The 72,089-nt window shown below is 35.4% G+C and overlaps 3 protein-coding genes across 4 annotated transcripts; 1 reads left to right on the top strand and 2 right to left on the bottom strand.

Moving 5' to 3' along the window:
* Nucleotides 1-15,425: 15,425 nt before the first annotated feature.
* Nucleotides 15,426-32,754, bottom strand: LOC131622570 (uncharacterized). Of its 2 annotated transcripts, XM_058893608.1 has the most exons (19): nucleotides 32,438-32,754; nucleotides 32,228-32,309; nucleotides 29,696-29,771; nucleotides 28,437-28,519; nucleotides 28,255-28,331; nucleotides 26,614-26,670; nucleotides 26,409-26,521; nucleotides 23,346-23,425; nucleotides 23,153-23,239; nucleotides 22,516-22,596; nucleotides 21,219-21,386; nucleotides 21,009-21,125; nucleotides 20,333-20,405; nucleotides 20,125-20,246; nucleotides 18,562-18,642; nucleotides 18,300-18,437; nucleotides 17,345-17,434; nucleotides 16,426-16,479; nucleotides 15,426-16,204 (listed from the first exon to the last, which is right to left on the bottom strand). In XM_058893608.1, exons 1-19 carry the CDS (start codon nucleotides 32,497-32,499, stop codon nucleotides 15,980-15,982), a joined length of 1,866 nt encoding a protein of 621 aa, XP_058749591.1. In that variant the 5' UTR covers nucleotides 32,500-32,754; the 3' UTR covers nucleotides 15,426-15,979. The 2 variants fall into 2 exon arrangements, with proteins under 2 accessions (XP_058749591.1, XP_058749592.1); XM_058893609.1 differs by lacking the exons at nucleotides 32,228-32,309; nucleotides 32,438-32,754 and having other exon boundaries at nucleotides 28,255-28,336; nucleotides 29,696-29,752.
* A 5,138-nt stretch (nucleotides 32,755-37,892) lies between these two features.
* LOC131622569 (uncharacterized) lies at nucleotides 37,893-41,620 on the top strand. The gene is made up of 5 exons (XM_058893607.1): nucleotides 37,893-38,205; nucleotides 38,343-38,395; nucleotides 39,583-39,747; nucleotides 39,943-40,044; nucleotides 41,169-41,620. Exons 1-5 carry the CDS (start codon nucleotides 38,043-38,045, stop codon nucleotides 41,301-41,303), a joined length of 618 nt encoding a protein of 205 aa, XP_058749590.1. The 5' UTR covers nucleotides 37,893-38,042; the 3' UTR covers nucleotides 41,304-41,620.
* A 7,534-nt stretch (nucleotides 41,621-49,154) lies between these two features.
* Nucleotides 49,155-59,545, bottom strand: LOC131622568 (hydroxyproline O-galactosyltransferase HPGT1-like). The gene is made up of 12 exons (XM_058893606.1): nucleotides 59,252-59,545; nucleotides 59,110-59,173; nucleotides 58,671-58,720; nucleotides 58,345-58,538; nucleotides 57,758-57,821; nucleotides 57,584-57,656; nucleotides 57,009-57,132; nucleotides 50,588-50,675; nucleotides 50,451-50,501; nucleotides 49,946-50,017; nucleotides 49,756-49,868; nucleotides 49,155-49,557 (listed from the first exon to the last, which is right to left on the bottom strand). The coding sequence occupies exons 1-12, from the start codon at nucleotides 59,362-59,364 to the stop codon at nucleotides 49,535-49,537; spliced, it is 1,029 nt and encodes a 342-aa protein (XP_058749589.1). The 5' UTR covers nucleotides 59,365-59,545; the 3' UTR covers nucleotides 49,155-49,534.
* Between the last annotated feature and the right edge of the window lie 12,544 nt (nucleotides 59,546-72,089).

Genomic DNA, 72,089 nt, shown 5'->3' with positions numbered 1-72,089 from the left:
GAGACCTCCCTTGTGCATGCTTGGGATTGGTCAAAATGAAGTTCGCGCTTGAGTTAGGCCTCCATTGGTTATTGTGTACCTCTTTTGCATGAGAGAGGTTTACGCATGTATCTTTGGGTGCGTCGGAGCTCAAGGACCTTTAGTCACCTTTAACCCACCTTAACTTTTAGGAACGTAGTGGGAGGGCTATTCTTGGTGCATGCCAAGTTATGGTCGCGACCCGATACTACAGCTCAGATAGGTTTCTTCCTAAAGTATCATTGCGTGGTATGCATGTACCATGTTCGAGGGTGCTTTAGAAGGGGCTGACAATTCTGGGTCACTAGTAGAACCCGTTGTTGATATCATCCTTATCCTTAGAAGTACCTTTGGGGAAGGGTAATCACCTGGTCATACTCCATGCAAGCTGTAAACCTAAGGACTCTTGTGTGACATGTTTGTTATCTAACCACTTGATCTCCTTGCAGGTTTTGTTTGTAGGACTTACTTGTCCGTACTACCCTATGCTTTTACATAATGTGCTGGCTAACCTTTTCAGGGATCTTTGGTATTTAGGATGCATAATTCCCAGGTACTGTTATGGAAGGACTATCAAGAGCCTTAATTCATATCAAGGGGCAAGAGGATTTATTTTCCTCCAGCCAGATGCTTTTCAAACTCGAAAGTAGAATAAACTTCTGTCAATGGGCAAGAGGATTTATTTTCCTCTAGCCAGATGCCTTCAAACTCAAGGGTACAGTTCCTATCAAGGGGCAAGAGGATTTTATTTTCCTTTAGCCATATGCCTTCAAACTCGAAAGTGACATACCCCGAATCAGAGGCTATGACCCACTGGATATGGTGAGCCTGATTCTTAAAGAAGGACGTTCAAAGACGGAAGTCGAAGTTCTTCAACAAAGCTGCAACTACATGTCAATGTTGCAAATTGGGTTCCAAAAAGATCCTTGAAATCATTGCATATACATTTGCATACATATCATTGCATAACAGGTTTCCAGACAACGAGCTTCTCATTTTCTACCTCAAATCCCTAAAGCTTGATACTTACAACTCCTTTGTGGCTTCGTCAGAATCTTCTTCTTAGAAGTAATCTTTAGTTCAGATACGAACGCTTGGTTTGGTTTCCTCTCTGGGGCACTTGGTCAGTCGATCGATAATTGCCAACCAGTCCGAGATAAAGTACAAGACCTGATTGATGCAAAGGTTATCATATTCACACCTGCAGGCCAGATTTGAAGTTCTCCCTCGACTCAATGGACCTTCTGAAGCAATAAGTCCATACGGAGAAAATCTCCTCAATGTTGGCAATTTGTAATTTCTCATGCATTTTCATGCGTAATCTTTCTTGTTCTTGTTCAATACTATGCAATACTTGTTTGTTTTTGAACTATAATAACGATGCATTGGATGTGTTTGTCTTGAAAAAATTCATTCGCTCTCGCTCTAATATGTTCTTATGTGCTTGTGATACCAAACTCTCAATGATAAAGCATGATGATTCTGAAGGGAGAATGACGAACACATAATACCTATAATCTCAAATGGTATGCTTTCGAGTAAAACCCTGTTGATGATGTACAGGCATTGTTTCAAATCCCCAAACACTGGAGATATAAGGAAGTTAATCCCTTTCCAACCCCTTTGAGCCTTGAAGTAGGAGTTTCTTTTCATTACGAAAAAACCCTCACATTTAACCTAGGGGCAGGGTAGTATTCAGTTAATTTGATTGAGTATTCAAAATTCATCAGGAGCACGCGTCTAAGGATACAAAAATGATTATCTTTCAAAAGGTTGTGGAAAAGTCGAGACCGCGATGGTCATCCCTCGCAACAGGAGGTCAAAATATGATAATGCAACAACGACTATCCCTCGTCGACCAAGAAATAAGGCAGTTACAATCTTTCCAACAAATTGAAGACGTGTCAGGATCATACGACTTGTTCAAAAAAAAAAAAAAAGAGAACGAATAAAAAAAAAGAAAGAGAAAAGAAAGCCCGCTAAGTCAATAAATTGAAAACATATGACTTAGGCAAAAATTAGGGCATCCCGCTGGACTTCAAACCCGAAATTCAAAAGAATTTGTCCAGACAAAAGTCAAGGAAAAATGAAAAAAAAACTGAAAAGAAAGGATTGCGAAACAAAAGATCCTTAACAAAAAAGTCATGTGATCAGACACCAAATACAAAAGGTAGAGTGACTGCCATGTCTAAACACCTCATCGATTCCTTAATCGTCTCAAACTCCTCTTGAAGGATGAATGCTCACATCAAGTTAACTGAACTTAGGTTGGAGAACATCATGAAGGGGGTGGGCACCAATAAAATTTTGAGCCTAAAAATCCTTTTTTCTAAAAACCGTGAACCTGGCCACGTTACAACCCTCAAAAGTCCTAACTGAAGCAGGGTTAATTCGAAAGCATACTTCACGAAAAATATGGTAAACTGACTCCTAGGAGTTTTGCTAAACACTTGAGTTGGTATCACACCATATTTCCCAAAAAAAATTGATGTTTTGACATCCTTTCAAAAAAATTCTTCTTTAAACTTCAAGACAAACATGCACCTTGCATTAGAATTATATTTCTCATACTAAACATTCTTTGCATATGAACAAGTATTTGACACCAGGAAAGCTTCCATCATGAGCTGCTAATGAAAATTTTAATCCTTTCAAAGGACAAGTTGTCTTCAGAACTTCGTTGGGTTCGAGCGAGAATATCTCAAATTCTGATCACCCTCAGGGGCACAAAAGCAGTTGGATACTTCGTTGAGTAATAGTTTAGTCAATCTGGGGCAATCAGGTCAAGACTCGAAGACTCTCTCAGAAGTATTGATCAATCAGGGGTATCGTCCCTAAACTCATGATACTGGGGCAGGTTGCTTGTGGTAGCATAAAACTCAGAAAGTCCTCCCGACAGACAAAGTCGCTTCAAAAGCGCATCAAAAGCGGAAATGTTTCCTACGACTGACTCAGTTGGCTAAAACGCCAATATGTACAAGGGGCATGACATGTTATTGTCCAATTCATCTGGGGCAGTCAAGTCGAGATTCAAATAATCTCTCAAAGGCGCTGAACAATCAGGGATTTATTTTCCCCGCCAAACACGGCTACAATTTACTGTCATCATTAACAATATTTTGCATTCATACATCATACACCTCATGGCATATGCATAACACTCTCATTCATTTCAAAAAACATACAATACATTACATGCATTATGACATTGCACAAAAGCTAACTTTTCCTTTCAGGTCGACCAACCGGTCATGAAAATATCATTTACAAAACCAATTTCTATCAAATATACAGTCTGGAAGCTTGAACCCCAGATTCTCAACAGATATGCTCCGGAAGCTTGAACCCCGGATGATCTGAATTCTACGCCAGAAACGTTCCGGAAGCATGAACCCCGGATGTTCTGAAATCTACGGCAGATATATTTCGGAAGCTTGAACCCCGAATGATCTGAATTCTACAACAGATATGTTCCGGAAGCTTGAACCCTGGATAATCTGAATTCTATAACGGAAACGTTTCGGAAGCCTGAACCCCGGATGATCTGAATTCTACGCCAGAAACGTTCCGGAAGCATGAACCCCGGATGTTCTGAAATCTACGGCAGATATGTTTCGGAAGCTTGAACCCCGAATGATCTGAATTCTACAACAGATATGTTCCGGAAGCTTGAACCCCGGATGATCTGAATTCTACGCCAGAAACGTTCCGGAAGCATGAACCCCGGATGTTCTGAAATCTACGGCAGATATATTTCGGAAGCTTGAACCCCGAATGATCTGAATTCTACAACAGATATGTTCCGGAAGCTTGAACCCTGGATAATCTGAAATCTACGACAGAAATGTTCCGGAAGCATGAACCCCGGATGTTCTGAAATCTACGGCAGATATGTTTCGGAAGCTTGAACCCCGAATGATCTGAATTCTACAACAGATATGTTCCGGAAGCTTGAACCCCGGATAATCTGAAATCTACGACAGAAACGTTCCGGAAGCATGAACCCCGGATGTTCTGAAATCTACGGCAGATATGTTTCGGAAGCTTGAACCCCGAATGATCTGAATTCTACAACAGATATATTCCGGAAGCTTGAACCCCGGATAATCCGAAATCTACGACAGAAATGTATCGGAAGCTCGAACCCCGAACATCTATAAATCTCTATCCCAGATATACGTTTGGAAGCTTGAACCCCAAACATTCTGAAGATCTATCATATACACACCCTGGGAAGCATGAACCCCCCACTCAGCTAGATGGCATCTCTAAGCCCATCTCCGCTAAAAATCCCTACATCCGCAAGGGCAAATTTCTTGGTATTCTAGTGTTCAATCCTCTTCCACCTTCAGATTCCGACTGGCACACAAGCCAATCTACATCCTCAGGTTTAAGAAGATTGAACAGGGGCAGCTGTCATACCCCAAAATTTGCCCACACTTTTCAAAAATTCAAAACTATTTTTAAAATTGGATTTTATAAAATCTCGGGTTCATTTACATTGATATCCTGAATTTTATAAATATTCGATTTAGAGTCTATTTTAAAATATAATAATTTACTCTTAAATTATTTATATTTTAATGAATAGCAAAATACTGGCCGATGCTTCATACACTTTCAATTGGCTTTTTTATTTCGAATAAATAATATAGCCTAATTGGTAAACAAGTAAGGCTGACAGGTACAAGGTCTCGGGTTCAAATCCCACTTCTGACATTTTCCATTTTTATTTATTTCTAACTTTATTTTAGTAGTATTCCACTTCTGACATTTTCCATTTTTATTTATTTCTAACTTTATTTTAGTAGTATTTTATTAAAAAATCACAAAAATAATTTTATTATGTTAATTTTCGTTTTTTATTTTAATTTTTTATTATTATTAATTATTAATTTTTTCCATTATATTCACAAAAATAACAAAAAAAGACTTTCCAATTAATTCCAAAATATTCACACGTTAAAATCTTCAAACATACCAAAACATCTTCAAGACAAAAATCTTCAAATATTAAAAGGGATTAATCATGGTTGACTAGGCTCATTATATCAATTAATATCTTGTTTGATACCATTTGGGCAAATTTATGAGATTATAAAAACTCATTCACGTACAAACACCAGGAAGGGAGACTTTTCTCAAATCATTTTCCCAACAAACAAAAAACCTTGTCTTTCTCAATGCACCATGAAACTATCTTTTACAATACAAACCTATATCACTTAAATCACATCCTAATCTACCATCAAAACCACAATATGTAAATATATTCCTCAGAAATAAAAGTTTCATCCTTTTTTGTTAAAATCATCCACCTTCACATAATCTAACCTGCAGAAATCACATGATGCTTAACATCACAATTAATCCCACCAAATAACCATTTCAAAATTCATGATAATTCTATCTTTATTTCATTATTAGTACTACTTTTCTTTTTTTCAGTTTGTTTACAGGTTGTGAAAGAAAAACAAAATACAATAGAGAAAGAGAAACAAAACAGCCGCACACAAGAACCGCCACCAAATCCGCAACCACCGCCTTGCCGATGACCGCGAAGCTCCGCTATCACCGGATTCGGAGAAGAAGCCACCGCACCGCGCGTCCAGCCCTCCCAATCGCATCACTACGAACGCCGTCGGAGGGCCACCGACGTTCTCCTCGGAGCCACCAGCCTCCTTCCACCGTGCACTGCAGCTGCCGCGATAACTTCAAGATTCAGCCGCGATTAGATCCGGCAATCACAATTGTCGTTGGTTTGTTTTGTCCTTCCCATTTTCAATTCATGTTTCTCTCTATTAATGTGTGTTTGCATCTTTTCTCTTGTGCTGAATTTTAAGATGAAGAAGAGGAATTTTGCTCTGTGAGAAGAAGCAAAGTGAGGAGTTTGTTTCTTTGAAAAAGAAAGAAGAGTACCACACATCTTTCTCTCTCTACGTATGGGTGTATGTTGTATTGTTCCTCTTGCTGATTTTTTTTAATTATAATTAAATATGCCACGTGTCTTGGTGTTATTGGATGAAGTTTGATGTTGAAAATGTCAAAGGAATTAAGTGTTGTTATCATTATGAAAAATACACCATATATCTAGCTTGAAAGTGAATTAAAAACTCAGCATTAGAATTTGATTTAGGCCCATATGTTGATCTAATAAGAACATTCTCTATTCCTTGTGCACCCATATTTTCTTTATTTAAATTTTCTTGATCAATTTAGTTATACTAATTCATTTTAGTTTATTTAAGTTTATGTGTTTTAATTTATTTCATCAGTGATTATTATTCAAAACACACAAAAAAAATGTTTCTCTCTTTATTAAAATACAAAGATATTATTGTTAATTAGATTTTCTTTTTAAATCTCAAAAACACCAAAAAGGTATTAGTTAATTTATTTTTATTAATATTCAAAAAATACAAAAATATTTTAATTATTATTTGTTAGAATTTAATACGTTTGCTATCTCTTTAATTTTTAAATTAATTGTTGCTCATATTTTTGTCATTTTAATCATGCATCATTTGATATATTGTACTAACATTTTTCGTGTTTGTGCGAGGTACTACCTCCTTTGAGGACTCGGACTATTTTGGGGATACTCATAAGTTTTCGTATACATTAATTATTTCATTCCATTTTAATTTCTATTTGGGTTTTGTATTAATTCGTAATTTTCATCCCCTATTCGGCAAATTGTAATCCCCTCCCCGAAGCCTTGTAATAGCGTAGAAACTTTATTTTCCGCTCTTTATTTCCTGCACATATTTAACTGTTTAGATGTATGCCTTAGGATTGTATGACAAGATAAAACTAATCTTTAGATCACCTTTAATTAAAAGATAAATAAAATAACTGAACATAACACACGTGATTGCTGCACACACTCACCTCTAGGGTACGCCCCTCTCGGTTGCCTTACGAATAAAGGTCGTGTCCCTCGAATATAGAGGTATCTAAGCGAACGTCCCTCGATAAACAAAATCATCAAAGATCATAGTCCCTCGAATTGCTGCCTACAAAAATATGATCTTGTCCTTCGAACGGTTGCCTAAACGAAAGATGATTTGTCCCTTTGATATCGCTAAAGGTACCTCTATCCTGTTGCCTTCAAACGACCTTCGATGACCCGCACGTCCAATATAACAAGGACTACCTACTCCTATATAGTATGGATAGTCCTGGGAACTTTAAAAATTACATAAAAAGACCAATCAATTAGGGTAGTGCTCTTAAACTGCCTAGCTCAATAAAAACATCTTTTCAATACTATTTCAAAAAGACTAAGGCTACGCATTTACGCTAAAGTCCTTATGCTCCTTTCAAAACAAACAAACAAACAAAACATGAGCTAAGCAAGTTAAGAGCCCGTAGATAACTACGGATGAAAAGGGTGCTTGCACCTTCCCTTTTCATAACTTACCCCCCGAGCCCGTTTTCTTTCAAAAAGGTCTTTTTCTGTACTTTTTACCTTTCCTAAAATTGGACAAAATAAAAGTCGGTGGCGACTCTTGCTCACCGCAACATTGTTGCATAGTAAAAATAAAAGTCAGTTCACCGAGTTACACTGATTATCCTGTTCTGCTAGGAGATTTCAAGACTCTCTTTGACTATCTGAGGGAAAACCCGTCTGAGAAAGATCCAAACTTGGTCATTCCAGAAGTTGTTGACCCACCAGAAGTTGAAGGTCCTTCTGCTCCAAGGAATCTAGCTGCCATTCTTCAGGCACTTGAGAATGGAGACTCGGAAATTCCTGCTGCAGAATATGGAGATGCTTCTATGCAAGAAGCAGATGCTGAAGATCATGTTGCTGAATCAGACCCTGTTGAGGATATCCCAGCAAATGATACTTCTATGAAAGTTGCAGATCAAGTTGTCATTCCTGTGGATCAAAGCTGTGAAGCTTCTTCTGATGAACCTTCTCGTCTTGCAAAAATGCTAGAAGAAATTCAGAGGAGACAGGATGAGCAAAGCTCACGCAATGACAAGTATGATGCTTTCATTGAGAGGCAAGAAGGACACAACAACGAGATGAAAGAGATGCTGGCCAAGATCTTGTCAAGACTAGGGCCATCTTAGATTGAGTCTATGCTGTTTCTTTCTTTTCTTTGCATCTGTTTTGTTTCTATGCATCTGATCTTTTCATTTTGTACTTCTGTTTTATGCATCTGAATCTTTTTAAATATTCTTTTTGATGTTATGACAAAAAGGGGGAGAAGATAAATGATAAATGATTTGATTAAATCTATCAGTTGCTGGGTAAAGGCTCCCACACATTCACTAACAAGAACTGCAAGTTCTATATGGTTTAAGTGTTTTGCAAGTACAGAGAAGTGAAGTGAATCTTCAGAAGCAAACACTAGAAGCAAAACCATAAGAAGCGTTATTCTGTAAAAGGAATAAGCTCTTGGAAACTGAAGCAAGCTGAGTGCTGTCAAGCTTCAGAGATCAGAAGCAAGAAAGAAGAATGAATCAGAAGCACTGATAATAGAATTTGAATATCATTGTCTATCCTGTTCTGACAAAATTCTATTTGCTCTGATACATATAATGTTATGGCTCTGATACATTATTTGCTCTGATACATTATTTCAGCCTATATGGCTCTGATACATATAATGTTGTTCAAACATACATTTTATGTTTTAACTCGCTCATGCTGACTTTTGTCGTTTAGTTTTTGTTCTGTAACATTTCAGGATGTAGAGATGCTCTGATGATGCTCTGGTACATTCAACAATGTTCTGATACAAATCTAGCATGAAGTGATGTTGGTAGACATTCAAAGTTCTGAAGCTATCCGAGGGAAGCAGAAATCAGAAGATGTGAATGTTCTAAAAGATCCAGAAAACTCAAGTTCTGAAGCTGTCCTGAATGGAAGCAGAAGTCAGAAGCTGTGAATGTTCTGAAGATCAAAGAAATTCAAGTTCTGAAGCTGTCCACGATGGAAGCAGGAATCAGAAGCTGTGAGTGTTCTAAGGATCTAAAGAAATTCAAGTTCTGAAGCTGTCCAATGGAAGCAGAAGTCAGAAGCTATGAATTCTCTGAAGGCAGAAGCTTATATGATCGTCTCTACCGAAATAATCAGGGAAGTCTTTTATCAAAGTTCTTCGAGTATTTATTTCAGGGGGAGATTATTTATCTCAGGGGGAGATTGTTAATCTCAGGGGGAGACTTATTCATATGCTTATGCTATAGCTGTGTAATTTGTCTTTTGCCGTCTACTCTTTCTGATCGCAAATTCATATCATTTATATATGTTTTTGTCATCATCAAAAAGGGGGAGATTGTTAGAACAAGATTTGTTCTTATCAATTATCTTAGTTTTGATGATAACAATAATATGAATTTTGCTTAAGATAATATGGTACTCTAATCCAATGCAATTTCCCTTTCAGGAAATATATATAAAGAGTACGCATAATTCAGCGCTCAGAAGTTGTGTCTCAAATGGTTCAGCATGCAACATCAGAACATGGTCTGGCAAGACATCAGAAGATGGTCGAAGCAGAATCAGAACATGGGTCTATGGAAGCATCAGAAGAACATGAGATCAGAAGCACTGAAGATCAGAAGATGGTATCACGCAACAGAAGCACTTCAAGATCAGAAGATCAGAAGATGCTATGCACCAAGCTGTTTTGACTCTGATGATATTCAAACGTCGTATTCACAAACATCAGATCAGAAGGAAGTACAGGTGGCAGACTACGCTGACTGACAAAAGGAACGTTAAAGCTACTAAAGGCAACGTCAGTAGACACAGCGTGAACAAGGCTCGAGGTAGTTGACAAAAGCGTATAACATTAAATGCAATGCTGTACGGAACACGCAAAGCATTAAATGCACTCAACGGTCATCTTCTCAACGCCTATAAATATGAAGTTCTGATGAGAAGCAAGGTTACCAATTCTTAACAACTCTGAACGAAAATAAACTTGCTGAAACGCTATTCAATCAAAGCTCAGAATCTTCATCAACTCACTACATTGCTGTTGTAATATCTTAGTGAGATTAAGCTTAAACGATAAGAGAAATATCACAGTTTGTGATTATAGCTTTTAAGAAGCATTTGTAAACTCTTGAATAGATTACATTAAGTTGTAAGGAACTAGAGTGATCGTGTGATCAGTATACTCTAGGAAGTCTTAGCAGTTGGCTGAGCAGTTTGTAACTAGAGTGATCAGGTTGATCAGTAGACTCTAGAAAAGTCTTAGAAGTTGTCTAAGCAGTTGTTCCTGGAGTGATCAAGTTGTGATCAGAATACTCTAGAAGACTTAGTCGTGGACTAAGTGGAAAACCATTGTAATCCGTGCGATTAGTGGATTAAATCCTCAGGTTGAGGTAAATCATCTCTGCGGGGGTGGACTGGAGTAGCTTCGTTAACAGCGAACCAGGATAAAAATAATTGTGCAATTTATTTTTATCGTCCAAGATTTAAAGTCACACTTATTCAATCCCCCCCTTTCTAAGTGTTTTTCTATCCTTCAGATATAAGTAACATAACAAAAAAGAGAACATGGACTGTGACATCATTGCAGAAGATGTTACTTTATTCTGTTGATCCAATCAAATGCTTAATATATTCATTTCAGACTGCAGCATGTGAAAAGGTGTTTCACATACGGTTTTTTACATGCATGGCTTCCAAAAGTATTATAAAACTCTAAGATCAATCAATGTGTGTGCGAAATTTTATTAATTAAATTGAAGAAAAGGATGTAAACAATGACAGTGCAGATACCCTCTTTGTAAGGAGATAAATTTGGGCTTTTATTATATTCTTCTTTAATCTTATTAAAGCTTTAATTGGTTTGTTTTGTTTCAGCATAAAATGCAGAACTGAATTAAGATATGACATGGTAAAATTTTAAGGACTACAAAAAGCATGAAAACCATGCTTGCACCTTATAAGCCAACAGCATCCTAATTTTATCCATGGACAGATTGCATGCAATCAATTAAGTAGGTAAAAGCCAAAAGCATCCTGATACAAACTATAGAAAACAAAGAAAACATTATCTAAGCTGCTTATTGTAATCGTTATTTGTATTGCATATTGAAGCTTGTCCAAAAGCAATTGTTGAAAACCAGTGAATAACTTGTCTACTTACTAATAACAGATTAGAACCATTTGTGTTTAGCCTCAAGAAATCGGCATATATTAAACATAAGATTACAATAGTATTCCGGCATGCCGTTAACACAAAATAATAATAGTACCAAAATAATACATGCCATGAGAAGTATCAAAAAATATTACACCATTTGTCACCAACAATTTGAGAACATATCTAAAACTAATTTGTCTTCTCCAACTTAATGATCTTTTTCTGTTTTGTGGAAGAAAGTTCTCCATCACACACAACTTCCACACTTGTAGATTCAGTTGAGGCACCATGTATATGTCTCTTTCCTGTTGGTGTTAAGGGTTCAGGGTTATGCTTTGATGTAATCTCTAGATCCTGTACCAAACATTATGCACAGAACCCGTAAATACAACATCATGGAATGATTCAAAGACATGTTAAGGGAAATAAGAGAAGTATACCGCATGCACTTCACATTCTTCTCCAGCATCGGTTTTTGCTTCATCGACGCTTTCTTTAATCTGCACAACATGTATACATTAGCTGGGATATCGTTAATAGCATAGCAGATATATGAAGGATTATATCGAGACCACATCACAATACCTTCGGCGATTGGGTTTCTAGTTTTGTTGTAGTGGATACCTAATTTGCAATAACAAACCAATCCATCATCAACAAAAAGGTGTATGTAATGCAAAACAAATATTCTTACTCAGGGTGGTTCAATAGTACCTTTGAGGTCTCCCACGGCGCCTGTAATTGTTTACAGAATGCATCATCTTTAATGAACATAACAACGGAGCAACTGTCCCAACTGGGTTGCCATTTTACTCTAAAAGCCAGCTTTAATCCTTCCATTTTATCAAGTGCTAGAGGGAACTCTAAGGGATCCGTTATGCCAGCCTACGTAAAATTGACACACAGAATAATTAACCGGGTAGTTAATAGAATCCATTCCCTGTAACATTCTATTTTGAAACAGATTGTGAGTTGTGTGTAAATGATAAATAAGTATGGTATAACACCCTACTTATACCCATATGCAATGACGTACCATTACAACGCAGAATTATTGACAGGGTAATAAAGGTTAGATAAGCCTACGTTATGATTAATTCTAATGCTAACGGATAACGACGTTAAAGTAGATTTAACCTTAATCATTGTCTCACGCATCTGAGCAGCAGACTGTTTCAAAATCTCATTACATTCCCTATCCCAGAAAATGAATTTGCAAGCCACGCCCGCATGGACAGCCTCAATTTCAATCTTATACCTGTTTAGGAGTGACATTTGAAGTTAGAATATAATAAAGAAAAGGGCAATTGGGCTGAATTAAATTCATATAAGCACCTATAGATTTCGGTTTCAGTTGTATGCTTATTATCACATTTGTATGGTGGATGATCACCACGAACAGCTTTTGGACATGCATAGCAAGCCTGATAATACCATCCGAATGAAGAAGCTATCAATTTTTTGGTTTCAGCAACCGTTGCACAAAATGTCGTCTGCACTCAATTCAAACAATATACACTGTAAAGCATAGGATTTAACAAACCGTAGAAAATGCATATATAAAAAAAAGTCATATAACAGACCTCGCGCAGTTTTTTAATCTCACTGAGCGGTAGTACAACAGCACGTTCGAGCAACTTTTGGGTTGGGGTTTGTCGTCCGGTATCAGAATTAGAATTCTGTGAGTAACGCTGATACTGAGAGCTTAATTGGCTGGAAACGGTAACCAAAGATTCCTTAGGGCACCTGCAAGAAACAACGATAAGTAAAAAAATGAGAGTGACCTGAGTTGAATGTAAAAAAGTTGAATACGCATGTGTCAATACAAGAAAATCTCCTTACTTATCTAAGAAGTTTTTCATTGCCGGCAAATCCTCATTGATACAGAGCCGCGTCACGTGAAAGGTGTTGGTAACCGACAGTGGATATTGTCCTAAAATTACAAATTCATAGTCAAAATTGCGTATATTGACGTAATATAGTAAAAGTGTTTCGATTGTCTAACCCTCTTCTTTAACTTTTGCGTATTGAAGAACCAGGATTGTTGGATTAGTTGCGTCACCCCGCTCTTTGTTAAAATTAAAGAATTGAGCAGCATAGGACTCCCATAATGTGCAATTAATCGTGTTGTTGCTGGGCATAATAAAATGGAAGGATTAGAAACACAATATGGCCATGGAGCAAGACAAACATAGGGTGCATGTTAGGAGCTAATTACCTCTCATCCCTAAGGACCAAATTGACCTGCAGTTTTTTGCCTCCAGTCTGTGTCTGAGCATATGCGATAGACTCGACCATACCAATAACATCTGCAAAAAGGATAACAACAAACAACATAAGTAAAACGAAGGAAACATTAAAAAAAGTGTAACATGCTCCAAGTCATAAATAAAATGTTACCGAGCAGCAAATCTTTCCGATATTTCCCGGTGATGATATCAGCGAAGCTGGTAAACTTCCTTTGCTTAGGTTGTATTTCATGTTTGTTAACATCCGAAACCGATGTTCCTCCCGTAAACTTTACCAGATACTTGTGTGTGGATGGTTTGAAGAGCAAGTTATTTGGCTGTACTTTAAAGTTGGACACGGTGTAGGTTGAATTCAGAGCAAATTTCTCGTAATATGCAGCCTTGTGTGCAGGCGGAACAACAACATGGACATCACATCCCTGACCAATATATTAAAATCCACCAAGTTAGGAGCTATAAACAATCTTATGCAACTGTTATGACAAAATTTAAAGATTTGTGACTCATGGAAGCATATGTAATAACCCAAAAGTTTGAATTTATGAACATAATATGAATCAAATCCATAATAAGCTAAGATACCAAATAAAACAAATTGCTTTTGAAATATATAGAATACACACAAACTGTGAATGGTACCATATACTGTTATGACCTCTCTATAATATATAAAACACACACACATTATGAAAGCTACCAAACAAACGATGGATACCTTTTGAAAGCTACAAAACATCAACAATATTAAAGCTATTAAATTACTTTTAAACTGACAGAACAAAAAACAACAAAATATAAATCGGAAAATACGAAACGGTTTAGGCCGTAGAACATACATCCTTGTCAATGAAAATCATTTCAAAGTGTTCTTTGTTGTTGGAAACAACACTCCATTTGTGCTCAACTCGAACCGCAACCTTCCATAACTCCTTACAGTCGCTGATGTCAGCAACACGCTCTAACGGTCTTGCCATGGGGGAGGAGGAGAAAGGAAGAAATGAGAGTTTTGGTATGAAAAAGAAAGGAAAGAAATGGAGGAGGAGAAAGGAAGAAAGGTTTTTGAGAGAGAAGATGAGAGAGAGAGACGGAAAGAAATGAAGAAGTGAAGAGATTGAATTTGCTGAAGGAAAATAAAGAGACATAAGATTTGCTTTGAAATTTGCAAAACCATAGCTGCAAGAAAAGAGAAAAGTTGAGTGTGTATGCAGGTTCATTCATTGGGAGAGAGTCTCATTGTGTGAACAGGGGAATACGGCGTTCATTCATTGGGAGAGAGCTTAATTGAGTGATAGAGAAGCCAAAAAAAGCAGAAAGAAATTAAAATGAGATTGGGAAAAGTAGAAAATGCAAAAAGAGTGTCCACGTGGGTAGGTTAAATGAAGAGAATTTAGGAAAAGGGTAAAATGGGTTTTTAAAGAACATCTATCTTTCTTATATGATAGATTAACATTTCTGATTCGAATTTTTAAACTTCTTTTTTTTGCGTTTGTAATAAATTATTCATCTTAAAATTTGATTTACCGGACGCACGGGTCTTCTACTAGTTATAGTAAAAAGAACTAAAACCACCTAAATCCACATCTAAAAGGGAGCCCGCGATAAAAATGCCTCCTCTATGAGATCTCGGTGCTACTGCCCAGCACCACCTTCATTTTTTTTTGAATTACGACTACTCGACTTTTTTTTTCCTAAGCAAAGATCTATCTAGTTACTAAAAAATAAATGGTAGTTTATGAAATTCATAATACTGTTTATAAAATTATCAATTTTAATTATATTTATACATTGTTGCATCAAAACCTTAAATGCCAAACAAATGTGGAGAAGCATGGATTACGAGGTTGGATGGATACGGTTTTCAACATTACCATCCCCACACCCGTCTCTTTATTCCGCCCTTGCCTCCCCTCCAAATCCAATCGAAAATAACTATTGAGCATTCACCCTGCCTCCAGAAACCATAGTTTTTTCATCAAAATAAATCAGGTCATGTGTTTTTAAATCTTTGTATTTAATTTCTTCGTAGCATCAAAAATTGATGATTAAATTAAATAAAAATGTTCAACATAAATTAATCATACAAATTACATTTTTTAAGTTCAATATATAATAAGACTAGTAAAGAACACTAACTTTAATATGTAATAAGAGTAATAAATACAATAGTAACTTATTGATTTTGAGAAGGTCAGGCCCACGGGGCGTGGTGGGTATCGACACCCTTGCTCCATCCCACTTCCCCATTTTCAAAGTTGGGTTTTCTCCGCCTCATACCAATTAAACCGGTTTTTCCTGTTAAATTCAGGGCGGTGTCGGCATATCCGGTCGGGTCGGATTTTAATGCCATAAGTGATAGGTTTTGTTTAAATAACACAATACATAAATGAAGAGAGGTAATTGTAACTCATATGCCCTCAATAATGAATGAACAAAATTTTGGAATGAACTAAATACAGAACAATGATTCTCGCCTGTTCAATGAACTCAACACACCAAAATTTTCGACAATCTTTGGTTCCCCTGGTGCTGCCAACCATGTTGATCACGTTCCTGTAAGTTGATAGATAGATAAATGAAGAAGGAATAGCTTCAGGTACCCTTTTACATAAAACCATCATATCCATCTTCCCCATAGTATGTCTCATCATAATCATTTACTGGATACAAATTATCATTGTATTCTCCATTCATATCATCCTCCACGTATTCGTCGGCCAATTCATAATCATCATTCTTTGTTTTGTGGTCTGACTTCAATTCCAAATTATCATCATCATCCTTTGTGGGCAACTCAAATCGTACTTTCTTTTGATTCTGTGGAGATGTCTGTTCATAACAATTTGTACCATAGAAGAAAGTGAGTATTAATGGTTTATTCTTCTCTTCAAAAGACAACTTTATAAACACAATTATAATTGGTGTCATGTATATACTGCAAAATGGTACTATAAACACAACTAGAAGTTGCTATACAACTTACAACTATACATACCGAACAATCGAGGAAATAAATAGAGATAGCAAAAACAGGTAAAGGAGAGAATTACAGGTTCTTCAAATAATTTCTTCAAGGAATCATAATTGACTTTGGAGCTGAGTTTCTGCAAATGATAGATGCCAAAAAGGTATCATTAAAAATAAATATAACCAACATTTTCAGAAGATTCTAGTAGCGCAATCAACAAATCATATTTATTGTACAAAATGAAATATGTAACACAGATAACAAGTATGAATGTGGCGTCATCACATATGCAACACAAGAAAGATAAAAGCAACACAAGATAAAAGCAACACTTAACCCTAACTTCCAAGAGTTATCTTCTTTATTAATAGTTATATTTGTGCAAACTCAGAAATGGCTATACCTCTCATTGTTGCACTTCCATTTCTTTAAAATAAAAAACTCGGGGGTGTGGATGTCGTCAAGCATGGATAGAGTATAGGTGCACCAAAACAAGTGCTAATTTTTTTTAATCATGCTGATATTTGAGTTATGAGTTAAGTGATAGAGGTACAGAAGTCCTACTAAAAAAACAATGGAGTCAGAGTTTTCTAGACAGTTTTAAACACCCAAACACGTTTAGCACCAAAATTCGTTCATATAATCATCATTGAATTTCATAATTTAGACTAGGGACATAGATGGAATATGACTGAATATTTCATGAGCCTAATCTCATGAAAATTGAACTAGCCAAACAAGACCTATTCAAATAATGATCATAGGTTTCAGAAACTATTAGGAGACATTAAAAAAGACCTATTCAAATAAAGATCATAGGTTTCAGAAACTATTAAGACACATTAAAAAAGACTACTATTAGTAAAACTACATATAAGGAGATAAAGACACTTCACTAGAAAATAAAATGTATCAAAACAAAAGAGTGGGCATCATAATGATTATTGAGTTTAATAAACATAAACAAATTGTTTCAATTTGTCTGTGTTCCTAATAAATACCTTTGTTTTCAACATTCGGCTCGTTGCCTCTACAGCAGATTTAGCAGGACCCAAACTTTTTGCCTCTAGAGCTCGTTTCTGCCTCATTTCCTACAAATAAGCAGAGTAAAAATATTTTTAAAAGTTTTATGACTTCTATGCCAGGTCACAGTTTATGCAGCATAGAAGAAAAAATAATATACTAGAAAACGCACCGCTTTACCTATTGAGACACATTTTCAGATGCTCAATCATTATGTGATCATCATCGATTCAGTATATTTGTGAACGTCCTAGAGAAGATATTATTACAATCCAGCCTAACAGGGTGAATATTTGTTGGACATGGATAAAGATAGGGAAAGGGCTGGTTATGAGAAAAATCTCAGAAGGAAAATTGTCAATCATTGAGAATATTAGTTCTTCTATCTAAACTAGTTGTATCGTTTCTACAAGGAGGTTACATCTCCATTTACTGTGACTTGTAAGTCGCTGTTGTATTGTAACTTTAGAGTATTCCCCTCTGTTAATTGTATAATTCAGTATTTACTCTATTGGGCAGGTTGTCCGGTTATTTAGTATAAGATTTGGTTGCCAGTAACCGGGAATGGCTATCTACGGAGGGGCTGACCAGAAAGTGAGTAAAACGTCCTAGAGTGTAGCTGTCAGGACATCAGCTATCAGGAGCAGTGCTATGATAGGGACTTGGATATTATGGGGTGTCGAAGACCCACATCGAGTGAAGTATGAGATGTCTGGTGGAGTATTTAAGTGTAGTGTTTCTTCTGCCTTGATAGCTAGCTTTTAAGAGAAAGCTCCCCAAATGTTTGGAACTTACCAGTACAGTTTATGTAACAGACTAGAATACCAATAAACAAATAGTGCACAGGTAACTGTAAATTGCTCAGTAATAAGACTCTAGTAGTTTCATTTTACACACACAGGAGACACACCAGAAAACTAATTCCAAAGTTACCTTTCTAGATTTTGCCACAGCTTCAGCAGCTTCAGCAGCAAGCTCTCTTGCTGCACGAGATTCAGGAGAACAATTTTTTAATTCTTCCTCTAATTTTTTCATTTCAGCTGCTATAGCTGCTTCCTTGATAGCTTGTTCCTGTAAGAGAATGGAAGGTAGAGTGAGATCCAGTCCACATTAACTTTCTACACAAGCCAGACTCTGAAATAACAAATCAGGGGAAGACACAATCCAAGCATGTAGAAAAAAAAATCTTCAGTACCTCAAGATACTCTCGATTATTAAATTCCCATATCTCTTTTTTGTAACGCTTTTCCTCCTCATTGTGAAGGTAGCCATCAACCTATGCAGCATACAAGGGATAGTCAGCACGATAGCAGGTCACACAACTTAACAGATAGCAAGTCACAAAATGACACAAGTACTTAAAATAATTGACAAATTGCAAAATTGTCAAGAACTTAATAAAAATAGAAGATTACAATTTCCTAGGGATTTAAATCAAGCTACAAGAAGAATAAGATCTCAATATTGACTCAACATCCCGAATCTTCTAGAGAATAAAAAATAATAATAAATATTAAGGAAGACAAATACAAGAACAATAAATGGGATTATTTCTGTTAAAAGTTGGCTGTAAAATCAGGATTTGTTTCTAGATCCCTAACTCGTTCAACTAGGGATTTAAATCAAGCTACAAGAAGAATAAGATTTCAATATTGATTCAACATCCCGAATCTTCTAGAGAATTAAAAATAATGAAAAATATTAGGGAAGACGAGCACGAATGCAAGAACAAGAAATGGGAATATTGCTGTTAAAAGTCAGTTATAAAAGCAGGATTTGCGTCTAGATCCCTAACTCGATCGACTAGCAAGTAATAAAATTTTGCTATCAAGCAAAATTTTGAATGCCATAAAAATTGAGGATTTAGAAAGACAGCAGCGACATCAAAATGCAGATTTAAATATCTAGTATCCAATGGTCTTCCCAAAAGAGTGGAAGGTATCACAATAAATAACATGAAAGTCATCAAAACATTTTACAACTACTGCATGGATCAAACTACAACATAATTTTCTTTCATGAATCATCTCTACAAATAGAGCATTCATATCTAACTCTCTTTTGATCGTTTATTCGCATGGATTCGATCCTATGGCTAACATCTTCCTATACCTCCCTGTCATTTTGTATGATGGACTCGAGGTTTAGATTCCCATTAATGAAGTGGTCATATCTCATAGCCATAGTAGTAGCACCACCTAACAAAAAACCCCTCATAATATTTTTTCAATAACATTGAACAAAAAAAACAATCAGAAAATCTGAATCTTTTGTTTTCTAAAAGAAATCAAATTTAATGCAAGGGTATTTAGATTAACACTATGTTCATATGTTCAGATAGCCAAAAAACAGAGAAAATTGGGATTAGGATGAGATTTGGGACTAAGGAATTTGGAAATTTTGCTTTAGCTTAAATGTGTACAAAAAAATTGATTTTTCTGAAACGCTTTCAAAGAATATATACCAAAAGGCAGGAAAAGACCTTCTTACCCCCAAAAATAAGCTAACCCCGCACACACTTGGCAAATATATATTTAGACACCCCCCAAGGCATAATCTATCTTCCTACATAAACTTACATTACTTTGTTCCATTTAGACCGTTTGAGAATATTCATATTTCACGTAGATTTTTCTATCAATTATAATGAACAAACATAGAAAATCAATGCTAACAAAAATCTTAAAATAGTCAATGATGAACAATATCAACATGGCTTAGGAAAGGCAATGCAGGAAGCATGGAACTTGTTAATCACCTCCTGATCATCAATATCAGAGAGACTTTCTGATTCATCTTGAGTTTTTGCATTCATGTCACCTTCTATTTGTGACTTATCATGCTCAACGTCCTTAGTGGCCATATATCCTTCATCACTCCCTGAAAGAATTTCAAGCAAACTAGATTTAAAAATTGTAAGCTGAGAAATTATACTAGCCTTCATTGAGAGAAATAAAAGCACCCACCAATACTTTTAGGCTCAGAGGCAGCATGAAACTCTATTTGGCTCTCGTATGCACCATTTGAATCCTTTGCCAACTAATCAATAGTACAAACAAACAAAAAACCCGATATTTAAATTGTGTTAGTTGATGGTTCTTTGATGATGGGATTGGTGTTAGATGCTCAGTTGCTCACATATGTGGTTTGATACCTTAACATGTTCATGTAACTAACATGCTAAAATTTTATTCTAGCAGAAGATAAGTAGACAACGGGTTTACATATGTTCATGGTAGTAACAAGTCAATGTTAAAGTCCACTTACAGTAATATGACCTATAAAGCACTGACATAGATACGGAAACAAGATACGACACCAACACTAACACACAGAAAATGATAATAATTTAAGAAACTACAAGTGATTGAATGTAACCATGTGTGTTGGTGTTGTATGGGTGTCGGACACAGACACATGTCTAACACTCACGCCTTCAAGGCGTGTCGGACACCGACACGTGTCAAACACTCACGCCTTCAAAGCACTTGGTACTCACTTTATCAAGGGAACATTCATCTAAGACTATAGTACCTACAAATCTTATTAGTACTTGAAAAGGTATGAGCATATCTGAAGTTTGTGCCTTTGTGATGCAGACAAAAGAAAATTCATACTGCCATAAACACTAGTTGTACTTACATCATCCAATTTATTAGCATTCTCCTCAGAATTTGACTTTATCATTCTATCCCTCTCAGCACGCTGGAATGCAGGAGGATCTAAACCACCATCAAGTCCACCAGAGAGTGTATCAAACTGTAATAATCAGTAGAACAATAAATGGTAAGAGTGAGTAGTTAAGAAATTCAGAAAAAGACATAAGTAATGCATGCGGAAGAGATTACTCACATCCCTGTAACATGCTTCACATAATCCAAGTGCAAAATAGGGCATTCCACTACCCTTGTGTTCACACAGTAGTTCTTGATCCTCTGAATTACATTTGTTCAGTTCACCATTTGGTATTTTAATTGGAGTTTTTTCATGCTCTTTTGCCATTGCATTCAACTCATCAATCTGTAACCATAACATTTTGATGAAATTTATCTTTTAAAACATTTAAAACGAATAGAAGTGAAAAAGAAAAAGAAAAAGAAAGAGGCCATGAACTGAATTACAACACATCAAAACTGAATTGAACATAATGTCTTCTATTTTCAGCTCAAAAAAGGTGAACTTGAGGTCTAAGATAGATATGTACAATGAGCTTTACAATTAGCAGCATTTAGGATTTAAGGTTTAAGATAGATATGTACAACGGGCTTTACACTTAGCAGCTAACACGCACTCGGTAAACTTAAAATATTCATTAATCAAATCTTGGAGCACTAAAAATCTGAAGATGCATCAAAGTTTACAAACATTCAAACTTCAGATATTTAAGGTTTGTGGCAAGAGCATCAATTGTGAGGTACAACATATTTTCGAAAGCTATTTAAAGGAATAAAACATTGAGTGTAATGGTAAATTAGTCTTTTATCCAATGAGAGTTCATCATAGTGTTTTGGTATAGACCGAGTATCCTCTGCGTGCAACTGCAGAGATTATCGAGCAGAAGAGAACCACAATAGGTGGCAGCAAAATTCTCCCTCAAGAGATTAACATTGTTGCATGCCCAGGGTCGGGTTCAAGCTCAGGGCCTGGTCCAAACCCAAGACCTCTGGTTAAACTGGAAGAGACTGGATCCAAAAAACTGTAGCACAAAAATATTAAGAGCTTAATGCCCTTTCATGAATGGATTTGGAACATCTAAACAAAAACAAGATATGCTTATGCTCATTCAGATTACTCAGATAACCATGACCTCATCTGTGTAACACATTACTTATGAAAAAGAAAAGCATTGTAACATTATTAAACAACTAACAAATCACTTTATTCATTATTGACTTTGATTTTTTTTTTTAAATGGGTTGAGTAAAATTTACATGCACCATTTTAGAAGCAGAGAAAGAAAAAAGGATGCATAAAATGTTGAATAACAATTATATTTATAAGTCACAACAACAGGATATAAGGTACAACAGAGCAATATACAGAACATACATCAATTCGTAGAACTTATTTCAAGCTAATAATTTGTCTGGCACGATACCATCATAAAACTAGCATTTAAAAAAAAAAAAAACAGGTATAAGAAACATACTGTCAGACTGGAGGACTCTGTATTCTCAAACTCTACCAGCCGCTTGGTCAATGTTGCTTCACATACATGGACGATTCTTAGCTGCATTGCAAATTAGCAAATCCAATCAAGCATTATACAAGACAAGTAGAGTATTTTTTTTTAAATCTAAAATTCTATTTTTTTTCACTATTCTGCTACGTCTGCTAGCAAAAACTGAAATAGCGTAATAGTAAAAACTAAGATGGTGTCCGTAAATCCTAGCCCAACTGGCAGAAACCGAGATTGATAGGTTGGACGTCATCACCAGGGATCGAACCCTAGTGAAATCCATAATCACCTTCCAATTACAATCCATGTGATCTCTATATTAATCACTTTGCAATTACAGATCCATGTGATCTCTATATAAATACATCATCACATGAAATCAGATTTATCGTTTATCATGTAATTCTCACAACATAATTATTGCATTTTTTATCATTTTCCCTCACTTCCTCACTGTATGACTTTCAAATAAAGCCTTTGTAGAAAATGAGAGCAAAGGAGAAAAGAAACTTAAATGATGTGCAACAACCCAAGCATTGACGGGACCCTATCAGCAAAGAGTAGTAATAAAATTAAGAACAAGGCAGAAACTGAAACCTTAACTTACAATATCTGACTTAGAGCATGTAAACCCATGTGCAAGAGCAGACATGTATAATGCTGCACCGCATAATCCGCTAGGCTTCCTCCCTGTCTGTTTTTCGAACATTAGCAATATCATCATGACACAAAGAACGAACAATCATCCTTTCCCAAAAGCAATAAGAGCTAAGAAAAATGCTAGATCAACATCAAGTTACCTGCATCCAGTCACGTTTCATGCTGGCAATAATATTCAGTGCAGTTTCAGAGACAGGCACATTCCTTTGCTTTAACAAATCTACATGAAAATCAATCTAATTATGTTTCTTACTCGAGAGAAAATTTTGAATGAGAGAAAATGAAAGATATATATATGATGGAACCTTGTGTCTCAACTACACCAGAGTTCTATCATATAGACTCAGGAGTAAATCAATATACAATCAGCAGCTTCAATTACTAGGGAATATGCTAGAATATATTTACAGAATATTCCTATACTTATATATCAACATTTCCCCCCCAAGCAGAAGCATATCAATCAAATGCATCAAATTTGCTACACATATTCTAGGACCTCGGGGTGATTTTGTGAAAACATCCACCAATTGATCATTGGAATTGACAAAACCTGGGACATTGTCACCTGACTCAATATTCTCTCCGACAAAATGACAGTTTATCTCAATATGCTTGGTCATCTAATGAAAAACTGGATTTTAGGTCATATGTAATGCAGCCTGATATCTAGTGTCATTGGTATTGCCTTTTCAAATTGTAGCATGTTAAGTAACTATTTCAACCAAATGAACTCACATGTTACTATGTCATAGTCCTGGATTCTGCCTCAGCGTTGGATCTTGCAAACTATATTTCGTTTTTTACTTTTCCAAGATACCAAATTTTCTCCAACTATTTGATCATGTCATCTATCTTCATAAATTAGACCACCTTTGACGCATTTCAGAATCTAGGTTACAGCATCTAAGTATTCTTTCTTGACAAGGAGAATTTAAGAACTGACTTACCACACTAACTGCAAAGGAAATGTCTAGACAAATGACTGTGAGATAGTTCAATTTCACAACTAATCTTCTATAACTCCCGAATCTGATAGAGGTTCCCTCTTATTAGGTAGAAATTTGACATTGGTAGATATAACAGTAAAATAACAGTGAATAAATTGGGAATATACTGATATGAATATTCAGGTGAGAGATGACTCTCTACAACTGACCTATATGACCCTTTAGAGAATAATTCTCTTCCCTTTCTCTAACAAAAAGCTTCTAGAATGTCCCCCTTATTCCCTCGCTCACTTCTTATAACCCACTATCCATAATAAACTGCCAGCTATGCATTACCCTTAACCGTATCCTTCTCTCCCCTCTTTTTCTTCCTCGCTTACACTCTGTAACATCTCATCATTTGGCCCAAAGGTAATTGGGGTCCTATCACACACCCAATTGAGATTTAATTTCATGATAAAATTGCTCAAAAATAGAGAAAAAGTCGGGTCTACTTTTCATTAAAAATAATCATGTGCAAATATGAAACTTAAGATAAAAGTTGGGGATGTTGGTTGTAAATAAGACATCTATGACCCAACTTGGGGGGGGGGGGGGGGGGGGGGGGTTCTGATCTGCACCCACTAAGGGAAATTTTTGCAGCTTTTAATAAGAGACAGCAATACAACTTTTATAGTTGTATTATATGAATACATTTATTCTTATTTACACAACCATATTATATTTCCTTGTAAATATAAGTTAATTAGTTTTCTTAATTACTTGTACTCCCTAGGCCATTTATATCCTATGTATGAATTCAATAGGCTATACAGAATTTTAAAAACATATTTTCCTTCAGCATCATATTTTTATCATTTGTTCAAGAAGCATTGAAAGATTTAAAAAATTGGTTTCAAGCTATGGATGAGAAAATAAAAGCACTTGAGAGAGATGAGACTTGGAAGATTTTGAGAGGCAGAAGACAAGAAAGTCGTTGGATGCGGGTAAATCTATGACAATCAATTATAACTTAGATGGCACTCTTGATTTACACAGGGCTGGACTAATGGTGAAGAGGATACACTCAGACTCAGACATACGAAGGAGACATTTGCTTCTGTGGAAAAAAATGAATACTATTTGAATGCTACTACCTCTTGTTGGCCAAATCAAGTGGGAACAATGCCAGCTTGAGGTCAAAAATGTGTTTTTGCATGGAGACCTAGAGGAGGAGGTGAATGTGGAATAGCGTTCAGAAATTGACTTACTACCAAGTCACTGTAAGGTAATTAAGTTTTTCAACAAGACATCAGTGTTATCAAATTTCCCCGTCATGGCCGCTACGGCGGATATACGTGGAGGTTTTTGGGATTTCCACAATGGTAAATGCCGGCGGCTATTGCGGGTTTTTCCGCAATAACGATGCCTCAAAGTAGCTGGTATGGCGGGATTTTGGCTCTCCGCCATGGACCGCCATCGACAACATTGCAAGATATTGACACCCACCATAGGAGTATCACTTGGTCGTTAATCAAGCATGTTGAATTTGTCAGGTATATCAATAGCATAGGAGTATCATTAAGGCTTGATTCACCAACCTAGTAGTACCTTCATATTGAGATTCATAGGAGTATCACTTGCTAGTGTTACTTTGGCTTAAGGATCGCAAACCAAATGTAAAGGTATTGGCACTAGATTGCACGGGCCCGCACACAGAGAAGTTTGTGCGGTGTGGTGCATGAGTTATGGAGAGAAAGGCATCGTTGTACTCGCGCATTGAGGGGGAAAAGGTCGCAAGGATTGAACCATTACTTATACCATTTAATTTTCTTAATTTTTATCTCTAATTAGACTGCACAGGGATGTATTTATATTGTATCTATAATAAATACACATTAATGCAATTGCTAATTCCAATCCATTTTCTTAATTTTTATCTCTAATTAGACTGCACAGGGATGTATTTATATTGTATCTATAATAAATACACATTAATGCAATTGCTAATTCCAATCCCGTTAGTAACTAATTTGGGATGGTAAAACAATTTATAATTTACATGAGACTAATTCTAACAATTTGTATAGATTGTAATCAGTCTGTTAATTTGGCTCATTAAGTATAGTATAGTCTATTTAAACAGTTTAGAGATTGTATTCTAATCACTTCTGAAATAATATTCAGAAAATTATATACACACTATTGACAACATTATGCAAATCATATTTTAATGGTATGACTAAACGAATAAAACTTAAAAAAGGTGCTTACTATTTGTAAATTTGTAAATAAAAAGACTGGGGTCAACAAGCTTTTGAACAATCGGATGATTTTCAAGCCTTAACACTTTACAAAGCTGCAAAAAAACTGCGCCGAGCACATAACTGCATGACAGACATTGAAGAGAACAAATAAAACATTAAAAACACAAAAGTTGAAATCAGCCAAGATAAAAATAGTATTAATGCATACTCACACATTTGTCGTTAAAGAATTTGAAAAATCAATAAGAAGGTATGGCTTATTTTTATCCCTGCAAGAAATATAATTTTAGCATTAAAATGAATGTCAATAATTTAGAGATGGTAAGATTAGTCATTTGATGATATCATCATTGAATAAAAAAAGTCCCATTAAGCAAATGCTGCATTTGAAGTTAAGAGCCACATTCACAAAACACTACCGACCATCATTTACTACTCACTAGCTAATCATTTCACTAATAAATATCCTTGGCAAAAATTTGCTAACTAACAATGTTTTTCAGTTTGTAATCGTCGTCCCAAAGCAGTCCATTGTAAATAAAAGCGTGTCTTTATTCACAAAAACACACGATTCAACATTTATGCTTTCCCTCAACGATGAAGAGTGTAGGAACAATCAGATTTTGGTGAAATCAGGTGGAATCGTACAAGTTAATCACAGAATCGTATAATTTGCAATTTCTGTTTGAGTATCTATGATTCATGTCTGGGCGCTACGACGACAGTGGGGCACACTAGGGTAACAGAGACAACCTGCTTCATTCACGCCAAATGAGAAAGACGACTTTTTCTCTATTTACGAGTTAAAAACAGCTGTTTTGATCACGGGTTCATTTTTAAAAATAGGGTTTTATGGGTTAATTAAAACATGTGCCTCTATCCATATTTTGATACATATCTTCTATATTAAAGTATAAGCAACACTTCAGTACCTTAGGCGCAGGCTTTTTTCTGTGTCGACCTCTCGACTGCATCTTTGAATGACTTTATTTATTGACCTATGTTTATAACTTACTTATGTTTAAAAATAAGATTTTAGGGGTTAAATAAAACATGTGCCCATCTTTGAATGACTTTATTTGTTAACTTACTTATGTTTAAAAATAAGGTTTTAGGGGTTAATTAAAAGATGTTCCTCTATTCATATTTTTTTACATAGTCTAAATATTAAAATACAAGCAATACTTCTGTACCTTATGCGCTGGCTTTTCTATGCTTCTACCTTTTGACAGCATCTTTAAATGACTTTATTTATTAACTTATGGGTCATGCTAACATGTGCCCTAAGGGCACATGTTAAGGATACTATAATTAGAAAAAGTTAAATATAATTAAATACAATAAAATTATATTTAAAGTTTCGATACACTGAATGCACAAGTTCCAAAAAAAAAATTCTATAAATATCTTATTAACTTGTGCCCTTGGGGCACATGTTAGCTTTTCCCTTAACTTATTTATGTTTATAATTTACTTATATTTATGAATTTAAATTTATGTAAGTATTTGAAGTCTGATCTAAGGTTTTCTTTATTTTGTTTGTACTATTTTATATGAATTTAACTACCTTGGTTGAGAATCCCACAATGACTAGAAATATAGTTTAGATAACCTTTATAAGGTATGGGTAGTCTTATCCCATCAGGCTGATTTTGTGGGGTCGAGTTAGGCCTAAAGCTAAAATTTTAAGATGCTAACAGAGTTTGTTATCGATATGTTACTAAGCCAAGAGATTTGCTATTCCATCCGCATTAGTGCATACTTAAAAACTTTTATTTAACTACCGAATGAAAAATGAATGTAAAACTTTAGAAGTACTTCTTAGTGCAACCTGCAAAGTAAAGATATCTTACCGGTATGCAAGATAGAGGCAAGAAGCTTGTACTTGTTCTGATCTACGTCCCTTTGTAAAATTTTTCTCTAGTGCTATCTTCACTAGGCATACGGGAATTCAATAAATAAATAAAGGTCTTTGCATGAATGTATACTAAAAGAAGCCAACTCTAACAGCAATGAAGTTCAAAAAATAACATACTGTATAAAAGGCCAAAGCTTCCTCAACTATACTATTATCTTCCACTCCAAGGCCGACACTTAGATTTTTCATAAAATCTCTAGCTGCAATTCCAGAGAAAATTGACACATTATAAACAATATTACATTATTAAATGTAGAGGTATTTATATTACATTATTAAATGTAAAGGTATTGCCGTAGTATAGTATAACTAAATGTAATATGAATGCTGTATTTGTGTCCCCTATGCTTGTGAAATGCTTACATCACAGCCTGCTAGGTTAAGTAAATTATATCACCTCAAGTCACTCTGATCTGGTTGTGACAGCATTTATAAGTAAGACCTTCTCGAAACAAAAAAAAAAATTGTAATGATAAACTGAAAATCCTAATAAAAACAGAATCAGTTTCTATGATTATGTTCAATTTTTCTGTCTCTCGTCCTCTAAGAAAAGACACAATAGCAACAACCAAACCTTCTAAGAATTAGTTTCTATGACTGTTCAGTCTTTCTGTCTCGTCTTCTAAGAAAAGACACAACAACAACAACCAAGCCTTATCACAGTGGGGTCATCTACATGGATCAAACTTCACCTTAATGTTTTATCAAACCATGTTTTTATTATCCAACTCATTAATCTCGCGATCTTTCTTAATAGTTTTGCTAATAGTTTTTATAGGTTTTTCTCTACCTCTAGTTGTTGGACTACCCTCCTTCTAATCTTCTCTCATTATTACGATCTTCTCTCATTATTATGGAATCCGTAGATCTTCTAACAAAAGACAAATATTATAGTATCATTTCTTATTTTGTAGAAGCACTAGTAACACAATTGTTCACAGTTCATTTTTATACCTTCACATATGTTTTCACATAATTCTCATCAGCAGCTCATACTAACAATGACATTTGCAGTAATTTGTATTTTTAAAATATATTTTACTTTCCGTATCTCGGTATAAACTTCAAACATCGCAATTCATTATTACAACAAACTGAATAAAACAAATAGGTACACATATAACAGAATTCAAAATATGAAGACTAACACAATAACTCATTCAATAGCTATGTACAGGGAATCATAAACAAATAGGTACATAAATAACAGAATTCAAAATATGAAGACTAACACAATAACCCATTCAATAGTTATGTACAAGGAATCATAGGTCGAATGAAAACAACATGTTATATTATGCAGTAAAAAGTATTATGACAAATACATTTAACTGCACTCATGTTGTAAATTACTAATGATGCATAACAAGTAATACCTTTATCTAAAGTCCTTGCACGTGATTCGGAAATTCCAACACGAACCCCATTTACAAAATTGCCTGATAATTGGCTCTATACAAAACAAACAAATAAGGAAATTAAGGGATGCAATGATACCAACTAAAGCGATAGTCTGGAAAAATAGGCATAGGAAAACAAAATTGACCATTATAGACACTAAACTCATATTTATCTCTAGAAAACCCTAGCATTCCAATTTAATCATTCAAAACTGTCTTTTAAAATATTTTAAAAAAAATCTCTAGAGAGAACAGAATTTGCAACAACACTTCTATTTCCAAAACGTTCATTTTTTATTGGATATTTTGTACCCATGCCCCTTGCCAATAAATGGATTTCAACCATTAATTAATTGCTAATAGTATTAATACACTTCATAGAAAAATAACTTCTATAATGGAATGAAATGGAATAAAGACCTCCACACCATCAACAATGAAATAGAAAAGTTTCCATTCCCTTTCGTAGCAAACAGAAATGCCCAAGAATTATACAACTTTTTTGCTTTAAGCCCGTGATCTGAAGCAAGCTTAAGCCTCGCCATTAAAGACAACAACCTATAGGAGGATCTTCGTTGGAGAATGAAATTATCGTGGCACCCCTCAAATACATACATATATTTTGGCACCCAAGAGTTTTGCTGGGTTCTAGTACCAGTAAACTAAATTACTTTAAAATTTAAATTTATTATAAAATCTTTAAATATAAAAAATATGTCATTAATTAATTGGATGTTGAATACATACCCAACAAAACTTTAGGTACTGGAGTGTTCACCTTTTCTTTTTAATGTATAAAAAATATGTCATTAATTAATTGGATGTTGAATACATACCCAACAAAACTTTAGGTACTGGAGTGTTCACCTTTTCTTTTTAATGTATAAAAAATATGTCATTAATTAATTGGATGTTGAATACATACCCAACAAAACTTTAGGTACTGGAGTGTTCACCTTTTCTTTTTAATGTATAAAAAATATGTCATTAATTAATTGGATGTTGAATACATACCCAACAAAACTTTAGGTACTGGAGTGTTCACCTTTTCTTTTTAATGTATAAAAAATATGTCATTAATTAATTGGATGTTGAATACATACCCAACAAAACTTTAGGTACTGGAGTGTTCACCTTTTCTTTTTAATGTATTTGAGGAAAGAAAGTCAGTGGATGAGTCAATTTCCTTTTCTATTTTATTACTTTGCCAGTTCCTCCGCCGTTTGACGGAGGGTCTTTTGTCCCACTGTCCTAACCTCAAATAGATAATAACAACAACAAAAAATTGGATCATGTGGTTCCTCCTTTTCTCAGTCTAATTCACCTGCCACTCCTCCTAACATTTTGGGCAAGACCCGCCACTTGAACAATCTTACTTCACATACTATCACATCCCTTAAAATCCCCCGCGAAGAAAAAAAACAGGTAAAGGAAATTGGTGGAACATTAAGGTACAAAGTGGAATGAAGTCATTGAACTCTATATAAGGTCCTGTTTGGATAAACAGCTTATTTGCAGCTTATGAATAAGCTTGCATAAGCTATTTTTATAACAAAAAATAAAATAAATTTAAATTGTTTTTATATATATTTTTAGTTCTTTTTGTTAAGAGTCCCACATCGGACAATATATGGCCTAAACATGTCCTTATAAGTGGGGGCAATCCTCACCTTACAAGCCGGTTTTGTAGGGTTGAGTTAGGCCCAACCACATTTCTTAACATGGTATCAAGAGCCTCGTTTGAGATCCGGTGGGCCACCTTCTATGGTTTCCGCTATCGGGCCACCCGCCATTTATTTCCACGCTCCAGTTGTCTAGTCCTGGGCGTGAGGGGGTGTGTTAAGAGTCCCACATCGGACAATATATGGCCTAAACATGTCCTTATAAGTGGGGGCAATCCTCACCTTACAAGCCGGTTTTGTAGGGTTGAGTTAGGCCCAACCACATTTCTTAACACTTTTCATTAGTTATCTTGAAGAATTTATAAAAATAAGTTCAAAAATATTTATGAAAAATGTCATAAGCTGTTTTGATTAAGTTTCCCAAACAGTGTCACAAAACTGATGGCAGTAGATAAGCTCAAATAAGCTCATCCAAACAGGCCCTAAATCCATTGAACTTATAATCTTCAAAATAATGGTACCCTCATCATTCCATGGCTTACCAAAAATCAAAACAAGGCCCTAAATGTAAACTAAAAAATATTAAATATAGGTAGGGTAAGGAATGGAATGAAGTTCATCCAATTAATTCCATCCAATCTAAATAACAATTGTCCAATCAATTGTAACCTATATCACTCCATTGCTCTTAAATCCAAACAAGTCCTAAAACTTATATTTAACATTCCAATTATAAGAATTCAATTTTCATGTGTGACCAGAGTAAACAACTTAATAGCTTCAAAAACATCACAATCATTCATATGTGTGATTTATAAGTGATTATGATAAAATTTAAACACTTCTAATGATCTTATTGATAGCATAAAAACCCTGGATTCATTACCTTTCCACCAGCAGTTTTCACAAAAGTTGCCTCCTGAGAAAAATAGTAATCTTCCAACACCTTCCCACAGTCCTCACAACATCTAACAACATTCAAATAACAATCAACTCATCAATAATCCAATCCAACAACAACATACATAAACAAAATTTCAAACCAGAAACAAAATAAAAAGATTCAGTAATTATAAAAATACAAAAGTTTACTCACAACACACTGTCGTCGATTCGCTGTCCATGAACGTTTCTGACACAGTGATCACAGTACACCATCTTGCTTCACTGCGTTACCGGCTGAATCAGCTAAATCGGAATCGAAATAGTGATGGAGTGAGGAAGAAGATGATTGAGTAGAAAGGGGTTTTAGGGTTTAATCAGATTTTGGATTATATATATAGACGTGCGGCGGTGTAGCAAAAGTAGGAAAATTAAAACTCCATGTTCGCGTGTGTGCGTCAGTTATTAATTAAACCTTGCAGTTAACGCTCCCACCATTTGTAACTAAAAAAATCGTCGCTTTCATCATAACGGTCACAAAATTTTGCAGTAAAAAAAATCTGGATATAACTAGCAACAATATACCCTAGAGTTAATTAATTATTTAGTTAATATGTTTATATTTTATTTATATTTTATTATTGGCTTAGAAGAACTTTTGATTCCGGTAAGTTAGCAATTTTTTATTTTCGTCAGTGTAAGTTTTTTTTGTTTGAGTCCCTATGGATCCTTATATCTTATTTTTTTGAACTTTTGGTCCCGGTAAATTAGCGAGTTTTTTATTTTCGTCCGTATAAGTTTTTTTTAAATTTGAGTCCCTATATCTTACTTTTTACTTGTCGTTTAGTCCATAAAGTCAAAATTTACAGGTTTTCTACGTATTTTCCTTCGAATTTTCCTGCGGATTTTGATTTTTAGGACTAAAACGAACGCAAAATTGAAATATAGGGACTCAAACCAAAAAAAAATTACAAGAACCAAAATCAAAAACTCGATAACTTACATGGACCAAAAATACATGTAAGCGTTTATTATTTGACAATATTATTTTATTTTATAATTTCTAATTTATCCGGATAATTTTGTGACAATAAACTATTTTAAGTTAAATAAATAAATTTAGATGCAGATATGAAATGGATAGGATGTCAAAAATTGTTGAAATATCTTAGCTCGTCCATTGAATCTCTTTTGCACCATTTGTTTCTCATGTTTTCGTAGATGTATCTCTAGAAGCACATTTTTTTTGTTTCACGTTGTTTTGTTACGTACCTACATTTACGGAAGCATTTGATGTTATATTCGCGTCAGACTCTTCTCCTCCCCCATTCTTCACTTTTCACATTTACAAACTCTCAAAACATCAAATCTCAAACTTCCACAAAATTTGTTTCCTTTCTCTCGAGTTCGGCCGATAACGTCAAATTCAACTATCAACACATTTCAACAACTTCAAAACTTAACTTAATTGGTAAGTATTCGACTTTTCGAGTTATTTTAAAGTATTCGTAATAGAATTAGAATTTCATTTTTAGGTGTAGAAATGATTGGATAGTTTTAGAAATATAGTTTAGAGATAATGTAGGTACTATTTGATGTGTAAAACGGACGATTAATCCACCAAAATGGGGTTTTTAACCATCTACAACAGTTACCAGAGGCCATTGTTGCACTTTTAGGTTTAAGAACCTTCCGTAGATTCATCTACGGAAGAATGGGACGTTGGGCCGTTCCGTAGATGCACCTACGGAAGAAACTCAGTTTTTTAAAACATAAGGTACTTCCGTAGATGCATCTACGGAAGAGCAAACATTGTTTTCCCTTTTCTTCTTATAATTACAGAGTATCTAACTCAATTTTATTTGTATCACAATGCAGACATTATGGCCGACCATCCGTACCGCATTATACATGGGAGAACTACACACCATGCATCCGTAGGGCGTGAACTGATGCATGTAGTATCACAGGTGACTAAAGGAGTTGTTATTCCAAGAGATGTACCTGCTTCACCTGTTCCAGCTGGGCCTTCTCCATCTGTTCTAGTCGAGGGGTCTTCTCCATCTACTACTTCATCATAGAGGCATCGGGATGATGCTGAGGGTTCCTTACAAATGCCCTTCGCCGACAGATGTCGACGAGATTATCGAATGACTCCACAAACCAACACGAGTATTTTCAGCATTATGTGTCCTCACTCACACGCTTTCGGAGAAACTTCTCAGAAGGTCACTCATTCCATAAGAACTCCACAGCTAAGCGTGTTTGACTTGGAGCAATTATGGGATGGGTGACCGTTTGGGAAATTTCTTGGAAAGCGTGTGAGTAAGGACAAATCATGCTGAAAAGACCCGTGTTAGTTTGTGGGGTCAATCGGTAATCCTGAAAGCAGTCTGGGGCGTTACACCAGGTATGTTCCCTTCTAAATTGGTCACCTTCTGGCGTAACATTATGGATCTAGCTCAAGTACATACAAAATATTATGGAACATTCTTCTGAGCAATAAATCTCCAGTAATCTGGAAGCGGGAGATGTATCCCTCCAACGCACCCAATTGTCTTCTATATTTTACGCCAATTAGTTAACAAGTTAGTTATTCAACTCATATATCTATGGGGATTATGTCATTTCAGGTAACAAGTGTCAAACACAATTTGAATACTCTCTCATCACTCACATACTGACTTGAGTGTTGGAGTTTTAACCTTGTAGGTACACCCTCTGCTCCATTGCATCAAAAGCTCTCCTCCACCATAGCTTCCATGACTCCATATATTTATGGTTTTAACATGAAACACTGGCTCCGTATGTGGGAATCAACACTTGATTCTCGTGTATCTTATGATTCCATATTTCCAGGTACACTCCTCAAGCATGAGAATCTCCTCGAGTTCGAGTTAGTAGAGGATTCAAAAGGAAATAAGATTGCAATCGGCGAAATCGAGTTCAATGCTGATAAAGAGACACTGATTCTTTAGATCTTCATTATTCAGTACTTTAAACGTCATCAATTCGTAGAAATGGCTGGATCGAGAACCACTCATTCTACCACCGCGGGTGAAGCCGCTTTGGCAGCTGCTGTAGTGGCATCGTCAACCACCAATTGACTGAACATTACTCCTCCTATTGGCGAAGGCACGAAGCAAACCACAATAACAACACTCTTCAACAACCAGACGTGATTCTCCTTTTACCATAGGTAGTTCCAATCCAAACACCACTGCTTCATATTCCATCTCCAAATCCTATGGAGCGCCTTGAGATTTTGCAAGGTTTTTGCATTCTTGAATGGGGGTAACAAAAAAGAACCAGTCTTATAGATTGTCGCATGAGCCTGATGATGAAGGGGTAACCAAAAAGAACCGTTCCACACAGGGCGGAAAATCAGGAAAGTCTTAAAAAATCTGTATAGTCGGCACCAGAATAACCAACTTCCATTATCTTTGCCAGACCAAAGTACCCCCGTTGCAGCGAAAGACATGAAAGAAAAAAACAACATAAGGTTTTCCCTTCAAATATTCAATCCAATACTAATAAGCCTTTATTTATACCCAACTTGATCGATGAAGTTTGGATGGAGCCACCATTAGAAGAGATACTCATACAAAAGGATGATATAATTACCGTACTCATTGCATATTCTGTCATTCTCACTAGATAAAGCTTTTTTCAGACTCCCTTCTTTGGTAAAATAAAAACAATCGATAATATATGGAACTTTCCCACGAACACGATGGGTTCACCAAGTTCCCTATCACATTCTTCTGCAATTGTTTAGCCATGACACGTTAATAAAGTTCAATTTCTAGAAGACAAAGTTTTGAGAGAGGAAAAGAGGTAACCACTCAAGAATAAAAAAGAAAGAATGAACTAAAAGGTAAAAGGGGAGTGACTCTAGTTCCTCATATACTTATGTATCGACAATATAGAAAAAAAGGTGTTATATCATAAATCGCGTTTCTCGCACATAACACTCAAGTGTTTCAGTTCCCAAGAATGATCATAATTACGCCTCTGAATAAATGTTTGGTGTTTCAATCAACATAAGCATGAAAAAGGGTAGTCGATAATCAAGGACAAAATTCTCCAAACCCTTACCTTGATATTCAAATATGAGAGCTTTGAGGATTACTGTTCTGGGATGACCACCCGGAGAAGAAGCACCCCGGACCAAACATATCAATCGGATGGTCAACCGTACTTCTAAAATCTTCTCATGACCATAAGACTATCATGTACCAAACTGTAGGAGATTTATTTCTCAGACACATCCAACGGCCCTCCACATTCCATGCATAAAAGATAACGAGGTTGTTATTCCTCTTCCCTATATACAAAGAATGCCGTCATTTTAGGTAACAAGTTTCAAATACAATTTGAATACTCGCTACTCATTCACATACTAGCTTGAGCGTTGAAGTGCTAACCTTGTAGGTATAGCCCCGCTTCGTCGCACCAAAAGCTCTACTCTGGCGCAACTTCTGTAACTTTCTATATTTCTGGTTCCAGAATGGAACAGAGTGCAAGACATATATTTGGGCTGATCTCATTAATAAACTCAACTAATGGTTATCAAATTCAAATATTGGTCATAAATGTTACTAGTAATACAAGTCGATTAGAGGTAGCAAACAGACAAGTCTGTCCCGTAAAAGTCCGCAAAAGAATGGTGCAGGACATAATGGGCATAGTTGAGGGTGCGGGTCTAAAACCTACGTCTCTTCCACAAAAAGTGAAGGCGGAGCGGGCTTCTGGACATTGCATCTTATAAGTAAAAATGCAAAAAATTATGTAAAGTTACACCTATAAATGTTCGCAAAAAAAAAAGGACATGGCAGAGCAGTCACATTAGAAGGTGCGAGTCTAAACTGTTATCTACCTCGTACTAAAGTGTAAGCTAAATAGGTCTGTCTAATTGGTTGGACCCGTTTTACCACCCTAAAGTTGAGGTAGTAGAAGAGTGTGCCGAAGATGATATAATATTGTAAGGTTCCACATTCTTTCCTACATTGTCTTATTAACATTGAGTATTTAAATTTTGTTTATTGTTAGTCTTTTTGTACCATTTATATAAAATTTAAAAGTTTTAGTAAAATTTAATATTTAAAAATAGAGATAAATTTATTAGGGATAACAAGTGTGAAAAAAATAAAGTCGGACAATCAAAGTAGCTGATGCAAGTTGGACACTTGAACTCAATTTGCTTAGCTAAATAAATGGATTCAAGATGTTTAGTGACTTTTAAAAGTTTAAAGATTACTGTTCAAAAAAAAAGTTTAAAGATTACAAACATGCATGTTCTTGTTGATTAGACTCATCCAGACAAAATTTGTAAGAAAACGACATAGAAAGGTCAAAGTAGAGAGTGCTGAGTTCAAAAGATTCATCCCACTAAAAATGACAAACTAAATGGACAAACACGACATGTTAGACCTCTTAGTTACCAATAACATTTTTAAATGTTTTTTAAAAAATAGAAGTAATTTTTTTAATAATGTGAAACTTAATTTATAAACTTTTTTATAAAAAAATCCACATTATCTAAACTAATTTTTTTTAAAAAATATTATTTAAAATTCCTCAAACTTAAATAAAGACATTTCATAAATTCTAATTTTAACATATCTTCAAATTTTTAATCCAAACAGCAAAATTTACATTTGTGTTACTTAATAATCCTCATCGTTTATGTGTTAGCTTTGACAGATCTTGCTTAGTCAATAAACTTAGCAAAAAAACTAACGCGCAACCGCGGCTTCCATTTCTTCTCATATTCCCTTCCCAAGCAACACAACACAAAGTTGGTTCGGTTCGGCTCGATGGAGTACGAATATAACAGAAGCAGATCCGGCCCCCAAGTTCCGATGTACCGTGCTCCGCCCTCTTCCATCTACCCCAAGATCGGTCCTCACCCTCAAACCGCCGCCCCTCCCCCGCCTCGTCCCTTTCCTTATCAGCACAATCCCACTCCTTCACCTTCTCGTAACACTCTCTCTCTCTTCGGTTTCCCCTTGATCACTAGAATTAGGGTTTTTTCATTCGCTATCCGTTTTTCTTCTGATTCGTGGAAAACATGAAATAGAAACAAAATTAATTAACTCTGTTTATTGAATTTGCAGTTGGATTGGGCATTAAGGTTGCTATCAAGCCGGAATTTAGGATCACACAGCCGGTAAGATTATCTAGCTTTGGTAATTGTTTTTTTATTATTATTGTGAATTGGTACAAGTATTTGATTTTGATGATAGCTATGATTTTACTCCTCTATACTTGTGATTGCGTTTAATTTATTTATTTTTTCAAATTATTACTGATGTCGTCGTGTCATTGTCTGGATTGTATTTGGGGTTTCCGTGTTTCATAGGTCACAACTCACTACAACGACTTAAATTTGTCTATCGACATCAATTGTATACCTCTTATTGAAAGTAGAGTAGTCAATAGTGGCCAATAGCAGCACTATCCCACTATAGCTGAGGGGAATCCGTTTGCAATGGAAAGAGCCTTAGCAGTGCAGAACACTATAACGGTAGCGGGGGCTGAGCGGTTTCTAGTCCGGAGCGGTATTTGTCCCGCTATCCTTTTTCCCTTTGAAAACTGAAATTACCCCTTAAATTTAAAACGTTTAAAGGGTAATTTTGGATTTTTTCAAACAACTTTGAGTTACTCGACCTTAAGCTTCCTTCACGACGTTTTTGCACTTGAGCAGTTCCAAAGAAAAATCCCAAGTTCCTTCCTCACCTCTCGTTACATTTCGTTCTTCCCTTTGCACTTCAAATGTTTATAATTAATATTCATATTCATGTAATTTGTCCAAAAAAAATCAACTAGCACCCATCCCGCTAGCTATACGCTTCCTGCTATCCCATTTTTGGGGTCAGCCCGCGCCACTATCCAAGATTTACTACTCTGGTTGAAAGTGGGTTGCCCTTTTGTATTTATTTTGATCTCAGGTATTTCATAAATCTAAGAATATAGATTTATGATAAGGCTTTTTTAAGATGTAGTTATAGCAGGACCTACTGCATGTTCTTATTTTTACACATCAATTCAGTGGGGTTTCTCCATTCAAACCTATCTAATTCCCTTTTAAGGTTGTTCTTCCTCACTCCAAGTGTGTGAAAATGCTCATACTTTGCATATTTCATGAACCAACTATCCCAAAAAGTTAAGACATTACGTAGTGACTCAACATGAATGGCTTCGATATTACATGTCTTGCATGTCCTCTTATGTGAGAACACTTTGGGCTTAAAGCAATCAAAGATGCTTTTGCTACTAGGTGAATTGGTTTTTTTTTATCTGTTTTTATAGTTGAATATGATGTGACTTATGTTTGTTTTTTTTACAATTTTTCAGCCTCATTTATTACCACATGTGGGAGATATTCCACGGAGCAACTTCCAATTTGATTTTGGATTGGAGAGGAAAATTTTGGCCGAAGCTGAGAAGGATAACCCAAATTGGACCAAATTTGGGGTAGAAAATCTTCCAACTAAAGCTTCTGATACATCCTCGTCAAAGGTGTTTTTTCTTGATTTAGAGCAAGTTCCAATTTATTGTAATCTGTGTTTATGATTTTTTTTCCTGATTCATTATGCAGAGGTTGTGACTTACTATTCACTTTTTAATGCTTAGTTCATTTTTTCCTTCTGATTATAGATAAAATTCTTTTACTGTTTCCAACTCACATGGTGTAAAATGAAACTATATTTCCAGGTTACTTCTTCAGACCCCGTTGTGAGCAAGTATATAGCCATGGGACTCAGCCGAGAGGCAGTTCAAATTGCTGTTACAAATTATGGTGATAATCCAACCAAAGTATGCTCTTTCTCTGTCCCTGTAACTCATAATGGACATGATGTTCAGATAATAGCATTGTTTGAAGAATGATTTTCATTTTCGTAAATAATAAATTTATGCCCAACATCTCTTCATGCACTGACCAGTGACCAGTGACCATGCAAAGATTGAATAATTCAATGAATTCAAGTGGTTCTTCTCTTGATACTGGTGTTTCTCCTCCAAACTATTACAGTGAACTTATTGTTAGTTGTCACGATAATTTTTCTAGCATGTTAGAAAGTGGTCAGTTTGATAGTAATTTAACCAATGCATACAACAGTGTATGGCTCATTGTCTTCTGCTTCTGGCCATCCCTCCTTCTGTGTTGGTAACAAGGAGTAACTTTGGTGACCTATGGAGTCTACCGGCTCCCCTTGTTGACAAAAGTCAATTTTCAATAATTTTGTTTTCGTGCCAAAATGGAAGATTTTTTCAACTAAGTTTCACAATCCAAATAGACAATTTATTGAGCTTATCGTGTTAAATCTTTTCTACCTCTTGTCGAGAAACTGCTTCCAGTTCAGATATAATTACTTGCCAACCTACTTGGCTCTTATTTCCCACTCTTTCACTGTCATTGTCATTATTATTAGGAGTATGAATTGTAAAGTTAACCTTACTCAGCTGTTAACCATTATTAGATTTATGTTTTGAAACCAAACTACATTTCCATATAGGAATCACGGACTCTAGACACAGACACATACCCTGCTGATTTTCAAAATATAGGACACCGACATGCACACGCGCGCGCACACACTAATAGGATACTGGATTTGGGCCTTAGCCCAGTAGAGAGGAACTCTCCTAACAGACTTTCTAAATATATTTCTGATTGATGGGATGAGTTGCAAATATCTGATTGCTAGTGTCAAGAGAGACTAATTCTAAGACGAGAGTGATAACCCAATTTGGATCTGGATATCCAGACCAGCAATTGGAATACACTGTAGTTTGGGTGATGTGCCCCGATATATTGATCACCTCTAATTTGTTATGAAGACCACTGCTTAACTTCCCAAAAGCGGTGTCACACAGTTTTGTTGATTCCTTTGCTGATTAATTTGTTTTTCTGACTGAGTGTAATATTTCATTTGAAGGTTCAAGAATTTGTCAATGGATACACCCTTCTGCGTGAAATGGGATTTTCATCAAACAGCGTTGCAGAAGCCTTAGTTATGCATGACAATGATACAGACAAGGCATTGGCACATTTCCTTAATGGCTCATCATGAAACCTCGGCACATATCTGTTGTAGGTATCATTTGTGGATAAAGAAATTTGTGATCCTTTTGTATAATGATAAATAATGATCAAATATAGGTAGAGTCATACTGGCAATCTCTTATTGTCAGTTGTGGGATATTGGTTTTAGGGTTTCGGTGTTTTTAGAGGGAACAAATAGAAGTGATTATTGCCTATATTATTTTACATAAGAAAGACAGTTCTTTTTTGGTCAAAAAAAGTTCATTGTATTTGCTTTTGGCCAAGATTTAAGTCCTTCGGGCATGTTTGGTTGGGATTGTATATGGTAATTTATCCTTTTATTTACGTTTTGTCAGAAAGCTGAAATAAAAAACACTTATTCTAAAATAAGTTAATCCAAAAAGTATGTATGTTATCTTGGAACCAAAATGGGAAAAATTATATAAATTTCTGTTATTGGTTGGAAAGGAATTTTTAAAAGATGGATGGGAGAACTGGTCTCACAATTATTGGCTTTGAAAGAAGTATGCAATGCATATTGCAGTCTCCAGAATTAGTGAGATGAGTATCAATGGCTGAAATAGATTATGCCTTTACTTAGCACATGTTTGTTTCAGCAGCGAGTTTATCAAATCTACTGCAGAAAAACCAGGTTGCGATGCAGCCTCACATTCAGGCAGTAATGCCTTGGGGAGGCAAGCATCATAAAGTCACTAAAGTCATTTGTAGCAATAAGGATATTGTTGCTCTAAGGGCTTTCCTTCGTTATTTACCTCTGATTCGGTTGGATCTAGAGGATATGAAGGATTTGAATACTAGACAATAGTCGTTGTTTTGCTACTGGGTTTAAGGATTAATTAGTAAGGAATGTCAATAAGGATTAATTAGTAAGGAATGTCAATACGATGTTTATGATTTTAATTGCAAACATTGTGACGGTTAAGTTAGTAAGGAATGTGAGTATGAGGTTTATGATTTTAAATAACATGTACATGAGTCTAAATTGTTTGTTATACTTTATATTAGCAGTCTAAAATTTAGAGGTCTTAAAACTTTTTCTAATGTACTTAATGAACATGTTCAAGCCTGCTCATCTTACACTATTTTCCCCTTTTATACTTTTTTTCCAGTCAAATAGCCTAGTAACTAGAATTTTACCTACTTTTAAAGGCGAATAAGTAGGATATTGCAGGTTTAAACCTGCACTCATGCATTCACATGCTTTTTAAAGGTGAATAAATTATACATTCACATCTCTTCTTCGTCAAAACATATTAGAAAAATTGGACTCTCCTTCCATAAAAGATGAATAAATTGCATTATGAGGGAACTCTCCTAAAACTACCCCATTCATGCCACCATGGTTTGTTCATGTGTGATCTTGTTTAGTAGGTCACTTCTAATATTTGTCTCTTCTAAACCCCATGAGTCTATCTTGATGTTGATATAAAGTTTCTCCCAAAATTATTCTGGCTTCTCCTCAATATTCATTTAGATGATTAGTCCTTCCAATTTGCGGAATGTCCTTCTTGTGACGTTGTATGCTACTGTTAATTTATTTTCTTATCCCTGGTCGAAATGTATCTTTTTTAGCCACATGGACTATTTCACTCTTTCTCATTTGCGGGTTTTCTTCTTCAAGCCCTTTTCCCTTATATCCAATTTTGTCTTTGGGGAAACTCTGGACAACTTCCCCTTCTTGATTAAATATTTGACAACATCCTCCAGTTGTACACATTCTTCAATACATAAGTGGAAATGAGATTATCAAGATTTATGGATCTTGATTTCAATACTTTCGACAAATTTGGACATTTGTTGGAGTGTTAGACTTAACAAGTAATTCTTCATCTTCTCGTTGGCACTCATGACTAATATCGATTTTCCATTGAACTTCTGGATGTAGAATCGTAGTGGCTCGCCTTTCCCTTGTATGATGGATCTTAGGCTTTCAACTAGCATGGGTTGTCGTCTCGACTCCGTAAAAGATATGGAAAACAAGCACTTCACATGTCCCAAATTCGCTGAAAATATTGGAACTAGAAGGAGATGTCTTTCATGCACTTCGTGGTGTCGAGAAGGAAACTCAAGCCAGTGGAAAACCTGGGATCCATCCGACAATGGAAAGACATACCGACACAATTCTATATCAAGAGGTTCAACGTATAAGAGATACTAGTCAAAGGCGCTAATGATGAGGAAGAAATATGTGTTAAGTCTAGGACTTCAACTAAGATCCATATTTGCTGAAAGTACTGGAATCAATCTCTTAAAATGTTCAACAACTTGTGTGAGCTTTAAAGACAAGAGAAATACGAGCCACTAAGAAAAAGGAAAAATGTAATTTATTCATCTTTTATGGGAGGAGAGTCTCATTTTTTAAATATTTTTTGTTGAAGAATGGATGTAAGTGTATAATTTATGAGAAATTCTTTGGCCACCTCCCTATCTTCTAGTCCACCTCTGGTGAAAACCCCATTATACCCCTGACTTCGGAAATGAACTTCCGAAATGCATGAAAAAGGTGTTTTCGGAAGTTCATCTCCGAAAGCGCCTTTTTTTTTGAAAAAAGTGTCTTATTTCGGAAGTTCATTTCCGAAACTACAATTTCGGAAATGAACTTCCGAAATAAAACGCGTTCTGCAAATTAAGCAGAACTCTCCCCCTCCCCCAAATCATTTACCCTAATCATCATCAAACACTTCCATAGGCGAAATTTCTGCAGAAGCAAGTGTGAAGTAGCCAAACTCTTCTTCCAAACTCAACCAAACTCATCATTAAACACTAATTGGTAAGTTTATCATTGTTTTTTCAAGTTTTAGATCTATTTGATTAAACTATATTAGGGTGTTTAGAATCTGAAAAAATGACATTAAGATAGCTTAGTACTGATATTAGGATGTTTAGTAGGCAAAAAAATGGATTTGGTTTAGGGTTTTGGGTCTGCCATTGGAGGTTGCAGAGAAGCTCTGCGTGGGGGTGTTTCGGAAGTTCATTTCCGAAAACACCTCCATCCCAGTTTTCGGAAATGAACTTCCGAACTGTACCAGAAGTTCATTTTTTTTTTGTTTTTTCATTTGTCTCGCATATTAATCGATTTCGATTGTTTACAGGATCATGTTAGACCAGCCAGCACGCATCAGACAGGGGAGAGAGTCTCAGACTGCGTCGGCTAGACGCGAGCGGGCGGCGGCGCATCTGGCGTCGACCCAGGGACGGGGGCAGGGACGGGGACGCCGTGTCCGCGTTCCACAGGACTTGGTGGAGAGTTCATCTGCTTCAGGCTCTAGGAGTAGGCTGGCTCAGGTATCTTCTTCCCGCCAGCGAGAGGAGGAGGATGAGGATGAGGATGAGGAGGAGGAGGAGGTCATACCGGATGTTGACCCTCCAGTCGGGGAGGAGGAGGAGCAGGAGGAGCAGGAGGTGGATAGCTTTCCGGGAGGGCCTTTTGACACTTCCCTGCTGATTCACTACCAGGATCACGTCGCTCGGCGGATCTGGGAGGGAGAGGTATTTTTTTTAACTTAGCCGTTTATTTGTCACCATTTTTTATAATTTTACCGTTTATTTCTCGCTTATTTGTTTTTTTTGTAACAGGAGAGAGAGCCATTGAAAATGGTGAACCACTCTAGGAAGATTTTCGGTCTGTTTAAACCAGCAGCTCAGTGGTTTAACGACCATGTGCGAGGTTCAGGGCTTTGCGGGCTCTGCATGACCGGGTACACCACCATCAGCACCGGCATGCAGGGGGCATTTGTGGAGCGCTGGCACAAGGAGACGTCTTCTTTCCACTTGCCGGTGGGGGAGTTGACGATCACCTTGCATGACGTCCAGTGTCTTCTCCACCTGCCTATTAGGGGGCCGCTGTTGGACCACTCCAGGATCCAGAGGGTCGAGGCCATTGAGTGGATGATGCACTATTTGGGCCTGCCGCACGAGGTTGCTCACCTGGAGTGCGTCTCGACTTCTGGGCCTCATGTCCGGTTCAACACACTGAGCCTCTATTTTGAGTTCCACCTGGACGCGGCGGTCGAGGCCGAGCAGGAGGGTAACGACCTATTCAGGGAGTACCACCGCGGCTGCGCTCTTCGGTGCTGGTACATGCATGTGGTAGGCGCTGCATGCTTTGTGGACAAGAGCGCCAGGTACGTCGACGTGGCCTACCTCCGCTATTTCATGGACCTGGATACCGTTCACCAGTGGAACTGGGGGGCAGCTACTCTGGCATATCTCTACCAGAAGCTGAATGAGGCCTCCAACTGGAGGACGAGGCAGCTGGTCGGATCCTGCACTCTGCTTACGGTACGTTTGATTTTAACACATTCTCGTATTTATTTATTTATTTATGTTTCGTATTTATTTTTAATACATTATCGTATTTGTGTTTCAGAGCTGGATCATCTCCTACTTCTCCCGCATCCACGGCTTCCACATCGATCCTGCGTACGTTGACGCCATGCCCAGGGCCGCCAGATACGCCCTCCAGAGGGGGAACGATGCGGTGGGACCATACCGCCTGTACCTGGACCGCACGATGCACGACGACGTCACCTGGAGGCCGTTCGCCGACTATGCTCAGGTTGTCCCCTTCGACGGGGTTGCTCTATATTCAGGCTGGTTGGCATGCGGGACCGGCATCATGGTCCGGTATCTCCCGGAGCGGTGCATGCGGCAGTTTGGGTTCGTGCAGATCATACCCAGGTCACCCTTCGAGGCTGCTCCTGACATAGTGACCAGAGTGCAGCTCACTGCCATATGGGAGGAGTGGCAGCATCATGTGGTACCGGAGGAGTACCGTCGCATGCGGGTCACCCAGGACTGGCACAGTGTGGAGGGGTACGTCACATGGTTCTACCGGGTGTCCCATCCTCTCTTGAGACCCGACGTTCCTGGCGCTCCTAGGCCAGCACACGAGGAGATCCTGGAGAACCGGCAGGCGGAGGATGACCACGCCATTGATCTCCTTCCGATCTGCCAGCGGATAGAGATGCTTGGGCGGGACGCGTTGCATCGAGGTGTCATTCATCATGGCGGACCAGAGGCAGTCGCCGTGATGGAGATGATCGTCACTGATGCGGGCCGTGCGGCGGGGTACAGGCGGCAGAGGAGGGCCCAGGTTGAGCGGGTTAGGCACACTCAGTAGTGGTGGGGTTTATTCATTTTTTGATTTTGGATTGTATATTTAGCACACTATTTTTATTTATTTCGGTTTGTATATAATATTTTCATATTAGTATTTTTTTTGTTTATTTATCATATTAGTGTTTTCAGTCTATCTATTGTTTATTTTATTTGCCGGTAACGTTTAATTAAAATGCGGTTGCGTTTAAGAAAAAACATAAAAAAAAAACACAGTTTCTGCATAATTCGGAAATGAACTTCCGAATTCACCCCCCCATGAGGTGTTTTCGGATGTTCATCTCCGAACGCACCCCCCATGAGGTGTTTTCGGAGATGAACTTCCGAATCAAGGAAATTTTTTTTAAAAAAAAGCGCTTCGGAAGTTCATTTCCGAAGCAGGGGTAGTTTGGGAATTTCGCTGGGGGTGATCCCCCATAGGGAGGTGGGTAGAGAAATTTTCTAATTTATTCACTTTTAAGTATCATCTAATTTCATGTGAGTGAGTTTAAAACCGCAACATCCTATTTATTCACCTTTAAATGATGAAATTATGGTCACTAGACAAAAAAAAATAAAAACTTAAGAGGGGAAGATAATGTAATATGAGTATCTATTAAAGGAGAAAAGTGTAATATATTTGCATAAGAAATGAGGGGAGCGTATATTTTAACACAAGAGGAGAGAGTAGTGTAATATAGTATTTTGCATAAGAGAGGAGGAAAGGGGATGTTATGCACGGTGCATAAATACTCAGATATTGCTTATATTACTCAAAGTATTATATTTATTATTTAAAATAATATACAGATTACTCAAAATAGTATAAATATTACTCAGAATAATAAATATATTACTCAAAATAGTTAAAATTCGATATTACTCAAAATGGTGTAAATATTACTCAGAATAGTGTACTCATTACTCACAATTAATAATTACTCATAATTAATAGATGTGTACAAATAATGCATATATTATTCATGGATTATGGTATTATTACTCGTTTCTAACTAAAATGTTACTCGGAACAATTTAAATATTACTCGTACGAGACTTATGCACCGTGCATAAGGATATACTTTATGCACATCAACCTGACCCGAAGAAAAGTATATATTTTGACACAAGAAAGGAGGATAGTGTAATATGAATATCTCTCAGGAAAAAAATAGTGAAATTCACTAAAAAATAAATAATAAAAATTACGGGTATGTTTGATTTAGTTGTGTAAAATTATTTTTTAGACATATTGTTGTGCACGCAATATTAGTATATTGTTGATAACATATTCAATTTTGTAAGTCACGCTTTATTCTACAGGGCACTTTGATCCTAACATCAATTAAACCCTAAAAATCTTCATTTTGAAAGTGCAATCTCTAACAAGTTTTAAAAAATTATAGCCCATCTTGTCTTTGCAACATTTTCTATAAGATCATTACTAGTTAAAGTCTTTGTCAACCACCTCATACTCTTATTTGATATTATCATGAGTCCTTACTAAAGCATTTTCCTACCAGATAGAAGCGCTTTAACGATGTTATTAGTTTGTAAGAAATCAATTATGTTATGCAAAAATTGAAGAAGCAAAAAGAAAGAAAGAGATGTCGCCTTCAAATTTGATTTTGAGAAAACCTTTGATAATGTCAATTAGAGATTTCTTCAAACTTGCTTTACTAAATTTAGATTTCCATCCATTTGATCCGGAGCTCATCATGAATTGTGTTCTCTTTTTTTTATTTTTATCATGTGGAATGAAAATAATGTGTTATCTTTCAAGCCTTCCCATGACCTTCGTCAAGGAAAATCATTCTCCACTCTTTTTCATTAGATCATTCTCCCCTCTTTTTCATTAATTGCATGAAATGTTTTATATTTTCATATGTTATGTTGTTCGACGTGACTCTTGAAAACCTATGTGCAACTCCACCAACAGACCACTCATATCACACCTTATATTTGTAGATGTAGTCTGTGTTTGCAAAGGCAAGAAATCTCACAACTTCCTACTCTTTCTATGTTACATCACTGCAATTAAAAAAACTTCAACTTTATGTACTCATTGCGGTTTGGATGATGAATTCTTCCTACATTGTGTCGTTGATTGTTGAGATTCTCAAAATCTTTTAGCAAATTCTGATTTTTCTTTCTTAACCGGGGATGATAACAATAGGTTTGGAAAAGGTATGTCTGACACACTCCACAATCCTTATACACCTATTTCAGCAACTCTTAACACAGACGCACTGCGGCACATTCTACAGACCAACCTCAACGTTCATTGCACCACCATTAACGTTGATGGTAGTTGCCTCGGCAGTTAGAATTTTTTGAATACTTACTAGGAACTTTAGACATTCTTCAGATTGAGCTTTACGCCATCCACATGGACATCTCAATAGCTATAGATAAATGTTTTATTGACTCAGATTGTTGCATTAATTCCTCCCTCTGCATTAACTTTTTTTAAGTACCATAACTATGGTGTTTTGTATGAAGACATCCAAGACAAATTACAAAATAACAACTGCCTCAGAATTTGAAAAACATGTAAATGTGGAATTGGGGGATTTTGAGATATGGGGAAACCCATGTAAATTTGAAGAAAAAAAAAACAAAAGCACTTCAAAATAGTGTTACAAAAAAAGCTTTGACCTTGGTGGACCACATGAGGCACTTGTTCCCCCTAGTCTTCGCCCAAAACATAATCATGACTCATTCCCATTTACTATACTATGTACAAAATATACGAAGTCTCTCCACATGAAACATTGTCCCTCCTACAATTACTTTAAAATACAATTAGGAAGTTCTTGCGCTGATATCTTCCTCTCCTATACAATGAATGAATGAATGAACCATAAAATGACATAAAACAACTTAATAAGCAGAGAGGTAAATCTTTTGGTGTATACTATGTCAGATGCCTTAAGTAATGACTGCTAGTAAACCTTGAACCGATCAATTCGCCAACTGTGCTTACAAGTTAATGTAAGGATGCACTTCAAATCTAGAGGCAACTTTCCAGGAAACTCTCAGTTTTCAATAGAGTAAAAGATCTGTGGAAAAGCGTCTAATAACTGATGGATCTTGTGTATTACGCGGGTGGTCATCTCACAATTATGCACTGAAATAAACTCAAACACCCGCACAAATTGCTCCTGAAAAACAAAATCATGTTGTATCAGCTTGAGGTTGCGAATGGATTTTGATGTACAGGCCAAACATTTATGTTAAGCATTCTAGTTAGGGTATCTTTTTGGTGGTTGCGGAACTATGTCATGAACTTGAATTTTAGACAAACGAATGTATACATACAACACACACAGACGGAGAGAGAAAATGAAAGTGAGGGAGACCTGTTGACCAAGACGAGCAACAAAACTTTGCCTCGTCAATATGCTTCACATCAAGTCCAATAAACCAGGATCCAGCACTCACATCATCATGGGCATATGTACGAAGAATGGATCTGAAAACTCATCAGAGTCAAGGTTGATGCACAAACAGTTGCAAACAAAATTAGGTACAGTAAAGAATGGATCTGACCTGTTTATTGATATAAATTTAGCCAAAGCTTGTGATATAACATACATCTCTCCTGATGCATGACGAAAGTACCTGTTGCTCAAGAGATTTAATTATCATTTCAAGAGGAGATAAATGGATTGAAATAACAAAGATACTAATGAATATTCAACATGGTTGCAATCTTTGCTTGATTATTATCCTCAGTAGCCATGATACAATTGAATAATCTTTTGCGAAAATGGAATTTGGTATAATCACATATTTCACGTCACATATCAGGCTTGTCCAGTAAAGATTATTTTGAGAACTGAGAAGCAAAAATTAAAATAACCTAAAGCAATTTTAATTTATGGGACTGATCAACAAATAAAGCACTTCAGAATACTATGTAAAAAAAGCCTCAGTTTCTCACAAGATCCACATGTAGATATTTGAAACTGACCAATGTTGTGTCACACACTACTAATGCAATAAAATTTATATAATTGTTAAATCATATGAAATAATTGATTTGTTGACTTACGATTTTTTGTCACCAAACTTCCACCATTCTGGTTCATACCATTTATGGTTCCTGTCAACACTCACACAAGCAGTATAAGAACCATAAAATGTGGTCTACATAAGTGTACGGCATTTTAAACAAGATAAGGGGCTCACTGTTCAGAGAAAACTTCGCCTGATTTCATGCATCCCATGTAAATCCGAGGTTTCTCCAAATTAGTGGCAAGTGTAGCTCCCAAGGCATCTGCGAAGGAAAAATGTGTATGTAGCAAGACATAAATAAAATGTTATCATATATGCAAAAGAAGAATGTTAACTTCTCTTTTTCAGAAGATGAGGATATATATAAGGATCAGTCCAGGTTATGAGGCATTAAATCAAGTTACACTAGAAACATTTCTCCATTTCATCCTCCATGTTTCTATCCTATGGTTGACATCATTGTTAATTTCCCCATAATTGTTTATGGTCTAAAGATGCTTAGACTGAGAGAATTAAGAACAACTATAATACAATTTTCTATTAAAAAAATTTAAATGTTTGAAGCTTAGGTAATAATAAAAGGGTGAAGTACCGGTATCGAGTAAATGTACCGTATTCGTGGTACTTCATTTTTTCTCATTTTTCGGTTTCGAGTGAAATTTGTGATTTCCTCAAATATCAATATAGTATCCTCAGAATTTGGGTTGAGCGTAACTCATCCCTACAAAACTGGCTTGTAGGGTGAGGATTGTCGCCACTTATAAACACAACACAGGCCATATCTATAAGCAATGTGGAACTAAATTCACCCCTTCGAAGCCAACACAATAAAGGTGTTTGGGGCTGCAATGAGGCAAACCAAAGTGCTGCAATTAAGGCGACTAGGGACGGACTGCAATTAAGGTGGAAAGTCCAACACACCCCCTCACGCTTGGACCTCAATGAGCCCAGAGCGTGGACGATGCAGGAAGCCCAACAATGAGTCTAGGATAGACTCTGATACCATCTTAGAATTTAGGTTGAGTCTAACTCATCCCTACATAACCGACTTGTAGGGTGAAGATTGCCCCCACTTTAAAACACAACATAGGCCATATCTCTAAGCAATGTGGGACTAAATCCACCTCTTCAAAGCCAACACAATGAAGGTGTTGGGGGCTGCAATGAGGCAAGCCAAAGTGCTGCAATTAAGGCGGCTAGGGGCGGACCGCAATTAAGGGGAAAAGTCCAACAGTATATTTATGTATTTTTATTTCTGCGTTATTATATCTTATAATTATTTTTTATTTTTTAAACTTTTATAGTGATGTTTTGTTGTGAACCTAACAATTTAGTTCTTTACTCGTACATTTTATAGAAAACTCTTGTTTTTCTATTAACGTACCAATACCTTGATTTTTTTTAAAATGAAGTATCTCGTACCGGTACCCGCACCGGGGACTGTACCTTAATCTATACATCATATGTTATTCTACAAAAAATTACGTCGAGTTTTCTCTTGTGCTTATTAATTTAAGAAATCTTTAAATCACAATTTTCTCCAACAAATGCATCCTCTCAAACCAACCAACTTCATGTTGCTTTCTAACCCCCACTGAGGAAAGTATCCAATGAGCATGTGCCCGAGCAAAACAACTATTTGTTTAATGTTAATAAGTGGATTATCCACTAAGGAAAGTATCCAATGAGTTTAGTCTTTTGGATGTTTTTTGTACATGCATCCAGAGTTAAAGTGGGATCCTCAATGAAAACCTTGGATGTATCTTGAGAGGTATTTTTTTCCTTCATATATGGCTACAATTTCTATCAAAAAGATGCAACCATGTAGGATGAAAGAAGTTTTAATTGTGGCTACTAAAAGTAAAACTAAGAGTCGAGAAGTTTGAATACTTCAAGTTCATCACAAATTTTTGCAGTGTCTATTAAACAAATTTTGATGCACTCATGAAACACATCTAAATGTTAGTACCGTGATGTATGTTTTTTTGCAGATGATATAGTTTTACTTGAAGTGTCGAAGAAGAATTTAAATGAGAGGATGAAGACCTAAAGACGAGACTTAGAAACGCATGGCTTTCACCTAAGAAAAAGTAAGTTCAACAAAAGAAGAAACATTTATAATCAAGAGGTGAAAGTTGGAGACTATATCATCCCACAAGTCATGTGAGAGAATTTCCAAAATAATAATATATTGAATGATTGTATTAATAATATAAATATTATATTCAAAATTTTCATCTCTCAATTGAATGGTCCGTGGTGATTATTGTTGGTGTAATGTGCCATGTCATTGGTTACCTTGTATTTAGGAATAGTTGCAACTTATAAACAAATCATTGCTAATTTTATGTAAAACGTTATCACTTTTCGTACGTTGTAATCAAAACAGTGCAATTCCTTTTCTAAGAGATGTTTATGTTTCCAAACAAATGTGAATCTCATTATATATAAGAGGTTCTTGACACGATGGAAAATATATACAAAACCAGTCTCAAATTATTTTCTCATACTAAATCACCTTTCTCTTCTCTAATGCATGAGAGCAAGTAAAAGAAATATTCTTCTGTAAAATACTATCAAAGATACGCTTAGAGAGATTGTGCAATTCTCTTTGAGAATTCCAAAGTATAATGCAAGAAATTCGCCGGTAAACCCTTTTGCATCCAACATACAAAGAATGGTGGAGACGATTTGTTCCTTAAACTTAGTGTGGAAACATACGCTTTGCAATTTTATCAAGCAAATTTATCTCTCTATTTTCATCTCCATTTATTCTTAAATTTGCAGCAACCCCAACAACAAAATATCTAACAATCTTAAGGAACATTTTATCTTATTCAATGGTTGCTTCACTAAAAGAGATGACTTCTGACTCTGTGAAATTAGAGAAGTTCGATGGAGAGAATTTTATTCTTTGGCCAAAAAAAAAATTAAATTCCTTCTCACAACATTGAAAGTGGTGTATATCCTTAACATTCCAAAACCGGAACAAAAAGAAGATGAAACAATTGCTGAAACTAGAGAGAGACAAAAGTGGGACAATGATGATTATATATGCATGGGATACATCCTCAACGGTATGTGCGATTCGTTGTAAGACATTTATCAGAGACTCCGCAAAAGAATTATGGGAGAAATTGGAATTAAGATACATGCAAGAAGACGCTACAACTACAAGTAACAAGTTTCTTGTTTCTCAATTTAATAAATATAAAATGATAGATGGTAGGTCTATTATGGAACAAATGCACGAATTTGAACGTATTCTCAATAATTACAAACAACACAATATGCACATAGATAAAACTATAATTGTATTTCACATGGACCTTCTCTTGAGTAAATTGGCTTTTAGTATCATCTTGTTTTCGATACTGTTCTTCTAAACGAAGGTACCCAATTGTTCAAGAGAAACGTCCTCCTTCTTATGCTTCATAGTTCTTCTAAAATCTTTTCAAGAAGGAGGCAGTTTATCTATTATGGATGATACAGTTATAGTTTCATTCATGTGCATATTGTGTTGTTCGTAATTATTGAGAATACGTTCAATTTCGTGCATTTGTTCCATAACAGACCTATCATCTATCATTTTATAATTATTAAATTGAGAAACAAGAAACTTCTTACTTGTAGCCTCTTCTTGCATGCATCTTGATTCCAATTTCTCCCATAATTCTTTTGCGGAGTTACTGCTCTGATAAATGTCGAACAACGAATCGCACATACCGTTGAGGATGTGTCCCATGCATATATAATCATCATTGTCCCACTTTTGTCTGTCTCTAGGTTTAACAATTGTTTCATCTTCTTTTTCTTCCGGTTTTGAAAAGTTAAGGACATACAACACTTTCAATAGAGAAATACATTTGCTCGATAAAATTCCAAAGCGTTTGTTTCCACACTAAGCTTAAGGAACAATTCGACCCCACCAATCTTGGTATGTTGGATGCAAAAGGGTTTACCGTCGAATTTCCAACAGGATACTTTGAAATCCTTCAAGGGAATTGCATAATCTCTCTAAGCGTATTTTTGATAGTATTTTACAGAAGAATATTTCTTTTACTTGCTCTCATGCATTAGAAAAGAGAAAGATGATTTAGTATGAGAAAATAATTTGAGACTGATTTTGTATATGTTTTCCATCGTGCCAAGAACCTCTTATTTATTTATAATGAGGTTTAGATCTGTTTGGAAACTTAAACATCTCTTAGAAAAGATATTGCACTGTTTTGATACAACGTAAACGTATGGAAAGTAACAACGTTTTGCATAAAATTAATAATGATTTGTTTATAAGTTGCAATTGTTCCTAAATACAAGGTAACCAATGACATGACACATTACACCAATAATAATCACCACGGACCATCTAATTGAGAGATGAAAATTTTGAATATAATATTTATATTATTAATTCAAATAATACAATAATTCAATATATTATTATTTTGAAAATTCTCTCACAAGTCATGCGGTTTAAATATCTTGGATATATAATACAAAACGGTGGAGAAATAGAAGAGGATGTAAACCATTAAATTCAAGTTGGGTGGCTGAAATGGAGGGGACCTCAAGGATTTAATGTGATACAAAAGTACCACTCAAGCTGAAGAGAAAATTTTATCGGACAACAGGAAGACCTATGATGTTGTACGAAACATAATATTATGCGGTTGAGAATATACACGAAAATAAAATAAGAGTAGCAGAGATGAAGATGTTGTGTTAGATGTGTAGTAAGACTAGACTAAATAAAATTATAAATGACAATATTAGAGAGAGTGTTAGATTTGGAGTAACACCTATAATAAAAAAGATGGTGGAAAATAGACTTAGGTGGTTTGGGCATGCGGAGATAAGACCAGTAAATGTTGTTGTAAGTAGAGTAGATCAGATAGAGAGAAATCAAACAACTAGAAGTAGAGAAAGACCTAAAAAAACTATAAGAATAACTGTTAAGAAAAATCTCGCGATCAACGAATTCGATAGAAACATAGTCTTGGAAAGAACACTATAAGAACACTATGGTAGATATTTTATCGAATCCATTTACTGGTATAAAGTTTGGTGGATGCTGTCTATTAAAACGAATACATGAAGTTTTGACATATTACAAAGCCCCATAAATGAAAGACTTGCATGTGTATTTGCAGGGTAAAAAACCCATAGCCCCATAAATGAAAGACTTGCATGTGTATTTGCAGGGTAAAAAACCCATAGCAGACAGACCACTACTACAAGAGCAAAGCAAGAACCTTCAGCCAACAAAACCTAGATACTTTTCCGTGAGACCAATGAATTTGGCTACAATAACGACATATACCAGAGAAATACACTCTATCCCTAGAGTCACAGGTACTCTACCCATCATACCAAATTTTCTCATAGACAGGTGATTCAACGGCAAGAAGGCTTACACAACCTGCAAATTAACCTAGTTATGAAGAACTTAGCAAATCAAGGCACCAAACCTATAGATGATTATTCTCTACCTACAGCCACTATTAAGTGAGAAGAGTAAACATTAATGTAAACCACTCCTTACATGCTAATGGGAACACAAGTGTCCTTACCAGTCAGTAAAAAATTCAATACTTCCATTATTTGTTGAAAGAAAACGGTAAAATTTGATCTTTTAGGAACTTCTACAGTGTCCCTATCCTCTTCTCTCAGTGGGTTTTTTAAGAAGTTAGGAGATGTAGCCAAGGTAGTCAAGCACGGGATCTTAAGTAAGATCGGACGGCCTGTGAAAGATCGTAAAAGCAGGATCGTAGATCGGCACTTAAGATCTTACCAAAGGGTAAAATGGTAAATTCACATAAACAAAAAGATGAAAATTATAATACATGGACAAGATAACCTAAAAATCACAACATTTAACTAATTTAATTAATAATTCATAACCATCAACCCCTAATTTAATAAGCTCAAAAGATCAAGTTCAAAATAAATAGCTTAAAAAGATCAAAAAAAGCTGCAGCCGTTTTGTGTTTCTTAATATTAGGATTAGGAAGACAGAACTTTAAGTAAGACAAAAAAACTGGGTTCACTTAAAAAATATGACCCAGTTAGAAAGCCCAACAAAATAGACCCAGATCTATGATTTTTACGATCTTACTTAAAAGATCTCGATCTTGACTTCAAAAGCACACAAAAAAGATTTTTGCAAGATCTTAGCACTAAAAGGCAATAAAAGATCTTAAGATCTTACGATCCTACGACCCAGATCTCGATCTTGACTACATTGGATGTAGCTTTCAAAAATTTTGATCTTTTAGGAACTTCTACATTTTTCTAAAAGCCCTTCCAAACACTCTAAAGTTGATACAAAGTGCTTTTATTTGGGGCAACAGTCATAGGATTAAAAGAAAACGGTAAAATGGTCCATAATTTAACAAAAGGGTATTAAGAATCATTGCAAGCTTAAGGTCACATGATCATATTCCCATAGATACAAACATGGTTTTCTTTAATGCATAAAATGGACTTTCAGGCCAGTGCAATTAAAAGATAAAATAAACACACATCAATAACAGTGACATTAGGTAAACTGTTTTATTAAAAAATCACCTCATTCAGTTAAAGAAAAACTAACCAATATTTACATAAACATCATCATTGACTTTGGCATAGAACTCCGCATCCCATTCATCTGCAGCGTGAGCAAAAAACAATTTAGCCTTCTCGGCGTGCCCCTGGGATCCTTCCACGTGATCATCCTGACAACAGAAGTGTTGAAGAATATGAGCTAACTAGCATAAGTTGTTGACCATATTGTCTATTCATAGGATGCAACAAATGACAACATATGTCATAAGCACCAACATGTTCAGATTTGCCTGCTAATTTCAATTACTGACTGAAAAACAGAGTATAAAGCCTTCAAATTGATGTCAACTCAAGATTGGTGTAAGCACAAATATATTTCAGCAATCATGCAACTTATGTTTCAATAGAATGTATGTGATTTTAACCATTGGAAACAGAAGAATAAAATAATGCAATACTCATTGCAATAACTACTTATAAAAATATAACAGTGACTGAAATGCCAGAAGCTCCATTTCCAAATTCAGAATGAGAAAATTCACTTGGATTTTTACAGGAAAGTTAATGCCAAAAGTTACCAAGAAAAATATACTGTAAAAGCCATGAATTAGATATACATACTAGAATTAGGAAGTCATTCGTCAACGCATTCTCACGATCAATGTCTTTGTCTTGACTGTCCCCGCGATTTGCACTGAAATATTTTACGGAATTCATAAGTGTTTACAACCGATCCCAAAAAAAAAAAAAACTACGGCCACCAACCCCCACAAGTTAAAATGTAAAAAATTCAACCTTCTACCAATAACAAATCGCAGAATGATGCCCTTTCCTTCTTCAATTTTCTTCAAAGATGCACCTACGAAGATAGTGCTTTTAAATTAAATCAACTTCTGAAGCACAATGTTAGTGCAAAAACTGAAGCCCATTTTATAAAAATCTGGAAACGAACTATCCAAGATACACTACAGCACTAAATCTTTCATGTACATTAGAAATAACTATGCTCATAAATCATTATCAATGAAATAAATATTTAGATACAATAGTACTATAAAACAAAGTTACAACTCTCCTTTCTATGTCGAAATGTTGAGAGGGTCATTTTTATCGCAACAGGAAACTGAAAAGGGTAAGTTCCTCATACGTTTTTATGTATACATTAACTCGTCATCAACTTATGCAGAGAATAAAAGAACATAATTTTATGTCATTCAACTCGTATCAAATCATGTTAAAGCCATACATTAGAGTTCACACTTAACAAAAATTATTTACATCAACTGTATACTCAAAGCTCAAAAGAGGTATATTACGGCAGAGTTGTTTACAATGTAATAAACTAGTGGAATTGAGCAAGAAAAAGAACAGAACAACATTACCGTTTCCCATCCAAGCCTTGCGAATGGCATCTCTATTCTTCCGGCGGCCAAACTTTGTCAGTATACCTATGACTACCAAAGGCCTTCTCTTAGAGTAAGTCCCATTGCTCTCACTGAAGCCCTTTGAAACAAAACCCTCTTGTTTAGCAGCATCAAGTTCCACCTTAAGTGCATCAAGCTTCTTATGTTGTTCCCTAAACAACACAATCAAACAGTATACACAAAAGAAGTTAAGAAGCTTACAAACACCACATCGGATCATTAAGAAAATCAAACAGCAATCACAATCTTTCGGTCAATTCCTGTAACACGGAAATTTAACTCACCTGCAGGCTATGATCTTCAATGTATCATCCACTGATATAGCAGATTTTCCCTAGAATAAAAATCTCTCGGTTAATTAAGCCAGAACAAAAATTAGAAAGGTGTGTCCAAGTCCTATCAAGTCAAACCCTGTGCGCGCGTGTGAGTGCCCCTAACATAGTGATCTCGATAAATCACAATACTAAACGATCCTCTTAAGTAGTTCTAAACAGTTTAAGTCCTCAATAAAAACACGCACGCGATCAAATAAATCAGATGAAATTGAAATGCAATTAATTACATAAATAATAAAAAATCCAGATCCCTAACTTCATTCAGCAGCAATTATTCATTCGAAAACGAATAATAGCAACTAGAATCGATAAAACAGTAACTGAAATCGCAGTGGCAAAATCGATAGAACTGATTAGAGTGAGTGAGCAATGAGTGGAGGTTACTGACCTGACCAGTGATCCTATCGAGTTCTTTGATGAGATAAACACGATTCTGTGCGTCCTGCCACAACCTGATAAAGGAAAATTAAGATTGAATACAAGAACAGTAGGAATAATGGAGGGAATTGTGAAATTGAAGGAAGAAGAACCTTCCGGCGACGTATATGGAAGCGAAGGTGGCGAACATGGAGATGAATAGTGAAGGGATTCGGGATCGATTCGCCATGGTGGAAAATCGGTGTCTCGATCCCTTGCTCTGCATTTCGGAATTTGAATTTCGAATCCAATGCTATATATGAATGGTTGAACAAGACAAACTGTTTTTCTTCTATTTTTTTTTTTGTGTGTGTGATTGAATAAAAGCAATTAGAGAGTCTAGCTTTTTCTGTGCTTGTGCTGGTACTGCTGGTAAACAGTCACCAACCTCTCTCTTTTTTTTTGGGTAGAGAATCCAATCACTCTCTTTTCACTTCTGGTTTTTTTTTTTTATTTAGAAAAAAAAATAAGAAGTAGTTTCTTGTATTATTTTCAAAATTCAATTCTAAAAAGTTTTATTTTTTTTATGTTAGGGTCATGCTAACATGTGCCCTAAGGGCACATGTTAAGGATATTATAATTAGAAAAAGTTAAATATAATTAAATGCAATAAAATTATATTTAAAGTTTCGATACATTGAATGTACAAGTTCCAAGAAAAAATTTCTATAAATGTCTCATTAACTTATGCCTTTGGGGCACATGTTAGCTTTTCCCTTTATGTTATCTTAACTTACCAATTTATTTGATCAATAGAGGAGTTTAATAAATTTTTTTTTTTTAAGGAAATGTAGGTTTTTTTTTATGTATGGCTAAAATAGATTATATCATTTCATTGTTAATAAAAGATTAAGAATAAATATCAACATAATAAATGGATAGAAACAAGTTGGAATAAATATGAATATGAATAAATGGATAAAAATTAGTTGGATATATGATCGTCTAAATGTGGAAATTTTTTACCTGTCTTTTAATAATCCTGCTGGTTGTTGGGAGTTGTCACACTTGTTTTGTCTAGAGGTGTGTGACACTAATTCCAAGTGAAAAGAATGCATGTGGAGAATTCAGCTGAAGGCATCATGGTCATGCCTCTGAGCATATGAAGTAGTCTGGGAAACGTCCTTGACTAAAATTACTGAAGATTTGTTTGAAGTTGAAGACAATGTCTGGTAGGATGTCAGAACATTGTTCATGGCATGTTTCCTTGAGCCTAACAAAGGAATATTGTGCAGCCAGCCACATGTAAAAAGAATGTCTAGAAAGTGTATTAACCACGCATGTGCATGCCTTGGACCTGAATTGTCTAGAAGAAATAGTCCAAGCATATTAAAGACATTCAAAGCCCTGTTGAACGGTGCAAATAGATTTTTGGTGGTATTCTCTCCTCAAATAATGCTCTCCTTGACCAAAAGGTGTCAACATTCAAGGAATCGTTATTTCCCAAGCAAAGGACCAGTTATTTATAGAGGTTATTCTTTCACACATTGTGAGTGTGTGTTGTGAATTTCAAATGAGATTCCTTCGGGTCTGGGTAAGTTGTGCCTAGGTCTGGTGCTGTGAAGACCTCCTTTGTCAATTTTTGGCCAAAAAGGGGGAGAAAGGGTTAACTGTAATAACTATAATGTGTCTGGAACTGGGTATTTCAATTGGTAATCAAACTTGTCAAAGAGGAAGTCATATCCTATGTCTGGAAGGAAATGCTTTTGTGACTTGTGATCTGAGTTATGAATACATTTGTGACATGTGTTCTGAGTTACCCAGGGTAGCATGTGGATACTTCTTAAGTTTCCTCTTATGCTATAGGTCGACTGGTGGCTGCTGATCAGGAAATGAGTAGCAGATTCTCTTTTGCCACCATTGATCTTCTATGATGAGAATTGATTCCTGGGTTGAGGGGGAGTGTAACCCATCTTCTTCCTCATGTACACCAAATGACCTCTGGACTGTTTACGCATTGATCCTGAGGTTTTTTTTCATTGGTGGTTAGGGCTTAGCTGAAACGGAGCGCATTCAGAATGCTGGATTAAAGATGCTGAAAAAGATGTCCTGACATCTTGAATAAAGACTAAATCTGTCCACAGTTGTTGAGATCTACTACTGCTAGTATATGTGTTTTCTTTTCTACCTACTAAGTTGTAATTTGTTTTGTAATTTATTTGTTTCAGCCAAAAATTTTCCAAAGGGGGAGATTGTAAGTTCTCTATTTTTAGGATTGGCTTAATTTTTGTAAAACAAATAATAGCAGCAATAATGTAATGAAGAATATGATGTAGAAACTTGCTAAGAAGAACAGGAACAGCAAGAAGATGTCATACAGAATATTGGAACATGTTATGTTAAACTATTTCAACATCTAGAATAACATGTCGTATGAGATGTCACGACACCGCACCTGCGCTAAAGTGGATAAGTTAAATCTGTTAGGATTTAACAGTTGCAGAATATTCAGGAATATGATGTAATCATACAGGGTGTTATTTTATTTAACAGGTCTGAAGAATCAATCAGAATATTTGAAGAATATACAGATTTATATTGTTTCTAAATAAGGAGATATTCTTGGAGACTAAAGATATTGAAGACCTTGATTGTAGCAGCAGTTACTGCTTATTTATAACAGCAAATTAGTTGTTATTGAAGGTCCAAATTCAGTTAGGAATCATATATAAAATGAAGAGTTTGTAACCTAGTTTAACAAGAATTGAAGATGTAGAAATCTAGGGTTTGTGAAGGTGAACCTCCCGGGTTGTGGGAAGGTCACCATGTCTGTCTCGAAGCTATGAAGCAATAGATGTTGTGTTTACCTCGAAGCCCGTAGGCAAGATGTATATTATTCTTAGAGGAAGCTTTGAAGCAACTCTAATTTATTGTTCTTAGTCAAGAGACTTGGCTAGGTATTGTCATAGAAGTGTGTCTTCCAGTTGTTGTTCAAATAGTTGATGTATGGTTGTAACAGTTAGGTATCACTAGGGAGTGAGTGGAGGTTCTCTTATCTTACATGAAGTTCTAAGATAAAGGTTGCATTGGGTAGTGACTAGGTAAACCAGAGGTTGTTTATCTGTAAACCGGAGGTTGTTTACATAAAATAGTACTATTGATAGTGAAATCTTCTTCCTGGCTTGGTAGCCCCTAGAGTAGGTGTGTTTGTTACCAAACTAGGTTAATAATCACTTGTGTTCTTTACTTTTCAGTACTGTGTGAAATTGTTTATATCTTGCCTGTGTTTTTCATGACAGACCGAATGTCTGGACATCCTATAGGATATCTGGGTCTGTTGCACCAGAATTTCAATTGGTATCAGAGCAGGCATCCTGTTCTGTGGGAGAATACTTTCTGGTTTAGCAAAGAATACTCGTACTGAAAAGATTGTTTAAACTTAGAAAGTTCATATTGGAATTGAACAGTCCCTAGAAGTGGAGGATGGACTACTCATGTCAGGTGAAGCTTGGTCTCACCTGCTGTTGGTGTAAAAGCGGGAACTTGGGGAAAGTTCATACTTGTAGGCGCCTGAGATAAGGTGTTTTTATGGTGTCTGAAGACAGTTGAGGAGCTGTTGATGTATTCCTACTGCATGGTATCTCTTTCAAACCTGGTTGTCTGAGCTTTAGGATTTGATCTCCTCTGGAACTGCATCCTATGATATGGCAAGTCCAAAACTGGTTCAGTCAACTAAGTAAAGTGACCAACGATACTTGAGTCTTGGTTCTCAAGTCTACTCATAAAGGCACTTTAATAGGGTTGATGATCACTTCTTCAAGGAACATGCTACCTATGTTACAGATTGCTGAAGAAAGGTTGGAGCCATTTATTTTGGTCTCTAATGGAGTCGTCATGACCTTGATCCATTTAAGGAAGTAACTCTGAGGTTGGTTGCGGGTTGTATGTTTTGAAGCTGATCAAAAGATACTTGCGAGGCAGCCTTAGCTTTAGCACCAAGTTCAGCTGTATGTTCCAAGAAGGAATTGATGTTTTGCTAGCTATCGCTAGTTGTTTATTATATTAAATATGTGATTTAATATAATGGCCAATGTCACGAAAACCTACAAGGTGACACAAATAAGGACATATTGATGAGAGATAAAATGAATAAGTGAAGTTTGTTCGATTATGTAGTCCTGGAATACACTAACGTTAATTAGATGAATGTGATATATCGTAAGGTACGATGTACTTAAGTGAAATACAGAACATCACAAGGTTAGGTGTGCTTTAGTGGAATACAAAACTCCATAAGGTTGAGTGCGCTTAAGTGGAATTTGAAACACCCTAAGATATAACACACTTAAGTGAAATATAATACAACGTAAGGTAGGATATACTTAAGTATTTGTGTTCAACTTGCAGTCCACACTAGAGGTTCTATAAATAGAATCCTTGTGCGGAAGTTTTCTCACTTAACGAAATTCAGTTTTAAAAATCCTATCCATATTTTTTTCCTCTCTCAAAGTCTTCATTTGTAGCTGTTATCACTGAAATTTAAGACACTTTGATCGTGTAGACTGAGTAGAGACGTTGTTTCGCAGTGGTGTGAACGTTCTTATAATTCCGCATCAATAATTAATCGTCGCAAGAGGTAACCAATCTATCACTCATCATACTTATTTGTAAGAATCGATTTAAAGGAAATTTTTGTTTTACGCTACGTTTATCTCATGATTTTCCTTCATCTTGTTCATAGCTCACTCCTAGCAAAGTCCATATCCTAATTTAACAAGAACAAAATGTGATGGTTGCATTGAAGAGATTACTTGGATGTGGTTGTTGTTGTAGTAGCAACTATGATAATGGTGTTAATTAAGCAAGGATTAGGATGATACCATGCGAGAAAGAAATTGAATTTGATGCTTTAATTTCTATTGATTTATGTAATTTATGTTGATCCAGTTGGCAAATAACTTGCGAGAAATTGAATTTGATGCTTTCTATTGATTTACGTAATTTATGTTGATCCATTTGGCAAATAACATTGAAGATAGAATCAAATTAATATTTGGTTGACAGACACCATCACTCTTTGTGCATGTTGTTTAGCTTTCTTGTGTGTTTCTGCGTGCTTTCGTACTCTTGTATATTTTTTATTTTATTTGTTCCTTTTACATAAAAAATGAAGGATAAACTCAAATTGATTTATCCTAGTTTACAATAATAATGAAGATAAATGAGTGACTGGTCTAACAAGTTTCTTACTCAACCAGCCTTGATAGTTTTCACAAACCATGATAGCATTGTGATGTACATACATTAAGGGGACAATCTGTCCTAACAAAAGAATAGATGAAAATTCAACTTTGAATACGATGTCAGACTGAACTATAAAACCAATTTAAATTTTTTATTTGAAGTAGAGTTTGATTTATATTTAATAGTTTATTGTTTTTCTCATTTTTATTTTATTAAATATACAGAATTTAAAATAATATTCTAATTTTAATATGAAAATAACTTTTTAAGGATTGAGTTGATCAATAACTTTTTTTGCATATCTCTAATCCAATCTGTTTCTAATTGATGCCAACCAAAATCTAACATTTGCCTATAATAATCAATTTGCTTTTAATTAACAATTTCTCTTCTTTCAAGCACTAGTTATAAATTATGATAAATAGAACGTCAATTTCATCTTTTGATAGTTGAGTTTACTTACTAAACTTGCTTTATTTTTCGATGGCTAACTGCTCCCTCATATTGCTGTCGAACAATTAGAAAATACTCAAAGGTATACCAATTTTGATTATATAACTTTTGACCTTAGGGTTACAAATCTAAACGTCTGAGATAGGGTAATTATGGAAAGAGACATGCTTCTTTTGGCGTTTTAAAGTTGTATTAGTCATTTTTATTTCTAGAAGAAGATTTAATTACCACAATAAGGTGAGTTTTTGAAACTATTTGAGAAATAAATTTCAACATCATATCTGAGTGGATATCTTGGATGTATCCTATCATGTGAAAGTTATTATATAGTAATTAATTTTGACTCAAAGAAATTTTTTAATTGGTTTATTTAAGAAAAGAGTGATGGTTGATTTATATGGGAAGACTATTGTCATCCGAGTAGAGTTCTACTAAAGTTTTATTAGAGTCGGTTTCTCGATTATTTATAAATTGTAAGATAATTTTATTGGTATGATATTGTTTGCCGTGAAATTTGGTAAATAACCGCTAGTTTCTTATAAAAGTTTGATATGAATGTATGTAAAAAGGTAAGGATTTCAACGTAGGAGTAATCTTGATAGTAAAGTGCAAGAAATAAAATAAAATATGTTGGAAAAACTGTAAAAGGTTTTGACAGTGGTCGAAATTATAATGATTGAAAATAAATGAACTTGAATTTACATGAAAATAAATCTTAATGCAGAAAAGTAGCTTTAACGTAATAGACTTTGTATTGAATGAAAATGGTGTTGGAATACATGCATTGCACTCGATCAACTCGTTTCTCGCTTTGCTTGAGTACTTTGAGTAAAGTGAGTTTTTGTAGTAAATTCAACACCCTAAATGCTAATAATAAGATTCCTATTTATACTAATATCTAAATAACTTATAATAACGAACATTTCTCCATTGATTGACATGTCTTCGATGCATGAATTTAGCCTCTGATCTTGTCTCCATGTGTCCTCGTAATGCAAATAAGGCCAAAAAGTAGTTACTTAGCCACGCTACGTATTTCAACTACATCTGTCGAAACGTTCCTTATATTGCTATGAAAATGAATCCCAAACACTACTGCACACCCTTTAACTTCGACGCCTTTCTTTGAATGTCGACATGTCGAAAAAGTATTCTCAACATTTCCGTTGAAAAATAGCTCTGGATTTATCCACACTCCACTAAGTGTTTACTCAATCTTCTCTTTGCCATGCTGAGATTTAAGAATGTCGAAAATCCCAACTAACAGATATATGATTTTTAATTGATTTTTAAGTTAATTAGTAGTTAGTCCTATAAATCTTAAATTTTTGAGTTTTTTTTTCTTTTTTTTAACGTGGTAGGGGAATGAATGACTTTGTTATGATTTAACATTTTGTTATTTGAACCATATGAAATGCTCGAAACAATATTATTTTTATCAACACTTCAATAACTGTGAAAAATGTAAAAGATGACAATATTTTCATCACTGAGAAAATATTTTTGGTAAATCAATGTCGAACTCATGTATCTTCTTTAATTAGCTTTATAATGTAATTTTTAAAATGATTGATTTTATCATCTAAAAAGGAATAAGACAGAGTTTATTATCTGTTTGTCTGCTATTTTTATATAATATTGATTATATATAAATTAATCACTAAACTTTATAATCTTATCATGTGTCTTAATTAATAGGAGTTTGAGTGTCTACGATCTAGACCTGAAGTTTGGAAAATGATTTGGTGATTCCTTCTGGGATCCTAGTTTTGAGCTCTAGCTTGCTGTCCCCTTACAGGTGAGTATTTGATTGTCTTAATTTTTTTTCTAGTGTTGTTATTTGGGCTTTTTATTGTCCATCTTGTTGTGTTTTTTTTAGTATTAAAGTCATATAAGTCGTCTTTTTATATTTTTTGTCCTATATCTATATATTATTTTTCATTAAAAAATTAATTTTAATTTAATTTAATTTTTTATCTTTATAAATTTATTTTATTTTATTTTTCATCATTGTTTTTGCTTTTGTTTTGGTTCTTATAAAATTAATTTTCTGTATAATATTAATTTTACTTCAATATTAAAATGGTTAAAACAAATAATTTTACATGTTATATGGAATAATTTTAGTATAAATCAATTTTACAATAATTTAAAAAAAGAAAGAAAGGCCAAACATAAAATAAAATATATTTGTAAGACAAAAATTAAATAAACTAAATTATAGAAATTAAAAATTAAAATATGATATATCTGCACTGACCAAATGGATATTTACTCCATTAATTCATCTCACAACATGATACACATGTTCAAATAACTAAGTTATTTGAAATATCTAATAATTAAATGTTTGATTAAATTATTTTGAATAAATTACTGAAGAATTATTTAATTAAACTATTCATCCAAAGTCAATCCTCTAATTGAACTTTAATATTTGCAAACACCATATATTTATATATCCATATGCTCGGTCTTATTACAAAAAAACAAAAATACGGTCTACTCAATTTGAAAGAATATTTTTTATTTTCATCATGTATTTAAATTTTAATGACGTACACTATTTTCTATATCTATTAAGATTTTTATTGTTGCCTATGTCTTAAGACTTTTAATAAGTCTTTACAAGGAGGAACAAAAATAAACAGAAACTTATAATTATGCATAGATCAATTTGTTTTTTAGTGCATCGATTGGGAGCTTCTATTTGTAGGGATAGAGCCGGGGTGTTTTGTCAACAAAGTCTCACTTAATAAAGCTCAAATGTCAACAAATTCTTTTACATATATTTTTTCATAAGCAATGATTTTGTTAAAGCGAGTATAATGGATATTAAAATTTATTATAAATAATCGTTAATTTAATACTTAAAAATTTAAATAAGTGGATTCAACTTTCAATATGAAAAAACTAAATATTTGTTGTTATCCTCCTTGAATATGAACCATGACCAAGATATACACATGTTTATTGGTTCGAGCAAATGCAAATTAAACTAGAAACCAAATTTAATCACAGTGTTCAAGTTAGATATTTTTTTTAGTTTTGGCAAAAGTTGAACCAAATCAACGATATTCAATGTTAATTGATTTGGACAATAGATTTTATAATTAATTTGTATAATTTATATTATCATTATCATATAAACTAATATAAGATATTCAGTTATAAAATCCTGGATAGAAGGACTGCATGAAGACTAGGCAGTCTGATTCCAGTTTTTGGAAGGATGTAGCTAACACTATTCCAAGTATGCTGGAGGCTGGAATGTGGATCGTTGGAGATGGTAAAAATATCAAGGCGTGGGAGGATAATTGGTTAGGGCATGAGTACTGTGTGGCTGATCTCAATGTGACGATTCCAGACTACCTCAAAGGAGCTCATGTGTGTGATTTGATTAGTGACACTGGTGGTTGGAACTTAAACATGCTGCAAAGATGGTTGCCAACGCATTGGATCGAGAAGATTATGGCATGCACGCCTCCAAGCGAGGAGAATGGTACTGACGTGTTTTGTTTTGCAGGTACATGCAAGGATAAATTCTCAGTCAAGGAAATGTTCAATGAGCGGAAAGGATTTAACAATAATGCTATTGACTCGGATTGGATTAAAATCTGGAAAGCATCGATTCCAGAGAGATGTAAAACTTTCATGTGGCTTCTTAAGCACGATCAATTATTCACTAATTATAGCAAGAGCAAAAAGGGGCTTGGCAGTGCAGGATGTAAAAGATGTGGAAATACATGTGAGACAAGTATACATGCTCTGCGTGACTGTTCCTACAGTTATCGAATTTGGAAAAAATTGATTCCTAATGATCTCAGGTTGGAATTCTTTGCTTCTAGCAGTGCATAGTGGATAAGTCTAAATCTAAACTATGATAGCAATGGCTGAAGCAGTACGTGGATCATAGCTTATCATGCTATGTGGTCGTGGCGAAATGAGGAGGAACACAGTGAGGATTATTTGCGACCCTATGATCCGGCTTCGCAGATTTTGAAAAGAAGCGCAGACTATAAGCAAGCTATGATTCTTTATAGAGCGGTTGGTATTGAGAGCAGTGAGAATAATCCTATAGGGTGGATTCCACTAGTTCAATCAATGATTAAGCTCAACTCTGATGGAGCTAGAAAACCTGGTAATATATCGGGCTGTGGAGGGATACTAAGGGACTACAACGGAGAATGGAAGGGTGATTTTTCTAAATTTGGCGGAAGAAGTAGTGCTCTCCCTGCGGAATTCTTAGGTTTTTGGAGGGTTTGAAGTTAGCTCAGAGGTTAAACTTTTTCAAAGTAGAGATCAATATTGACTCGGTTCAAGTTGTCAAGGCCATAGAAGATGGAAAAGCAGGGGATATGGATTGCGTTATTATACTTCATTAGATTTTAGAGTATTTGTCTCGAATGGAGGTTGCTGTTATAACCCATGTCCCTAGAAGCTCTAACTTGTGTGCGGATAGATTGGCAAGTAGAGGATGCATGGATAAGGCTTTAGTTTACTATGAGCAAGCTCCAAGCTTCTTGGAGCAATTGTTGCATTATGATAAGATAGGGATTTGTAATACTAGTGTTTCTTTCTTGTAGTTTTTTTCTTGTTTTTTGGGCTTTTGCCCTCATCATTAGCAAAAATAAATAAATATAAGATATTCAGTTTCAAAAAAATAAATAAATGTCATTTATGACATTTAGAACCTATCTCCAAAATAATTCATATATTTTTGATCAATTTAAGCATCGGATTCTCTCATAACTGAATCAAACCGATCAATCCAATGCAAACCTATCTCCAAAACAATTCATATATTTTTGATCAATTTGAGCATCAGATTCTCTCATAACTGAATCAAACCGACCCATGATCACCCTTACCAAGAGACGCTTAGTTCGATTACTCATCTCTATTAACCTAGCCACTTTACTATTAGACAAAAGATCATTACTCCAACCAAATACACCAAGCCATTGTTGTTGTTCTCAACCTCATGACACCTTTTTCCCCTCTATTTCTTTTACACACATTGTTAAAAATAAGGAAGTTCTTCACAACTTAGGGACTCTGCCCGAGAATCATAACATCAATTCATTTGAAAATTATATTATAAATTTTAGAACTTTAAGGCTATGTTTTGATGTCTTTAAATGAACGAATTGAAATGGAATGAAGCGAAGTGAAATAGAGCGGAATGAAGCATATTGGAATGAAACATAATCAAGCAGAGTGAAATAGAGATTTCATTCCATTATTTGTATATTTTAGGACGAAACAACATAGGTTTTTCATTGCGCCTAAATCGGAAGAAAACAAATGGTGGTAAGTGATGAAATGAAATGAAATTCATACCACCTCATTCCGCTCCGCTCCATCAGATTTTAACTTATCCAAAAAATAGAATAATACTTCATTTTGTCTCGTATCATTCTATTCCATTCAAATTCATCAATCCAAATATACTTTTAGGAGACGACACAAACAAGTTACTAATGAACACTACAAGAAATAAAAGTATTTAGCGTCAGACCAAAACTGATGCTAGAAGCCAAAAATCAATGATAATTCATGCAAAAAAAAAAAAAGACAACAAACTAAGTAGCATCAGCAGAAATGATGCTAAAATATACTCCGAAAATCAACAATATTTACTAGCTTCAACCAAATCGACGCTAAAGTTAAACTTTAAAAGCTAACCAATTATGTAGCTTGGATCTAACTGACACTAAAGTCAAACTCTAAAACTCAACAAATTGTTAGTGCCGAACTAGTTGACGCTAAAGACAAGCTTTGAAAATCCAACAAAATTAAAAAACAATCATTTGGTGTTGCATTTTGTAAAAAAAAAATTCACCTATTTATATCTTGTTTTCCATTTATAGAATGAACCATACATATATAGTATTAGACAACCTTAAGCATGCCATGTTGAAAAATATATCTAGTACTTCTCCAACAATAATTTAATGGGTTAAACCTCATTTTGCCCCCTGCCATTTGGGGAGAATCTCAAAAAGGACCCTGTAAAAAAAAACACAGATTTCATCCTTGCCAAATTCAGATTCCCTCATTTTAAACCCTTAGTGGATGAGATCCCATAAATAACTGACATGGAATTGACACGTTGGCAATTCTTATTATTTGAGGTACATGTGTCATTTTTTATTATTATTTTTAATTCAGAATAAACATTTAACTTATTTAAATATTGAAACAATTTCAATTAAAATCAAATCTTCATATGAAACTTTCGTTCTCCCCCTTGCAACCCTAAAACAGAAAAGTTCCATTTGCATCTTCTCCATCTTCTCCATTCAACGTCCATGATCAACGCATCTTCAAAGGACAAGTATCAACAGTTGTAAGGTATGATTATTTCAGTTCATCTATTGTTCCCGATTCTATTTTTCATGGTTATTAATGGTAGGTTTTTCTATTGCAAGAATGACGCTGTGCAAAATAATCTTTCACCATGGTGGTGAGTTTGTGCGTGATAACTTCGTATTCTACAGAGGAGGAGATGTATCGACTCTTCATGGGCAAGATCCAGATACCTGGTCATTCTATGAAGCAATGAGTATGGTTCTCCAGCTTGGCTTTGATGGAGGTCGAACCAGAATGTGGAGGAAAATAGAAGGTATTGATGAAAACTTTTTTCACTTGACTGATGATCTTCATGTTACAGAAATTACAAAGCACTGTATCCTGCACAATGTTGAGGGGCATATTTGGCTAGAACATTTTGTTGGAGACAACACAAAGTGGGCTGAGAAACCAAATATAGTTGATGTTGGTGAAGTGAGTGAAGATGATGACTCTCCAGGGGTAAGGTTTGGGGACAGCGAGGAAGAAAGAGTGAATGATGACAATGAAGGATTTGTGGTTGTGGAGGTTGAAAGACCAGATGATGGTAATAGGGTTGAAGTGGCAGGTAAGAAGCTTAGGTACAAGTTAAGAGCTAACAAGGATGCATCAACTTTAAGGTCTCCCAAAAAAATAAAGTTGCGTGTTCCTTCAAGGGTGCTTGGGGACAAACCTAGTTCATCAAAGGTTGTAGAGCAGGATGTTGATTATGAGAGTGAAGAGCTTGGTAGTTCTGATCCAGATGTTAGTGACAATGAGAAGATGCCCAAGTATGAGAAGTTTAGAGGAGACTTACTCAACAAAGACTATGAGTTCAAACTAGGTATGGAGTTTAATTCTCTTGTTGAATTTAAAGATGCAATAAGGGAATGGTCTGTTTTAAATGGTAGAGAGATTCGGTTTGTGAAAAATGAAAGCACTAGAGTTAGGGTAGAATGTAGGGGTAAATGTGGATTTACA

Source organism: Vicia villosa, unplaced genomic scaffold, assembly GCF_029867415.1.
Source record: "Vicia villosa cultivar HV-30 ecotype Madison, WI unplaced genomic scaffold, Vvil1.0 ctg.000032F_1_1_3, whole genome shotgun sequence".
Classification (NCBI taxonomy): Eukaryota; Viridiplantae; Streptophyta; class Magnoliopsida; order Fabales; family Fabaceae; genus Vicia; species Vicia villosa.
This window is presented reverse-complemented; position numbering and strand designations above follow the sequence as displayed.

Excerpts from the sequence above, each read along its gene's own strand:
- LOC131622570 (XM_058893608.1), bottom strand. The coding sequence starts at position 32,499 with ATGGTGTACTGTGATCACTGTGTCAGAAACGTTCATGGACAGCGAATC. Across the intron at positions 26,671-28,254 it reads TGCCTCTATCTTGCATACCG|GGATAAAAATAAGCCATACC; the intron begins GTAAGATATCTT and ends TATTTCTTGCAG. Across the intron at positions 18,643-20,124 it reads CTGATATTGATGATCAGGAG|GTTGATGGCTACCTTCACAA; the intron begins GTGATTAACAAG and ends TATGCTGCATAG.
- LOC131622569 (XM_058893607.1), top strand. The coding sequence starts at position 38,043 with ATGGAGTACGAATATAACAGAAGCAGATCCGGCCCCCAAGTTCCGATG. Across the intron at positions 38,206-38,342 it reads TCCCACTCCTTCACCTTCTC|TTGGATTGGGCATTAAGGTT; the intron begins GTAACACTCTCT and ends TTGAATTTGCAG. Across the intron at positions 39,748-39,942 it reads CTGATACATCCTCGTCAAAG|GTTACTTCTTCAGACCCCGT; the intron begins GTGTTTTTTCTT and ends CTATATTTCCAG.
- LOC131622568 (XM_058893606.1), bottom strand. The coding sequence starts at position 59,364 with ATGCAGAGCAAGGGATCGAGACACCGATTTTCCACCATGGCGAATCGA. Across the intron at positions 58,721-59,109 it reads TCGATAGGATCACTGGTCAG|GGAAAATCTGCTATATCAGT; the intron begins GTCAGTAACCTC and ends TTTTTATTCTAG. Across the intron at positions 49,558-49,755 it reads TTGCTCGTCTTGGTCAACAG|GAGCAATTTGTGCGGGTGTT; the intron begins GTCTCCCTCACT and ends TTTGTTTTTCAG.